The sequence below is a fragment of the Microtus oregoni genome, unplaced genomic scaffold (assembly GCF_018167655.1).
Source record: "Microtus oregoni isolate MIOR12 unplaced genomic scaffold, Mior012 000012F_ref0000307, whole genome shotgun sequence".
NCBI classification, from domain to species: domain Eukaryota; kingdom Metazoa; phylum Chordata; class Mammalia; order Rodentia; family Cricetidae; genus Microtus; species Microtus oregoni.
The window spans coordinates 32,563,741-32,635,829 of record NW_024543071.1 but is presented as its reverse complement, the minus strand read 5'-3'; the positions used below and the strand labels follow the sequence as shown (position 1 = coordinate 32,635,829).

Genomic DNA, 72,089 nt, shown 5'->3' with positions numbered 1-72,089 from the left:
CGTCTGTGAGTACAGACTCATGACATAGCACTAGTCAGTACACACGTGTGTATGCGTCTGTGAGTACAGACTCATGACATAGCACTAGTCAGTACACATGTGTGTATGCGTCTGTGAGTACAGACTCATGACATAGAGAGCACTAGTCAGTACACATGTGTGTATGTGTCTGTGAGTACAGACTCATGACATAGAGAGCACTAGTCAGTACACACGTGTGTATGCGTCTGTGAGTACAGACTCATGACATAGCACTAGTCAGTACACACGTGTGTATGCGTCTGTGAGTACAGACTCATGACATAGAGAGCACTAGTCAGCACACACGTGTGTATGCGTCTGTGAGTACAGACTCATGACATAGCACTAGTCAGCACACACGTGTGTATGCGTCTGTGAGTACAGACTCATGACATAGCACTAGTCAGTACACACGTGTGTATGCGTCTGTGAGTACAGACTCATGACATAGCACTAGTCAGCACACACGTGTGTATGCGTCTGTGAGTACAGACTCATGACATAGAGAGCACTAGTCAGTACACATGTGTGTATGTGTCTGTGAGTACAGACTCATGACATAGAGAGCACTAGTCAGTACACATGTGTGTATGCGTCTGTGAGTACAGACTCATGACATAGCACTAGTCAGTACACACGTGTGTATGCGTCTGTGAGTACAGACTCATGACATAGAGAGCACTAGTCAGCACACACGTGTGTATGCGTCTGTGAGTACAGACTCATGACATAGCACTAGTCAGTACACACGTGTGTATGCGTCTGTGAGTACAGACTCATGACATAGCACTAGTCAGCACACACGTGTGTATGCGTCTGTGAGTACAGACTCATGACATAGAGAGCACTAGTCAGTACACATGTGTGTATGTGTCTGTGAGTACAGACTCATGACATAGAGAGCACTAGTCAGTACACATGTGTGTATGCGTCTGTGAGTACAGACTCATGACATAGCACTAGTCAGTACACACGTGTGTATGCGTCTGTGAGTACAGACTCATGACATAGCACTAGTCAGTACACATGTGTGTATGCGTCTGTGAGTACAGACTCATGACATAGCACTAGTCAGCACACACGTGTGTATGTGTCTGTGAGTACAGACTCATGACATAGCACTAGTCAGTACACATGTGTGTATGCGTCTGTGAGTACAGACTCATGACATAGCACTAGTCAGTACACACGTGTGTATGCGTCTGTGAGTACAGACTCATGACATAGAGAGCACTAGTCAGCACACACGTGTGTATGCTTCTGTGAGTACAGACTCATGACATAGCACTAGTCAGCACACACGTGTGTATGCTTCTGTGAGTACAGACTCATGACATAGAGAGCACTAGTCAGTACACATGTGTGTATGTGTCTGTGAGTACAGACTCATGACATAGCACTAGTCAGTACACATGTGTGTATGCGTCTGTGAGTACAGACTCATGACATAGAGAGCACTAGTCAGCACACACGTGTATATGCTTCTGTGAGTACAGACTCATGACATAGCACTAGTCAGCACACACGTGTGTATGCGTCTGTGAGTACAGACTCATGACATAGAGAGCACTACTAGTCAGCACACACGTGTGTATGCGTCTGTGAGTACAGACTCATGACATAGCACTAGTCAGCACACACGTGTGTATGCTTCTGTGAGTACAGACTCATGACATAGACAGCACTAGTCAGCACACACGTGTGTATGCGTCTGTGAGTACAGACTCATGACATAGAGAGTACTAGTCAGTACACACGTGTGTATGCGTCTGTGAGTACAGACTCACAGGCACATAGACACAAATGTAACAAAACAGAGATCTGGAGAAGGGAAAGAGAAATGTGTATTCAAATGCTGTACTCCATAACATAAAGGTAAACTGATAGCACTTACCAAACCTCTGCAGGGGGAGGGGTAAAGGTGGTGTGATCAAAGTGCATTGTGTGTGTGCATGTGTGTGTGCAAAAAGTCATCATGAAATCATTATATATGCTAATATATATTATTACAAACCCCTGATTTCAATGTTCCTCAGAATTACTTATTACTTTTTTAACCTTAAATTATCCTCCTCTTATGGATAAAAATAGAATTATTCTGAGATCTAATTATCCCTTCATTTTTACCTATTTCTATTTTTCTGCTAATTTTGACAGACTTTAATATTTTTATCTAAAAAAAAAAATCACATAGGGCAGAATGTTCTTTTAAAAAGCAAATACATTGTTGCCATTCAATCTACCTACTTTGTCTTCTAATTGAATTGTTTATTAGGAAGTATCTGACCAAACTGGGTGCAGTGGGACATGCCGGCCTCTCAGTTTTTGGGACGTTGAGGCAGGAGGATCTTGAAGTCAAGACCAGCATGGGTAAATGGAAAATTTGAAACCAGTCTGTATTCCAAATAAGACTAAATAAAACAAATAAATAATTAGAAGTTCGACTAACATTAATAACGAATATTTCCGGGTGTCATATTCTGGCTGATTATTGTTAAGCATTGACCTTTGTGCTGCTCTCAATCATTTGCATTCCTCACAGGAAGCATCCATTATATTTTACTTAAAAATTTTTTTCCATTAAAAGAGACAAATGCCTGCAAGTATCCGAGTTAAGACGTTGAGCAAGGGAAACCCAGGTGGCTGAGTGTTAACGGTCATCATCATTTATTATTTACATAAATTTACATTATTTATTTAAACCTAATTTACCTTCATTTCCATTTGTTTTATTACTTCTTTTGTTTTGTTGAGACAGGGTTCTCACTGCACAGCTCTGGCTGTCCTGACAATGTATAGATCATTCAGGCCCGAACTCAAGAGATCCTGCCACCGCCTCCTGAGTGCTTGAATTACAAGCATGCACCACCATACTCAGCACTATTCTTTACAGTTACTTTAATTTGTTGAGGGAGAAGAGAGAGACAGGCAGAGTCAGGGAAAGAGAGATCCAGAGATAAGTGAGAAAAAGCAGTCGGAATAGGGAAGATGTAACTCGGTGTCCGAGCTTTTCTTCAGCATGTATGAGACTCTAGTTCAATCCCAGTACCCCCCTCCCAAATTAGTTACCGTTGCCCAGGACCCACGGACCCACATTTGGGCAGACCTAACTTCATGACCTGCCGGGCTGGGTGCCACTCCCTCGCTAACGTTGTGCGCCTTACTGTAATTTTACTTTTGTTTTTCAGGCTCTCGACACAACCTTCTGATCATAAACTGACTTTGTGTGTGGCTTCCCTACAGAGAGAAGATGAACAGATGCCAAGCACGCAAGGGCGAGCCCTAGTTTGTCTTGTTCACTGCTGTAACCACAGCATCTGGTGTTCGGCTGACTCTCGATGACGTCACCTAGAGACAGAATCTCAGCTCGGATCTGCTGGGAAGTTACACCTACCTGACTCCAATCAGTAAATTGCTATTCTGGGTTTCTGACTGGATCCAGGAAGCGCGGTTCTCAAGCCCCATCCCCCGCCCCTTCTCCTCTCTGAAAGATTGCACCTCTGGTTGGTGACCGGATAATGACTCACACTTTTCAAAGCTACCAGCCTAGGCAGGAACATTCCTGACACAGCCAAGGTCATGTCTCCCCCAAGCAGGGATTGGTCTGCAAGGCCAAGGCCCTCTGAAGCTTTTCTGATGTCTCATTTCTCAGACCGCTGGGCAGGGTACCAGCTGCTAGGTCTACTTCCTGTGTACTTGTTTAGATAAGATAGAAGAATTAGATTTTATAATTTTAACTTCCCTTTACTACCATTTGTGACTTAGATAAGATGAAAAGATATTTTTATGCCTTTCATGATTTTAGTATATTTGAATCTCTTGACTGAGGGGGAAATGTATAATTTTGCTATTTCAGGATCCAAATCAAGAATTATAAGAAGATTCCTGCAAACAGTGTGTTTATGTATGTATAAATGTAAGTATTATGTATTTTATTTGGAAGTTGGAGGAGTGAGGTTTAACTAAGAGAGAGAGAGACGATAAAAGCTGTTTGAGTTAATGAGGTGGAGGGGTATTGTCGGGGAAGAGAACACAAACCTTGTCTTCCTGACAGCTGCTACCTGCACTGAGTCTCCAAGGGAGGATGCCTGCAGGATGCAGGTGGTGTGCAGTCTAAGCGCTGCGGTTCCAAGTCGTATTGAAGGTTAGGGTGAGGGAACCACTGAGAAGATCTCCTTGAATTCCCTGGCTGGGGAGAGTGTCTACCAGATGCCAGAGTTAATCAAGCCAGTCAGAACCTGTGGCAATGGCCGCGGCCACCATGTACCTAGAACAGTCTTTTTTACAGTATTGCTGAAATTCATTTCCAAGATACGGGCAAATCTATATGTGTGATCAAGAGCTGAAAAGGCGTGTTAATGTGTTTGTTATGTTTGTGATTGCTTTTCCCTCTCCATGTTTGCAAACGTTTCCGACTTTTCCAATATCAGTGGGGGTGTCCTGTGCTGCCACACCCCGATGCTGCCTGTCTGGCCATGGACCGTCCGCTAGTCCTGTTGACGTTCCTGGTGAAGCACCTGGAGAAGCTGGTCAAAAGGGCAGAGAAGGACTCCAAGGCTGAGCAGGCCAAAGTGAAGAGGAAAACGGAGGAGTTTGCTCACAAGTCCCACATTGATGCAGTGGTCTCTAAGGTGCAGACAGCTGTGACCAAGAAGGGACTGACTCAGAGTTCAGTACAAGTGACGAGAGCTCTAGGCAAGGCCTTGAGTTCCATGGATCCACAGAAGGTGTCTGCAGTGATGAATGCAGGTTGGAGCAGCCAGTACAGGACCTGGACATGCACACATCAGTACTGGAGATCCTGCACGCTTGGCTACGATGTCTGACGACCCCTAAGGAGCAGATAGACAGCCTCACTGTGCAGCTCAGTTGGGAAAAGTAACCAGCACAAGCAGCTTCCAGAGGCTGCCCCTACTGTGGGCAAAAGCGCTGTGCCTGCAGGGAAGACCCGCTGTCTTAGGGTTGGCAGCCCTGAGGAATTAGTGTGGCCTGGGCAGGTGCTGCCCCCCCTGCCTCTGACATACTGCAAGCTTCGCCCCTCCATGTTTGCCTTTCACTGACCCTTCTCCCTACCTGCACTTTAGAACTGGTTCTTAGCTTGGGCAGTGCTGTGTCCTGGGGTTAAATTTTCACAAATGTGTGGGTGAGTTCTGTGGCTCTGGGCCACAACTGGAAAATGCTCTGCTTTGTCCTCGGCCTGTTTTCCAATATATTTACAAGCTGGAAAAAAAAGCGATTTAAGTCATTGATTACATATGAATATCATTATGTAAATAATATTAGGGCTTTGATTTTTAATTGGTGATGAAATGGAGAGTCATTTTGGGGTCTTGAGCAGAAACATGATGATCTGATTTATTCATAAAAGGATTATTCATGATGCTAATTAAAATAAATTGTGTGGGTCACAGAAGGGGGGCAGAGGATGGAGAGGGGAGGGAGGTGAGCGAGAGAGGAAAGCCCATCAGCAGGAAAATGACTGTTATACCAGTTGCCTGGGAAGAATTTTAGCAAGGTATTAGTGAATATGGAAAAAGTGTATTATGATCTATTTGAATAAGACAATCAGTCAGAGAAGGAGAAAGAAGGCAGATAAATAAACACATGCTGTATCATCTTAAAAAGCAGCCATAATCTACCTCCAACTACAACTTTTTGTCAAAGTACATGTTTTTGTATGTGCTCCCATACAGAGAGTGGGGGAGTAGTCCCCAAATCTCTTGCATGGCAGGGAAGTGGACAATGGCTCAGAAAACCTAACGATAGAACTGTGGTCAACAAGCTCGGAGGCACTGAGAGCCTTGCCAGGGAGGGCACAAGCTGGCATACATTACTACACACACTAAATTTTTAAATCAATCATTTTCTTCCTGATATCATTTATATAATGATATTCACATATAATCAATGACATACACTTCTTTAAGCTTACTAAATCTGATGTAAAACCTTATTTCTAAAAGTTTACTTTAAGTAGGAGAGGAGATATGTATGGCATAGCCACACCCAAATCTTCTGGCTACTTTCCTGTCTTGAGACGTTATTAATAACCAATGAAAACTCTCTCTCAAACTCTTTCTCTCCCCCTACTCACTCAATCTCTCTCTCTCTCTCTCTCTCTCTCTCTCTCTCTCTCTCCCTCTCTCTCTCTCTCACACACACACACACACACACACACACACACACACACACACTTCTAGACAACATGCTGATAAGGACAGCAATTAGTTTATCAGTTCTAAATTACCAGCAGTAATTACTAACAGGGAAACAAGCCAATTTTTCTCTCTCCCCATTCTCCTCCCCTCCCCGGAAGCTAGGGAGCAGAGAAGAGTTTGTTCAAGGTGACACAGAAGCAGTTGACTGTAGCGCTTTCCAGGAGCCACTGTTTCTCTTAAGCCGGCTAAAGTCCAAACGGTTCCAATAGTCAGAATGTTCAGTTGAGCTTCACTAGTAATGGTGGCAATGAAAAGAAATGAAGATCGATGGGCTAAGCAAATGCATTAGCCTTCTTTCTCCCTCTATTGTGATGTTCAATCAGTCACGTAGACCCTTTTGATCACGAGAGGGTGATGGCTTGGTCAAACTTCACAACTCTGAATCAATGTCACATTCCCTATTTTTCAAGAAGCTGTTGTAATGTCACTAACAAGCTGTCCTGTGTGCGCTGCTCTGCTCCCGAACACCTTTGAGTACATCATCTCATTTCACTCTGAACTCTGAGGGAGAAACGCCATGCCTTCCCTGGCACTATCTAGTAGAAAGGCAAGAGGGTTAAACTGGCTTGCTCATGGTCATAGAGTCAGCAAGTAACAAAGATGGGACCAGAACTCAACAACAATCACTCTTTCTGAATGCTGAGGCTATGCTGCTTCCTGGCCTGACAGCCCAGAACTTGGTTTTATTTTCATGTTGTGTCCTGAAGGGCAGCTGGAATAAGCTTTGGGAGGCAAAGATTTAGCTGTGTAGATGATGCCCAAGAACAGGATTTGGGGTATTGGGAGTATGTCAAAGCTTCTAGACTCCCAAGACTCAGTCAAGGACGAGGCATGCCACCAGAGATGGAGATAAATGCACTCATCAGTACAGCCCTTCAAACCTAAGAGCTCCTCAAACAGACCAATAAAAGCAAAGAAAGAATCATTGGCTGGATATGATGGTACATGCTTTTAAGCCTAGCACTCCAGCGGGGAGGCTGAGGCAAACAGATCTGTGAGTTCATGGCCAACCTGGTCTACATGTCAATATCCAGACCAATCAGAGTCTACACAGTGAAACCCCTCTCCAGGCTGGGGGATGGTATTATTGAAAGGAGAGAGAGAGAGAGAGAGAGAGAGAGAGAGAGAGAGACAGAGACAGAGACAGAGACAGAGACTGAGAATAAACACTGGATGAAATAATTTTTAATGGATCAGCTATTGGTAGTTAAGGTCTTGGAGCCTGCTCCTATTGTATGCATCAATATATAATCAAGTTCAAGGAGAGGACCTCAGTCTTAGCAAAGACTCCTGGAGGGCAGAGTATCCTGTGGAAAATATGACCTACTGGAGAGTTGAATCCTTCAGAAGAAACCCTAGAAAGGAAAAGGAGTTATAGCTAATGCTCAGAGAGTACTGTTCTGTTTGGAAATCCACAACTTGAAAGAGGCTGACAGGGAAGGGCATTTGGTAAAGGGCGGGGGAGAAGGAAATATAGCATCTCTGTGGCAGTATGCATATATCAAAGGGCTACAAAAAATTTTATTTATGGTAGAATCGATCTGAAGGCTGGAGGAAGATTAGGAAAGAACTCTAGTTTCTTCAAGTAGAGTAGGCCTCTAGAAACATTTGAAATTGAGACTCTGTTGGGGAAAAGTCAGATATTGACAGAATTTAAAGGATGAAAATGGTAAGGTTGTACAAAATCGCAACTCCAGCTGTTTCTGGTTTTTCCCACTATGTAAGTGCAGAATAGCTGATGACCGTTAACAGACTGGCAGACTCAGCAGTGAATACCTATTGTAGTAGCACCTGAGACACCGAGGCAGGAGACTCTCAGTTTGAGGCCAGCCTGGACAACATAAATCAGACAATATCTTAAGATGAAGGAGTGGGGGAAGGGAGGAAGGAGACACTAACAAGGACTGGATGGAAGCACATTAAAGTTTCCAGAGAAAAAAAAGGAATAGAATAGATTCAAAAAGTAGTGAGACCATTGCTCTGCCATCCAAGCTCTAGCCTGGAGGGTTTATCTGGTGATTTGCCATGCAGAACGAAAAGTAATCTATCAGAACCATGGACTCCTAAAAAAAAAAATCAGGCATGGTAAGGTAGAGTTATCTCATTTCTTTGTCCAGCATAATCAATTGCTGACAGAATGATCCAGGATACTGGAAATCCTTTTAATGATTAACTTTTTCCATACAATATATTTTGATCATATTTTTCCCTCCCCCAACTCCTCCCAGATCCTGCCCACCTCCCCACCCCCCCAACTTCATGTTCTTTCTCACTGTCATGAAACAGAAAACAAAGCAAATTATAAAAAAAAATTAAAGAAAAAAACCCCCACCAAAACAAAACAAAAAAAACCCACATACAAAATGGAATTCATTGTATGTTGGTCAACTGCTCCTGGGCATTGGGCCTGCCCTGGAATGTGGTTGGTACACCCAGTGACACTCCACTGGGGAGAACAGATTTTCCCTTTCATGGAAGATATCGAGAACAAATAGTTTTTTGAGGGGTGGGACTTGGTGTCCGCTTCCCCTTCTGTGATGGATTCTGCGTGGTTTGAACTTGTGAAAGTCTTGTGCGTGCTGTCACAGTCTCTGTGAGTTCATGTGTTCATATCAACCCTGTTGTGCCTAGAAGATGCTGTGTCTTGGAGTCATCCTCCACCTCTGGCTCGCACAATCTTTCCTCCTCCTCTTCCACATAGATCTCTGAGCCTGGAGAGGAGGTTTTGATGAAGATATCCCATTTAGGATGGAGTTCCCCAAAGTCTCTCACTCTCTGCTCATTTGATCATTCTTTTATGCTGGACAAAAGGGAAAGTACAAGCAGCTAAACGCAGAGCATGTTCTACTTCCCCAAACAGTGCTGGTTGAGGTACTCATGCCAAGTTGCTCTCAGAGGAAGGTTCCCTAGTTGATGATGTTGGCTTGGCTTTCTGGGGGAGGGGGAGCAGTGTCCTGAGTCTGGCTGGTGAAAGCTGATGGCTACATTTTCAGAGGACCTGCGAGCGCATCGGCTTCCTGTCGATAGCTGTGTGCTCACAGAGAATGTTTAGACTACAAAGAAGGAAAGCGTGGCCCATCAGGTATTTTTCCCTTCCCCTACCCAAAGAGAACGGATCGGTAAACACTTACTAGCTCTCCACTGCATAGAAAGCCAGAATGTTAGCTAGGACTCTTGAGTAAGGCTCGAATTAGTTTACACAAGCAGCACCCTACCCCAGCAATTTGTTCCTCCACGTAACTTGCTAATGATAAACTTCTGTAGAGACAATTATTGAACTGCCCAAGAATAAACATCCCTTGTCACCCAGCCAAAAAGTTAAAAACTATTCTTATCTCCCTGAATTGCAAGCTGTAATCATAAACAAGAGTCAAGGCTTCCTGGGTCAGCATGACCTTAGAATTCCTAACCAGTCAGCTACAACAAGCTTAGGCAGAATTGCTGCCCTAAAAGGAATGTGCATTTCAAGTAGGCGGTGCTGGCAGCGAGCAATGCCCTTCATCATTCCTGCTGTACAAGCTCGGTGCTACCTGCTGTAAGCTGAGTTTCTGGCTCTTTTGACTTTGGAATTTTCTGGATTGGTGTCTGTCCTTTTCTTATCTTACTGCCGCCAGGTAAAGGGTTCTTGGTTTTTGTTTCCCTAGAGGAAAGAATTCGGGGGCGGGGGGCGGGGGAGACAGACACATACACAGAGAGACAGACAGACAGACAGACAGACAGACACACACTCAAGAGAGAGAGAGAGTTTATTTAGTAAAGCTAAAATACATTCCACACAACTCAGGAGTGGTCTCACTCAAGGGTGGGCAGCGGTGAAAGATGTTGGTTTCTTTTCCGAAGTTTTAATGACTATGTGAGGTGGATGATGCCTCCACCGGGGTTAGACGATAGCTTTTTCCTCTCCAATTATGGTAGACTGAGTTTCCCTCCTAGAATATTTTTTCTCATAATCCTCTTTAAAGGCTCATAAGAAGCAGTCAACACCACAGTTGACCACAGCTGAGAAAATGACTTTACAGTTAAAAGTATCTATTGTTCTTGCAGAGGACCTGAGTTTAACTTCCAGCACCCACATGGTATCCATGGCCCCTCTCCAGTTCCAGGGTATCTGATCCTTCTAGCCTCTGTGGACACCTGAACTCTCTCTCTCTCTCTCTCTCTCTCTCTCTCTCTCTCTCTCTCTCTCTCACACACACACACACACACATTAAAATTAAAACATTAAATCTTAAAAAAAATACCCTCACAATTTAATAATAAGGTAATGACAGTATAATGAGTTAAGATGGTTGATATATTAGTTACTTTTCTATTGCTGTGATAAAACACCATCACCAGAGTGACTCAGAAAAGGAAGTGTTTAACTGGGCTTGCAGTTTGAAAGGGTTAGCGTCCATGACGCCAGAACAACAATATGGTAGCAAAAACACTTGAGAGGTTGCACCCTGATTGGCAAGTGAGAAGCAGAGAGAGGAATACTGGAAAGATGCAAGCTTTTTACAACCCCAGAGCCCACCCCCAGTGACATACCTCCTAATCCTTCCCAAACAGCTCTACCAACTGGGGGCCAAGTATTAACATATGAGTCTATAGGGACCATTCTCATCCAGATCACTACAGTTGAGGGCAGGATTTTCTATCTACTGAGCATGATCGTGCTGGGACAAAGCCCATGGATTTTTCTTTCCCTATTTATCAGAGTGTGCCTAGTCACTAGAGAGGTTGGGCCAAGGTAGAGTCTGGGTGGAGACTAGGCATACTCTCCACATTGGCTTAGAAGACCTGCCTCCCTCCTTTTCATGTCTTCCCATGTCTTAATAGTATTACGAAAAGTTTGGTCTAGTTTTGTGTCAGAGGAGGGATACACAGACAATCCAGAGAAGCTGCAGAGAAAGCCAGGGGACCCACAAAGCCTACATGCTTACTTCTTCCTTGCTTCTTGGAGTTCTAGCATTAGCATCCTCTGGTACTCAACTGCTTACCAATTTTCTTGTGAGGTAACTCCTTCAGAGAACACATGGACTCTTAGAGCCAATAGAAAGTCTTTATAGCTGGCGGTTGCACAGGGACCTTGCCCAAATCATGCAGCCCCAAGCCTTACCAGTCTTCGCCTTTTAAGCACAAAAATCACATCCTGGGTTAACACACCTCAGTTAACAAAAACAGCTAGCAAGAAGTGGAACTTTGACAGATGGACTTGATCTCTGTTCCTTTCCAGTTGGTGTTGTGGCCTAGATACTGGGTTCCAAGGCCCAAGTGTACTTCCATCGTGGCATCAGTTGTGCTAAGGGCTGGGGGTCAGTGGCAGTTTGTTTAAAAATTAAAGTATAGAATTTTGTGTTTTTAGAAAATTATCCTTAGTAAACTTCATCAAGGGTAATTTAGAATTGTTGTGGCCACTTGGGGGATCTCTACCTTAGATAAAATAGTTATTATTGGAAGTGCTTTGAGAAAGAGGTTGTAAAGGGTTAGAAAAATCTCCCCAAACCATGGGCTGCATCATTTAATTGGCATATAAAAATTTCTAAAAGAATTACACTCCAATCCTCCCTCTTAGAATCTTAACAACATACTAATAAATTCAAGGCTAAAATCAGATAGGACCCATTGACTCTCCTCTTTTTACTTCCATTGCCTGCCTATTTTGAATACACTAGCCCTGTTGATTCTCCTTCCTCATGAATCTCTTCATACCAGATGTCATTTAAGGTGAGGGGATGAACTTGAGGCACCAGCATAAGCAGAACTGGAACCTTGGTCTCAAGACAAATTTTGAGCCATTGTAAAGTATTTTTCAAACCTGAAAAACAATAATAACAACAAAACAAAAAAACAAATTGAAAGGTATGGGCAAATCTAAGTTCTTTGTGTGTAAATTCCAAGAATCCCTGATTCTATCCATCTGTCTACTTGGTAGTCCTGGATTTAGCCTGGAATGGTTCTTCTAGACTTTGTAGCAATCCTATGAAACGTGTCTCCAAGGATGGATGAATAGGAGCTAGAAAAACAGGAAAGTAAATCCTAAGAACATTCTTAGCTTTTCTTTAAGAATAAATATACAGGCTCTCTGCTCCTCTCTGTTCTAGAGACAGCCGCTTCTTTTCGTGCAGTGCCAGCCTCGTTCCAGAGACACGATGGTGAAGGTCGGAGTGAACGGATTTGGCCGTATTGGACGCCTGGTTACCAGGGCTGCCTTCACTTCTGGCAAAGTGGACGTTGTTGCCATCAACGACCCTTTCATCGACCTCAACTACATGGTCTACATGTTCCAGTATGACTCCACCCATGGCAAGTTCAAAGGCACAGTTAAGGCTGAGAATGGGAAGCTTGTCATCAACGGGAAGGCCATCACCATCTTCCAGGAGCGAGATCCCGCCAACATCAAATGGGGGGATGCCGGCGCCGAGTATGTTGTGGAATCTACCGGTGTCTTCACCACCATGGAGAAGGCTGGGGCCCACTTGAAGGGTGGGGCCAAGAGGGTCATCATCTCCGCCCCTTCTGCCGATGCCCCCATGTTTGTGATGGGTGTGAACCATGACAAGTATGACAATTCCCTCAAGATTGTCAGCAACGCTTCCTGCACCACCAACTGCTTAGCCCCCATGGCCAAGGTCATCCATGACAACTTTGGCATCGTGGAAGGACTCATGACCACAGTCCATGCCATCACGGCCACCCAGAAGACTGTGGATGGCCCCTCTGGGAAGCTGTGGCGAGATGGCCGTGGTGCTGCCCAGAACATCATCCCTGCGTCCACTGGCGCTGCCAAGGCTGTGGGCAAAGTCATCCCAGAGCTGAACGGGAAGCTCACGGGCATGGCCTTCCGCGTTCCTACCCCCAATGTGTCCGTCGTGGATCTGACATGCCGCCTGGAGAAAGCTGCCAAGTATGATGACATCAAGAAGGTGGTGAAGAAGGCATCCGAGGGCCCACTAAAGGGCATCCTGGGCTACACTGAGGACCAGGTCGTCTCCTGTGACTTTAACAGTGACTCCCACTCTTCCACCTTCGATGCTGGGGCTGGCATTGCTCTCAATGACAACTTTGTAAAGCTCATTTCCTGGTACGACAATGAATTCGGCTACAGCAACAGAGTGGTGGACCTCATGGCCTACATGGCCTCCAAGGAGTAAGAAGCCCGCCCTGGACCACCCATGCCAGCAAGGACACAGCAAGAGAGAGGTCCTCGGCTGCTGAGCAGTCCCTGGCCTAACTAACCCTTAACACTGAGCATCTCCCTCACAGTTTCCATCCCAGACCCCCAGAATAGCAGGAGGGGGCTTAGGGAGCCCTACTCTCTTGAATACCATCAATAAAGTTCATTGCACCCCTCAAAAAAAAAAGAATAAATATACAGATTAGTCTTTATACACGCATCTCTCTCTCTCTCTCTCTCTCTCTCTCTCTCTCTCTCTCTCTCTCTCTCTCTCTCTGCTGTGTGCTATTATACATACCTAGAAGAAATATTTCAACAGCACTGTGGTCTTATTGGCTGATCTGATGAAGTGGCCTTGTCATTCCATTTTGTTAATGGACTATGTACAGAGATAAGCGATTGATTTGAGAAACATCTGATAGAATGGGAAATGACTCCCCTGATAGAATTACAGCATTTAGCAGACCATTTTGAGAGGACATTAGGACAGAAGAGGAACCACTGTCAAGCAAATCAATGACTTTGTATTTATAGCTGTTCCAAGAGATTTGCTCTAATTTGGCTTTCTTGAATGTGTGTGTGTGTGTGTGTGTGTGTGTGTGTGCATGTGTGTATGCAGGTGTTATGTGCATGCTAAGGCCAGAAAGTAATTTGCCTTTCTTTATGGCTTCCCAGCATATTTCTAGAGAGGTCTCCAACTGGCCAGAATAGCTTGCCAGTGAACTGCAGGGACCCCCCTTTGCGTCTGGCTCTGCCTCACACTTTTAAGTGGGTGCTGAGGATCTTAATTGTGGTCCTTGTGTTTGCAAGGTAGGCAGGTAGTTTACCAACTGAGTCATCTCCCCAGCCCATGTTACTCCAAGAGCTCCCATCTCATGCTAACCTCCTATTGGCAAAGGTACCAACTGAGCCAAATGGTCTGCAATAGAAGACCTAGTTCTAGTCTTTAGCATCCCTGTAGACAAAAATGAACACATATATTTGTTACTGCTTGGGGGGAAAATCAATAATACAGTCGATACTTGGGCAGCAATGCCTCACAGATAGTATTATTTTTGAAATAAATATAATTTTCTCCTAACACTCCATCAGGATCTGAAAATTCTTCAAGTCCTCAGAACGTCTATCCTGATGCTGTGATTTCCTTCTTTGCTTTGATTTATCAAAGAGGGCTCAGGAGTTGACCAAATCAATTACTGCAACAATTGCCTTTCAATGGTCATAAACTTTGAGATTAACTTCAGTTCCCCAAAGTTGTACTGCAATGCTGAGGTCATGATGTAGCTGCAACAGAAATTTGTGTCTTTCAGAAAGGAACGGCTATTGGCCAACATTTCCCTAAACTAGCAACAATATGTGTGGAACTATGATGCTGCCTCAGATGCAAAGGGGTCTGTAGATCCTGGGAACCCAATTTTTCTTTATTATAGACTCTCTTATCTATAAACCAATTTAAAATCAGCATTCAGAAATCTCCTTTGGAGAGGCCATGCTCCCCTCTCCCGGGCAGACGCCATGAAGCAAGCTGCCAGGTCAGACATGCTGAATCTTTCCCGGAGACCAATTATGAAGCTCAGTTTTACATGGAAGGTGACCGGTTTATGCTCAACTTCAATAGCATCAGTATTGATCGCATCAAGCTGATGATCTCAGATATTAAACTGTTCAATCCGGATATCCTGAAGAGCACCCTGACCAAGATCCTTAACTACACATTGCTGCCCAATGAGAATGGCAAAGTGAGAACTGGAGTGCCCCTGTCATTGGTGAGAGCCTTGGGATATGAGAAAGCCGTGTCGTCTGTGAACAAGATGGGGAAACTGAGGCTCAATGACCGCAAGATCTTTTCCAAAGCCACACACCCTCCTGGTGGCGGAGTCAGGGTCTGCGAATGAAACCTGCCCCCATAACCCCTTGCTTTAGCCCCAACTTCTTCATGAGCCAGTCAATGAAGTGCCCATCTTGGTCAGCATACCAGTGGGCATTTATTAGGCACCTACTATGTGCAAGCACTGGCCACAACAATGAACAAAAGAGAAGGAAACCTCTGGCCCCTTAGGAGAGGAAGAGGGGCTAACGATGAGAAAGCCCACAGACGGCTTGCTGACCGCCCTGCTGTGACAAGGGTGCCCTCAAGCTCACCCCAGTCTCCTTCTAGAACCCTGGCTCTTCTCCCTTCTGGTGAAGACCTGCACTGAAGCTGCCCAGCACAGGCCAGGTCCCCGCTAGGAGTGTGGGTGCCATCCGTGTAGACTACCCTCCGCAATCAATAATCAAAAAAAAAAAAATCTCCTTTGAAAAACACAACACAGGAAGCCCTTTACTAAACTTAAACCGATTTCACAAAGTCCCCCCTTTCTAGGACAATCTCACCAGCCTTCTCCTGGTTAGTTAAGTCTCTTGAGAAGTACAGTAACAGACCCTTGAGTCCGCTATCAAATTCATTAAGTGTCTAAACTTGATTTAAACTACACTCATTCAAAATGGCAATATTCAGGGGTCAGTGTGCAGGAAATAACCATGGTGTATTCCTGGTGGGTAGGGCTGGCCTCCATCTTTACTCTTTCCTTCCTTCCTTCCTTCCTTTTCCTTCTTCCTTCCTTCCTCACTCCTTTCTTTCTTTCTTTCTTTCTTTCTTTCTTCATTTCTCTCTCTCTTCTTATATGCATTGCTGTTTTATCTTCATGTATGTTTGGGTGAGGGTGTGTGGTCCTCTGAACTGGAGTTACAGACCACTGTGACCTTCCATGTGGTGACTGTGAATTAAACCTGGATCCTCCAAATAACAGTGTGTGCTCTAAACCACTGAACCATCTCTCCAGCCCCCTTAACACTATGCTTAATATTGCCCCCCCCCCACGGACAGACTATGACACATACTAAGTTTTTCTACTCAAATACTTTGAACACTGAGTTTTACTAGGGTATTTGTCCCTCAACTATGGCTTTTAAATTAAGGGGAAAATCACTTATCAATATATTTAAGCTCTTTTAAAATCACTTTAATGAGGTCTTCCTTTAAGAAACACTAATGAAACAAGCAATTTAGACTCAGCTGTGTACCAACAAGAGCATTCTTGGAATACTCACTGCTCGATAAGGAGGAGCTATGTGCCCTTATAAGAGAACAAAGTGGCATGTTCTATTAGTAAATCAGAGACTGTAGTCCTGAACGGAAGACCTGAACAGTCATGCCCATGTATTCCACCTAACTCAGCTGACCTGGTCAACTGATTTAAGTTTCAAATGGGGGTGTCCCTGACTTGGGGGTACGTCTCACTCTTGTTATTACCCTCCTATTAGTCATATTGAGAATCATCGTTGAATTGCATTTTGTAAAAAGGCTTCCATGTTGGAGGCCGCTAGCTCATGGGATGGAACCCATGGGAACCGATCAAGAAAATAAGAGGAACAAGAGCAACGCTGACCACAGTCATGATTGACTCACCTGAGAGAATGACCAAAAGGGGGAAGCCAGTGAACTTTCTGGAGGCCAAAGTCTAAATAAGCCCTTACCACAAATATCCATGATCACATAACCAAAGCTGAAAACAGCCCCCTTCCTCAGAAATGCAAGCTCCACCCACCAGCAAAAGTCAAGGTTTCCCAGGCCAGCATGACCCTTAAAACACTCAGGCAATTAGAAGTGAACACGTAAATTCACGGAGCACCACTACCTGGAAAGGAATGTAAGTTTTAGCAGTCAGTCATGACAAGAAATACCATTCTTTATCATCCTTGTTTTATCAGCAAGGCTCTCACTGCTACTCTAGGTTTCTTACAACCTGTGGGTCTAAAGCCCCTGGAGTGTGTGTGCTATGTTTTTTTTTTTTTCCTGGTGCATGAAGTAAACTTTTTTTTTCTAATTATATTTTTTGACAAGTTAAATCTGACATCAAGCATTGTTGGGTTGGTTCAAATGATGCCATAGAGACTTGGGTATCCCCATCCCCGTTTCTTCCATTTTGCCTTCCTTTACTTTGGCTGCATGCAATAGTAACTCAAAAGCATTGCAACTTGCTGGAAGAGTCCATCCTCTTCATCAGTTTCAAGAGAAGCTTCTATTACATTTTCCCTCTGGGTACAAAGAATCAGGGTGGTGAAGAGGCTGATCAAGAAAAACCATGATGCTGCTATCACAGGGAAGGAATATGGATGCTGGGAAACCAAAGCCAAGTGCACTTATTCAGTGAAAAAGACCAAGGAATTATAACTCAGTCAATGATGATGGAATTCATAGGATATCAAGTTAAGAAATGTAACAGCTGTGCTCTATATAACCACTCCTAGATTATAGTATTCAGTTCTTCATACTGCACTTCACGTGAGACTTTAAATCAGAGAACGCCAATGAGGCTGTCCTCAAACCATGCCAATATATCAGAATTTTAATCTGAATCTCCAAGACTAGGATTCTCAAGCCCATTTACTCTACTTAACTGAGAAAGCTGATCAGTTGACATGTGCCTGTCATGTTACTGACCTGTGTTATCACAGAACAGCTAAGTCTAGTGATGACCAGTCTGTGCACACGAAGGCGAGGTCAGCTAGGAGAAGGCAGAACCTTTATTTTATATTTGTTTTTTGGGGAAAGGTTTTTATTATATATCCTTGCTATGTTATTATTTATTATATTTATATATTTATTATATATCCTGCAACTCACTATGTTGACCAGGTTAGCCTCAAAGTTCCATCAATCCTCTTTCCTCTGCCTCCCAGGTGTTGGGATCATGGGCATACACTACCATGCCAAGTCTTCAGAGTCCCTCTTTCTAAATCAGAACATGGCCTGAGACATTAACACCATAAAAGAAGAGGGCATCGTTTTAGTCAGGATGTCTAGTGCTGCGAGGAAACACCAGGATCAAAAACAAATGTCCAAATCACAGTATATCATCCAAGGAGGTAAAAGGAACTCAAGGCAAGAATCTGGAGATAGGTGGCTGAGGCAGAGGCCATGGCGTGCTGTTTACTGGCTCGCTCAGCCTGTTTTCTTAAAGAACCCAGGATCACCAGCCCAGTGGTGGCGTCACTCACAATGGGCTGGATCTTCCCACTTCGGTCACTAAGAAAACGCCTAAACAGGCTTGCCTGCAGCCTGAACTTACAGAGATATTTTCTCAGTTGAAGGTCTGTCTTCTTAGATGACTCTAGCCTGTGTCAAGTTGACATAAAAACTAGCCAGCACAGGCATCTTCATGGTTTAGTAGCTTCAAGGTGGCCAGCATATTCCTTTGCCTTCTTTGAGAAAAGTGAATCAAAAATAGTAACAACAAGCTGGGCACAATGTCACACACCTTAAATCCCAGCACTCGGGAGGCAGAGGTAGGCGGAGATCTCTGCGATTTTAAGGCCAGCCTGGTCTACAGAGTGAGTTCCAGACAGTCGGGGCTGCGTAGAGAGACTGTGTCTCAAAATTTAAAAAAAAAAAAAAAATTAAAAAAATTTACAACTGATTTCACAGCCATGTTGTGTAGAGGAGCGACTTGCAAGATCCTCCAGGGCCACAAAGATAACACATGGATCTTTTAGGACAGTAGTAAACTCACTCTGAGACATCATCCATTCAAATTCAGCACGGCGCTCTCAGAAATATCACCCTGGCACAGAGAAGCAGAGAATGGATTCCCAGAGAAGAGGGCTGAGAATGCAGACTACACCGGGGAATTTCTCAAAAGAGGTGGAAAAAGAGCTTTCTGAATGGATGGGAGCTCCGCAGGAGACAGAGAACAAACGCTCTCTGCTCAGGGGCAGACAAATGAGCAGTTACACAGCCAAAAAACAGGGCCACTAGGTGACATGTAAGTCCCTATAGCATAGTTCTAGCTTGACTTTATGTTCAGGGGAAAATAATCTCATGTAGGAGCCTTTAAAGAACTGTATTTTTGCCATGGATATTTCTCAGCAAAAAAAAAAAAAAAAAAAAAAAAATCCCACTGGAGCACTGACTGCATGATGTTATTTAGGACAGTTAAGGGAGATTTTGGAATCACTGCCATGCCGTTTAAATTCATTACCTAATGCTAATTAAAATGATCTGTTTCCCTGTCACCAAGGAAAATCTTGTTAGGGAAACTGATGAGCTGCAGCGAGCTGTTAGCGAGCTGGGAACGCGTTATCACAGAACTGCCTGTCGAGGGAGGATTAGCCGGCACCTGGCCTTGGGTAGGTCCAAACAGCATCCGGGCATCTAAAGAACACTCCCCAGCACAGCAGAGATGCCTCTAACTCTAAGCCAGAAACCTTGGGTTCAACCCTATAACCTCTACGGTGGGCCAAGCCAGTGGTTTTCAGCCTTGAAAGACACAGCACATCCATCAAATGTATTTTAATATTCCAAGTTCTGGATCCGATCCCTACACAATTACCCAAGAATCCCTGATAAACAGGCTGTTATTTAGATGCGTTCAAGGTGCAGGGGGCACTGGCGGCTCCTGCATTAAGGACTCTGTAATCCCCTTACATTCTAGGACTTGTCCCATTTCCAGACTGAGGGATGGGGAAGCCACTGGCGTTTTTTTTTTCATTATCCTCTTTCAGGTTTAGGCACTGGCTATGATGCTTAATCTTCATGGTCGGTTTGACTGGATTTAGAATCACCTGGGAGACTCTCTTCTGGGTATGTTTGTGGGTGTATTTCTAGAGAGGTTTAACTGGGAAGACTCACCCTGAATGTGGGCAGCACCATCCCATGAACTGGGATCCTAGACCACATACAAGGGGGTGGAGTTCAGCTCAGTAGCAGCACCCCTGTTTCCTGACAGCAGAGTCACAGGGACCGGCTGCATCGTTACACTCTGGCCACCACAGCTAGAGCTGTTCTCACCACCCGTCTTCCCTTCCGTGGTTGACTCACCTATCAAACTGAGCCATGATTAACCTTCCTCTCCTTAAGTGGCTATAGTCAAGTATTTTGTCACAGAAAAAAAAAAAAGTGATAAGCACATTGGCTACCAGTCTGACTGACAGGCATTCCTGTGAATATCCGCTAGGCAGCATGTGCCTGTCCTGGTCATCTTTATACACACCTAGCACAGCCGTGGATAGTGCAGAGGGGAGCAAATTAATTTGCAATTTTCCTTGACTTTCTGATTCACTTCGAGGAGCACTTTAGCCATTTTACTGTGCTTTTTTTTTTTAAACTTATCAGCACAAGAGGAATGAGCTATAAAATGTCAACAACAAAGCATCCCAAACAGCAGTGGCTTATGCAAGGGAGCTGTTGCTTCCTAACATACAGTCTCAGCTTTCACTAGTGCCATCCCCATCGCCTCAGAACTTGTTAGAAGTGTCAACGCTCAGACTTCAAACCAAATCTGCGCCATCAGACACTTTGTGGTAGGATATAGAACTCTTTTTAACGAGTCCTCCATGGATTCAAGAACCATTACCATAAGAAATTGAGAAGGAAGCAACCCAAGGAAAAGTCTTACAGAACAAAGAAGCTTCCAGGAATCAATATTTCCTTCTGTTCACCAGTTTCACCACCATGTAATGAGCCTTGTCCACAGGCTCACCATGACAGCCATGGGAGTCCAGTGATCGTAGCTGGGTCTAAGGGAATGGAATGGAGTATGCTCGCTCGACTTTAGCGTGACTTTGTGTCAGAGCACAGCAAAGCCTCTTATCACACTCCAAACATAAAACTGAAATAAAGGCAAAAACAAGACACTTTGCTGGGAAGAAAGCTGGAAAGGATTGCTTGCGGGACATTTGACTGCCCAGTTCAAGATCAAGGTTCTGAAAAAGAAAAAAACAAGGTGGCGTGTGTATGTGTGTGTGGTAGGGTATTGTGGTGGCTATATAACCAATATCCCAGTGGTTAAAGCATTTGCCAGACTACTTTGGATCCCCAGAACCCACATAAATGCTATCTCGGTCTGTTAGCTTTCCTATAATTCTGATCTCAGAAGACAAAGACAGTATCACCAGAGCAAGCTGGCTAGTCAGGTGAGCTCTAGGTTTTATTTAAAAATCCTACTTCAATGACTGAAGTTGCAAGAGTGATGGAGGATGATCCTGACAACAAGCCCAGGATTCTGCACACACATGTACCCACATGTGTGTGCCATGCTCCCCACTGCACATGTGTGTATATCACACTTGAAAGACCATGTATACATACTACATACACACCCACGAAAAAGAAAGAAAAAAATTGAGGACCTGTTTCAGTCGTTTGGAGAGAGTAAACCAGCTGTTTCTGTTGTAACCAGTCATCCAACAACGGCCATAAGGAAAGCAAACCTATGTGCGCAATCTATGCATGCAGACTATTCTAAATCCATTGTGCCATGGCATCTTGGTTCTTCCTCACAGTTCTGTGGGGAATTGTTATTCATTTTATAGATGAGGAAAGTGGAGCCTGAAGAGGTTGTCAAGGAGTATCCTAGTCTGCTTTTTGTTGCTATGACAAAACTCTGACCCAAACCAACTCGCAGGAAGGAAGAAAGGGTTTATTTGGCTTACACATATCACACTCCATCATGGAAGGAAGTTAGAGCAAGAAGTCAAGCAGGAACACAGAGGCAGGAACACAAACTGAGGTGATGTAGGAATACTGCTTTCTGGCTCACTTAGCCATTTTTCTTACACAACCCAGCTCCATCTACCAAGGCTGGCACAGCCCACAGTGATCGAGGCCCTGCCACAGTAGTTAGTGTGCAGACTTATGTCAACTTGACACAAGCTAGAGTCATCTGAGAAAAAAGGAGCCTCAACTGAGAAAATGCCTCCATAACATTGGGCTGCAGGCAGGCCTGTAGGGCATTTTCTTAATTAGCAATTGTTGTGGCTCCACCTGTGTGGGTGGTAACTCTCTGGGCCAGCAGTCTTGGATGCTGTAAGAAAGCAGGTAGAGCAAGCCATGAGGAAGGAGCAAGCCAGTAAACAGCCTTCCTCCGTGGCCTCTGCATCAGGTGCTGCCTCCAGGTTTCATCCCCTGCCCCCCACCCGTTTTGAGTTTCTCCCTAGCCTTCCCTGAATGGACTGTGATTTGGGATATATAAGCCAAATAAACCCTTTCTTCCCCAAGTTATCTTTGGGCATGGTTTCGTCACAGCCAATAGTAACACTAATTAAGACAGTCAGCAATTAATAAAAATAAGTCCCACGGACATACTGATAAGCCAGACTAATGGAGGCAATCCCGCCAACTGAGGTATCCTTTTTACGGGTGACTTTGTTTCAGGTTGGCAAAAGCTAACTAGCACAATCTGTGTCCATGAATAGACAGCAGTGGAGACGGACAGAAAGCTGGAAGGTCATCTTCAAGCATGCATTGTTAGTCTCAACGCTACGCGACTGCGATGGTGGACAAGATGAAGAGGAAATCCCACCTGGTGCTTTACAGTGTGCCTCATTAGAAAGAACATCAATGACTCGGCCATTACTTAATACGACTGAGTTTGCGAAGCTAGTCCCACCCACTCCCTAAAAGGCTAGAATGTTCTAATACATTTTCAGACAGGTCTGTAAAATTGCCTGCGCAGTAAGAAGCATAGGGCTAGTACAGGGCAGCCTGGAGCCCAGAGTTCTGTGCAAATTAGGATCCTTCTTTTGGAAAGACATGCTAAATCATCAACACGAAGCTATGGAGCGTGGGCTCTGAGCTATCCACAGGCAGGGCTTAGTCGGCTTCCTGGAAAAGGCTCCAGCCTAAGGCTTTCTTGACCAGCAGCGTCTGCTGATAGCATCAAGGACACAGGGAAGGTCATCACAGTCAGGTAATCAGGAACCCTTTCATCTGGAAGGTACACTGGAGATGACATTACTGAGCGCTTCTTTAGCTTTGGTTTGCTGTTTCCTAACCACAGCACGGTTACGAAAGTCCGACTCCAAATCTGAACACAGTAAGCAGATACAACGGGGCTGACTTGGTTGACCCCAATCTGCTGTGCCCTGATCCTTCCCCATTCAGTTGCTGATGCACCATGTAGAAGCCAGGGCTCAAGGGTCTGGTCTGAAAACCATGTGATGTATCTCAAGGTCCCCTTTTTATGGGGGACAGAGTAAAGACCCAGAAAACGTGACTAGTTTAGCCCAAGTCACATGTATAGAATGTACTGAGGGAGAAGGTCTAGAATTCTTGTCTACCGTCAGATTTTACACTGTACCATAACAACACCCTGACTTCAATGCCATTTTATCAAGCTGTCTCTCACCTTGTCACAGAGTCGAGGTATTAGGAGGGTACGTAGGATAGACTTACACCAGGTATTGCCTGGTGTAGGAAAAGTCAGAAAATCTCTCCCTCATTGTAACCCAGGAAAAAGGGAGACTCCTTCCCTCAGCCACATCACTCACTGGAGGCCACTGCCATGTACAGGTCCTTACCTCCCACTGCATTGCTGGCAAAGCCTCTGGCATACACACAAAAGTCAAGAGGCAGAGAAGGAAACCGGTGGGCAACACTGACTCCAAGAAACATGAACTACAATGTGTCTCTAGACAGCTGTGGCCATAGGCCCTAGGGCCCCTCGGGATATGTTGATAAAGTCCACAATCAATGAAGCATATCCTCCTTTATGTTTTAAGTCACCCACCAAATATTTATATAATCTACATAATGCCTATTGTAATGTTAAGCAAATATTTCTCTACGGCTTACAACAAGATAAAGTCTACACGTGTTCAGCACACACATAGTGTGAGCAGGTATGTGCGTGTGTACACGTCTGTGCACAGGTATTCGCGGTGGGGACCAGAGGTCACTACCAGGTGTCTTTCTCAATTGCTCCCCGTTATTTTCTGAGGTGGGACTTCTTGCTGCACAGGAAGAAGCTCATCTCTGACAAGACTGGCTGGCCCACGAGCCCTTGATCCTGTCTTCACCCCTCTCTCTAAGCACTGGGATTTAGATGCCGCCACACTCAGCTCTTTTTACATGGATGCAGGGGATCTGAACTCAGGCCCTCGTGCTTGTGCGGCAAGCACCTTACTAATTGAGCCATCTCTCCAGGTCCTATATGAAAACAATGAACAATCTATTTTCTGAGGCTGGGGAATACAGCTCCGTTGGTAAAGTGTTTGCCAGGCCTGCATGAGAAGAGCTAGCTTTTCTTATTTGAAAATAGTTACCACCTGGCTTATGTTCCCTGGGTCTGTGCCCCAGCAACACATAAACAGGTCTGTTGGTACCTGCCTATAATCTTTAGTACTTGGGAAGTGAAGGCAGGAGGATCAGAAATTACAGGCTAGCCAGAGATACATGATGCAGTCTCAAATTACTTTTGATCCTCGGTTGGCGTGAAGGGTCCGAGAGTAAGAATATAAAAATATAGATTCCAAAAATAAGAATGTAGAAATAAAAAAATACAAAGTTATAAGTCTAGGAGAATGAGAACAGACAGACTGTCAGCACCTTGAGGATTAACTATTAATAGCGGGTTATTTCTCTTTACAACCCTTAACTCTATTTACAAGGCCAAAGCATCTCTCTGCAAACTGAGAGCTAGCCTACAGATACGAGCTGAGTCAACTTTTAGGAAATAGATATATGACCTCTGGGTTATGCCTTATCCCTGCTATGTGATCCCTGGCAGCATCAAAGAAGAGAGCGCAGGGCTTCAGTAAACACCACCTGGAAGTACTAAGAAAGACAATAGACAAACACTAGTTTAACTGAGAAACTCTGTTAATGGCGAGTGTAAAGTAAGACAATCTGTATCTGAGTTTTACCTTGAGATTGTAAAAATTCCTTTGTTCAGACGTAATGCTTGGTGCCTACTATAAAAAGATGGGTTCAGAAACCAGCCTCCACCACAGCCTAACAAAAAAACAAAAACCAAAAAACAAAACACACACAAAAAGACATCTCTGGCTGTGGTCTCAGCTAGCTGATAAGCTTTTTGTGCCCCATGGAGATTTATTTTATTTTATTTATTCCGGGATTCTGGATTCTGCTTTCTGGAATAAAATTTGCTTCTGGTTTATTAGACTTTGGTGGTCTGTCCCCATCTTTGCGCGACTCCCCCTGGACCCAGCAGGCGGAATCTACATATACAGAGAGTTGACTATATGAGTACAGAGAGTTAGACAATACGCGAGCACAGAGGGCAAAAACCAAAACAAAACAAAGAGAAAAGAGGATAAAAGAAACCATCCAAAAAGCCCCAGAGAGAGCTATGGAAATTTAAGTGCACGGAGACACTTGCTTTTCTAACTTTCATTTTCATTGCTGACGGACTTAAATATGAGCTGCAAACTTATTCCTCCCCACTTGCTGGGACTTTATGCTTCTTTTTTCTTTTTGACAGTGCTTCTCTAGAGAGGTATTTTAAGTTCTTTCTCATTTTCATAGAATATCAGGGTGGATATATATATATATATATATATATATATATATATATATCCCACATTGGTCTTGAAACCAATGTTCCCTGTATGCTCTGTGCTTTTCTTGATTCAAACAATTCCATTGTAAGTCATGTATGGGCAAAGTTCCCTGGCTTAGGTCTTCTCATGAGAGAAGTCCTCTGCTTCCCTCAATTATAAAGCTTCAAGGAACAAATTTCAAGCAGCGAGAAGCTTTAATGTTCCCCAGTGTGGTGGTTTGGCATAGGAATGGAGTCCCCTGGCTCATAGATTTGAATGTTCGGTTCCCAGCTGATGGCCTGTTCAGGGAGGATTAGGAGGTGCAGCCTTGCTGGAGCTGGAGGGCTTAGGGGTTTCAAAGGCCCATGCCAGGCCCACTCCTGCCCGATTTCTGCTGAGTGACTGTGGGTCCTACGGGAGCTCTCAGATACTGCTCCAGTTCCATGCATGTCTGTTTGCCTGACGCCATGCCTTCTGCCATGATTGTGGACTGACCCTCTGAAATTGTAGTGAATCCCAATTAAATGTTTTCTTCTCTAGGCTGCCTTGTCACGGGTGTTTCGTCACATCAATAGAACAGTAACTAAGGCACCCAGTAACTGAAAATGTCACTCTGAAACCCTTCCTTCCAAGGCAAACTTAAATGCAATCTTCACAGCGCATCCATACCTGCAGTGCACTGCACTGCACTGCACTGCTGACGATGTCACAGCAGCAGGGGAACCCTAACTTTTCTATTTGGGAATAATTTATTGCCTTTTACCAGGGCCAGATACTGTCTAGGTTTTGTTGAACAGAAAGGTTGCAAAAAAACATAATTACACCTAAAGCACCGAACACAGAAACAGCAAACCACAGCATTGTAAGTGAAAAAAAAAAAAAAAAACAAAAAAAAACAAACCCAACAAAACATTTTCATCCTTACACAAATATACAATGAATCACAGATCTACTTAACTTATTAATAAAAAAGTAAGCAGGATGGTATAGTAAGTTCAAAGGATACAGCAGACTGAAATCACAGACACACACAAATCACGGCCCAAGGATAAGGCGGCAAATGTAGACCAACATGGGTAAATTCTAGAGGTCCACTCATCTCAGGGATTCCTGCACTACTGGATAGCCGGCGTTTGCAATTCTACACACCATATGAACCTCCACTTTGCAAACATCCATGTCTCTCTCCCTCAGAAAGACTGATGCCCCGTGGGGAGGCAGACATTGTTCTAGCATGCCCGAATGGATCAAATCTGGATCATTTTGTCAGATAGTACAGGTTTGGTTTTTGCCTCTTTTCCCCATCTTTCTTTTAATTCTATAACCTATCACTCTGTAATATAAGTCTGAAACAAGTCTAGGAACATGCGACCACCTAATGTTCCCAGGGCCGTTACACACACAGACTCTGAGCCTGACACAGCATCCTGAGATCTTCAGGCACTCCTACCTTTTCACAGAGAAGACCGGCGGGCTCTGGGGATCAATCTCTGCCCACATTCCTGGTCAGAATCAGGGCCACAATGCACTAGCGAGCTTCTGAAAGACAGACCTGGCAGGGGGAGGGTCTTGCTTACATTCAGCAACTCTACTGCCCACTGGATACTAAGTCGATGGCTTTACGCAGGTGCTGTGCTTTGTAAGTGAATAAACTGAGGCTCAAGATCACCTACTGGCAAGTTGGTGGGTCCTATAGTTGCCAATTCTCCCAAGAAATCCAAAGGTATTTCTGGTACAAAACCAACTGGGGTTAGCCTGTCTTGCACCATCTCAAACTTGACCGCTGGAGGCCAGGACCTCAAGGCAATGGGAAGGCCCCACTTCTCTGCTGTACCTAAACCTACTGAGCCTAGAAATGACCTCATTTTACCCTTTTCCTTTCCCCCGTGGAAACAGCCTCCCTTTCTAGTGGAGCTGATAGACTTCACAAGAAGGTGTTGTGACAGGCAACAGCTCAAGGTGCTATTTCTATCAGGGTGATTTGCATTTCAAAAGGATTCTATTTGGGCTCAGATGATTTCCCTCAGGCTTCCTAACCTGTAGGCAGAAGTGACTGGAGGGGATGGCAGCGCTGTTCTTACCCTAGACAACAGCTGAAGCGGTTAGTGCCTAGCTCCAGGGAATCCAGGGTGCAGGGAAGTGGAGGCAGAAAGAAAGGCCGTCTGGTTCTGCCTACCAGGGCTAGAGGGTTCATTTCACCTGCAAGTCACAAGTTTCAGAGCTGTCACAGGGCCTTTGGAGTAGTTTCCAAACTGGCAGTGATCCCACGTTGTGTAGGAAGCCAGGCCTGAGAACGACCCCTGATTGGCTGGACAAGGACTCCCGATGGGGTCGGGTCCAATTCTAAGGGCTTCACACTCAAACAACTCATTTAATCTTCACAAAGCCGTGGGGGTGGGGGGTGGAGTGTGTGTGAGAACACCGAAGGTGAAGTTGTGCAAACTTCCGACAGTCAACCAGACGGCAAGGCTAGGCTTCAGTCAGGAGTGGTTCCAGGCTGGCGCTCCCTCCCAGACAACATCCTTCATTGCTTCTCACTTCACCTGGTTTTCATCTTCCGAAGGGGTGTGACCTGTGTGCAAATATGTTCCAGAAGACATGCCTTCTCACCCTGCTAACCCCTAGCAAGGTCTAGCAATAAAGATTTCAAGGACCGAAAGGCTATTACAGAAAAACAAACCAGACCGCTGCAGAGAAGACAGGGAATGGCAGAATACTGTGCCTTACGAACACACCTTGAGCCCAGGACTCAGTTATCTTACATCATCACCAGAAAAAAATAAGCGCCTTACAAGCACCGATCATATTAATACATTCCCGTGGAGACACAAACCGGAAGATGAGCCAAGGCATAATTTTAAGGCGTGCAGAATGGAAGTGATAGGATATGGCAATACCCATGCCAGCAGCTGCAGTCAAGGGACCAAGGAGCCCGGGATTCCAAGGAGAGGGCATCTTTCACTACTTTGCACACAGAAGCTGAAGAACTCCAGTGTTCTGGATTCTGACTGCACGCTATTAATTAAGCCGAGGGCTTGGTCCATTAACCAATCACCGTTCCCCCAAAGAATCAATTTGGGGACCTGTGGTCACGGTTCCTAGGTTGAGGAGGGCCTTCTCTTTTCCACCAAGATGACCATGAAACTCAACTGCTGGCATGGTGCCAGACAGACAAACACATGTGCCCAGAAGGCTGTTGTTTTCAGTAGACCCGTGTTTATTGGCTTAGATACTGAAATATAAATGGCAGGACGGGTGATGCGGACGAATGAGTCCCAGAGAACAGGGTCCTACTGTGACGCTGGCCTTGAGACCCTTGCCCCCTGCTGAAGAAGCAACCTCACATCTGTATTCACTGGCAGATGATGGGCAGGGCTAGGAATATGAACTTTAAGCACAAGACAAGTTCTATTTAAAAGGAGAGTCTGTTTTGAAGCATCTGGAAGTGATTTAAAATAAATTATTCATTATACTTAATTGTAGTCATTACGAGCAGAGTCAGATGATTCTCATGACCTTAGCAGCCGGCTATCACCTCCCACCCAAGCGGTCAACACGCAAGGAGTTAGAGACAACCTTGTTTTCCCAAGATATAATTAAGAACAGAGTACAGGCCAAAATGTCTTGATTCCCACATCTTTGCAGCTCTATCCATCGACAGCTTACAAGAATGCTTCAGTTGGATAAAATATTATAAATGAGTGAGACATTTTTCTTTTTAGGAAGAGTTCAAAGCACCATTCTTTGACAGCTCTCAGAGTAGAGGCGGCAGCAATGCCTTCGAAGGAACTGATTGGCTACAGTCATGTGCACTGCGCTGTTTGCTGGGTAGCGAATGCAGAGGAGCCGCTTGACACCACCCGTAAGATGCAGACAAGACAAATAGCACGCTGCATCTCCTGGGCGAGCTGACTCATGGGAAAACCTACAGAATTCCTCCAGAAACAGGGCTTTGCTCTGTGCAGCTAGGTCCTGGAAACCTGACCCGGGTGGGAAGGAAAGACAAGACAGACACACAGAAAAGCTGGGATCCAGATGGCCGGGACTCTCCGATGGAGAAGCCACGTGCTTATTATGCACAGGTGAACAGGAAGGTGGGGTTATCGCATACAGCAGAACAAGGAGGCAAGTTTAGCCAATCTCCATGGGGCTGAGACCCACAGTCATGCCCAGGCTAACAATCCACCTCATTTAGGATGCTATGTTCTTTGCAACAGAGGCTAAGGGATTTGGGGCGCTTAGGTGGTGTCTCAAATTTAGAAACAATGACGGAGAGCATGGTATGTATGACCCTGGCTAAGCAGCATCCCTAAGCATTGACCATGTCTTGATTTTTCTTTCTTGGGCTGCAGCAGGGAACGGAACTCATGGCCTGCTGCATGCTAGGCAAGTTCTCTGCTGCAGAACTACACTGCCAGCTCCAAGTGGCAGAGCTTATTGCTTAGTTCGGTGTAACTGGACTTTCTTTGGACTGCCAACTCCCAAACAATGACACGGACTTATTACTATTTATGAAAGCTTTGCCATTAGCTTAGGCTTATTCCCAAGTAGCTTTTATAACTTAAATTAACCCATTTATATTAATCTATGTTCTGCCATGTGGCCCCTTACCTTTCCTCCATACTGTATGTCTGACTTCCTTGGTGTCTTGCTGCTGAATCCCCCTCCTCTGACTCTTCCACAGAGTTCCTCTATCTCCCCTGATGTCCCGCCTATCCTCTCCTGCATAACTACTGGCCATTCAGCTCTTTATTAAATCAACCAGAAAGTGCCTTAGGCAGAGGAGGTAAGACAGACACATTTTCCAAATGTACAAAAAAAAAAAATCCTACAATTGGCTCCATACAAACAGATGCTCTAAGACGTTGTGTTTTCTTACTTTTTTCTTATTCATTTTTGCCTAGGCTGGCTTCAAATTCATGATGCCCCTGCCAAAGCCTCTCAAGGGCTGGGATTACAGGCTTGCTCAGACAAATCAGCCTTCCTTGTGTTCTACTCAACCATCATTCTGAACATATATATTCACACTTCTGCAAGATTTAACTTAAAAATCTACATGTGTCTGTTGCTGGGTCCTAACGTCTTTCCTGAGGGAATGAGGGAAGAACGTGTGTGTGTGTGTGAGAGAGAGAGAGAGAGAGAGAGAGAGAGAGATTGATTCAGTCATGCTCCAGTGACTCTCTGGAGATAATCTGTGGAAGTTGGTTTTCTACACCCAGCTAAACTGTCTAAAGGCTTCAGACTTGCCAGCACTCTTTTGACGTCAACAGGAACCCGATTAGAGGCTGGGACTCACTCAGGTAAGAGTGTTCAGCAAGGAATAAGAGCAATGGGCTTTCCACAGGAGATGAAGGTACAGGATGACAGCAGTGGGCATGCAATTCCACAGGACACGCAGAAAGCCAGAAGGCCGTCCAGATGGGACTGCTCACTGACCTTAAGTGTTGGGCAGTGTGCGAGGCTAATGGTATCTTGAGCCAGGCTAGCTCAATGGGCTGTGAATTTCTCTAAAGGTATCCAATGTGCAATCAATCAAATGGATGCAAATGAAAATGGAGGGATGCTTTTCCGTGCCATCAGGAGTTCAAGGCTAATTAGCCCCATTTCACTTAGCAGCTCAATACCACGACAGTTCTCAACTCCTTTTACTTCTTGCTCAGCCATGCTCGGCATGTCAGCTATCTGTCTTATAGTGGCAAGACAGCACTCTCCAAACACCTTTGCCCTTGTGACCACAGCTGCCAGGCAGCAGGATTGGAGACCTGGGTTCTCAAAAACTGTTCCCAGCAAATTCACCTTTCTTCCAAGATTACTCGGCTGGACTCTGTGCTAAGCCTACCCCTGCTCTTGTGCCCGGGACTCAGAGGAGATATGCATGTGGCTGGATGAGTAATACACACCTGTGACCCATAGGAGGCACTGTTGGAGCACCCCAGGTTGTCACCAGAGCAACCTCTGGGAGCCACACCACACAAACAGAAGAGGAAAATGGCTGTGGGGGAGGTGGTAAGGCAACGAAGAGAAGAGAGGAGAGGAGAGGGAGAGATGTAAGGGATTCTGGTGAGAAGTTTTGGGGGAGGGTATCTGGTAATAGGGATGTAAAAACCCAAGGAAATGAAATAAATCTGACAGTGACTAATTACAGGAAAAGTAAAATGGCAGCGAGTATAAAATAGCAGCTCCATATGTCATAATCCAACTCAACAATCTATGTAGAACCCTTGTATCGGATGCAGCTGCACTGGGGTGAGGAGGGAAGGGGAATGGAAGTTCACAGCGTGTATTTTCTGCAGTATGATGTCATAAGTATATAACATGTATATATTCAAATACATAATAGAAAGCATATTTAGAATCTGCCAGAGCTAAGATTGCAAGTTATTATGAGAAGTGTGAGTTTGGGGCTTAGGAGATGGCTGTTTTTGTTACAAGCTGCACAAAAATGCTTTTTAAAATTACACATGTACTTATCTTTTCACTTCTAAGGATGAAACATGGAGCATCTCCATCTCTCTGAGTGGCCCTTTCTATAGAGAACTCAAATCCAACAATGCTATATTAATCAGACAGAAGTAAAATCAAACTGTCTTTTCCCCATTTACCTTCTCAGTCCATGCTCAGATGCCCTGAGAATCCAACTAGTTGCGACAGGTGCTAAGCCTTTGGAAATACCTTAATCTATCTCAGCAGGAGAGTCCCAGATGCCACACTAGTAGTCCTGGGACCCTGAAGTAGGGGCAGGTATGGCACAGCCAGCTCCCCAGCGGACATAACTACCCATCAGACCATCTGGAGGAAGGACGAGGCTCTGGACTGTAATGCCGGCTACACGAGCCTCAGCGGTCTACAGCCCTTCTCCAGCCTCACTGCCGACAGCCAGCTGACCCCCCCCCCCTACACTCTAGCACACTAGCCCTTACTCACCCTAAGGCCTATGATATTTTAGGGGCTGCCCCAAGGGAGAATGCCCCACCACAAGGTATTTACTCTGTAGGCCGAAATCCAGAGGTAAGACTTTCCCAGAGACCTCGACCTTAGCAATGATCCAAGGTCTAATTCCTTTAGCACACGGCCCCCTGAACTTACCAGAGCAGCTTTCAAAGGTAACCCGCCTGAACTCAGTCTGCACAGCAGCCAGAGAAGCTGTTCCCAGGCACAGGCTGCCGCCAAGGGCAGTTCACATTACTGTTCCCGCCACACACAACCACGGAGCTTTCTCATGCCCTTCCTTCTTTCGTCAAAGAGGTCCTCAAAAGTCCACCTTTTCCAGGAAGCCTTCTCAGACTGCAGCTGGCTCCTCTCCTAAGTCAAGCCATTCAAGCACACCGCACACACCCAGGCCCATCAATCACAGCAGTCTAAAGTCACACCGCCACAACGTGATCTGGGCAGTACTCGGCCTGACGGATGACACAGCTGGTGTCAAACAAAAAGTCTCTTTCAGAAACAATTTTATATAAATAGGTCTTTTAACAAAGAATGCATGTACAGAGTGTCCAGTTATGAGTATGGGGATCTGCCCTTCTCCATGGAAGCGGGCCCCAGCTTGCTCATCCAGCACGCCTATGCGGTCAGCTTCTCCAGCAGAGTTTCCACTCCTCTGCTAGTGCTTTTGTTTTTTTCCAACGTTGGAATCAGGCTTTTGAGTCCAGCTTTGACTTTGTTTACAACTTCCTGGTCACAGCTCTGAAGAAGGCTAGACAAAGGAAAAGGTTTGACAAAATTAAATGTCATCAAAGTGCTGAACCTGCAACACCACCATATGGACAGCGTAACCAAGCCATTGTTCGGTCATCTCCTGCAGTGATCTACACACAGTGTTTTACACTGATTTTTTAAAATTCATTGGATGAGCCCAGTGAGATGACCCAGCAGGTAGAGGCTCCCGCTTCTTACCAGTCCCGAGGACCTGAGCTCCATCTCTGGAACCAGAAGGCAGAAAGAGAACTGACTCCTGCAATTTGCTCCCTGACCAGGACATGTGTGCTGTGGCATGTATGTACGTGCAGATACCCACACCTAACAACTAACAAAGAAATGGAGTTGAAAAAAATTAAAATTCACCAAATAAATGAGAGCCAACAGACTACATTCTTAAACTACGGAAAGGCTTTATAATCTTGTGGGTGGAGTCACCGAGACAAGAAGCCATTCACTTCCTTACAGCTGCCTTAAATGGTTTGGCAGGTGTGGTGGTCTGAATGAGAATGGACCCCACAGGCTCATATATTTCAAAGTTTGGATCCCAGTTGGTGGAACTGTTTGGGAAGGATCAGGATGTGTGACCTTTGGGGTTTCAAAAGCACACACCAGACCCAAACTTGCTCAATCTCTCTGCCTCCTGCTTCCGGAACAGAAGTAAGCGCTCAGCTATTGCTCCAGTGTCCCATCTGCCCCTCTACTGCCATGGTGCTCACCGACTTACCTCCTGAAACTATAAACAAGCCCCACTGCCCCAGAAACTTTTCTTTTATTAGCTGCCTTGGTCATGGGTATCTCGTGGCTCAGAGCAGGCTACCGTCCTACCTGGGCAACTGCTGAAAAGCGAGACCATAGGCTTTATTCGCTTGCTGACACTACAGCGCCACAGGCATAGAGACAGCCAAGGAATGCTGTGAACTCACCCCAGTGAACACATGTGGCGGGCAAATCACGGAAGAGAGCGAGGGTTAGTGACCACGTCACTGAACTCCGCACCTACAACACACACGCTATGCTGTGGAAGTGAAGGGCTTTACTAACCACACAACCCAGAGCATGCTGACTGTCTACGACTCAGTCTCCTGGTCTGGAGAACAGGAGACACAACTCACCTTCTCATCCAGGTTCTTGCACACACTGGGTACAAATTCCACCACTGACAATGTGCATTTCAAGGCTGCACTCTGGTGCCAAGCTAAGCCACACTCACACTAAGCCCACACTCAACACGCTAAGACACACTAACACTAAGGCCACACTCAAGACTGAGCCGCACTCCCCCATCCCACACTCAAGACTGAGCTGCACTCCCCCTATCCCACACCCAAGACTGAGCCACACTCCTGCTATCCCACACCCAAGACTGAGCCGCACTCCCCCTCTCCCACACTCAAGACTGAGCAGCACTCCTGCTATCCCACACCCAAGACTGAGCCACACTCATGCTAAGCCTACACTCACCACTAAGCCATACTCACAGCAAGCCCACATCCAGTCACTGAGCCGCACTTAGGCTAAGCCCATGCTCAGCCACTGAGGCAGGCCCCCAGTTCCCAGAAGGCTGCTTTTTAAGGTAGAGCTTGATACTTAGTAAATATTCAATAATATGAGCCATTAAACAAAGCTGGGCTACAGGCACCAGACTGCGGGCCACCAGGCCCAAGTTCTTTAGGACCACATTTAAATGTCAACCTCTGAAACAATCTAGAAAGAGATTACTTGACATTTTCAAAAGTCCCTAGTGCCAGTGACTTCCATTATGTCCACAAAGAGGAAGGTGTGTGAGCAGCACCAAGAAGCATCCTACAGCTAAAGTGCCCTGAAATAGATCTGTCACTTGTCTTTATGTTAACACCTTGGCTAAACGGCCATATAGTACATAATATCAGTACAAGTTAGCAGCTAAACACAGACACAGTGATATGCATCTACATGCCTTGCTTTCTTAATAAATTTAAGATTATCATTAACTTTTTGTCTTATAAGCAAGAAAACCCAGCAAAGCTCAATGATTTCCCAAGTCACACAGTAGGCAGGAGCTGAGATAGACTAACTAGGTCCTAAGTTCTTAGGTGCTAGAGAACTCTACAGAGTTATTTCTCAGCCAGCATACAAAGCTTTTTCCTCTTTCCAACCAAAATGCTCCTTCCATAACTCAATAATGACTGTGGTGAACAGACAAACCCAGCATTATATATTCCCCAAAGAAAACACACACTTCAACTACAATGCAAACAGGCAGAGAGTTTGGCAAACAATCGCTATTCAAGTATCCAGCAAATTAAGATGGTTGCATTTGAAGCCACAGAACAGTTCAAGCTCTGTTTGGAACGTCCGACACTGCATGTGTCTCCAGGCAGAGCTCCGCAAGAAGCACACTGGATCATTCTTCTGTCTGCGATGAACCCACGGGAGTGCTGACCAATGAGCACTCTTTACACACTCATTTCATGGCATCACTGAGCAGAATGAAAGCATGTCAGTAGGTGCTAACATTCCGAACGCCTGGTAAAGGGATGCAAGACAAAAAACTTCCTGTCACAGCAAACGGGCTCTGGCTCTCTAACATCCACTGCAATATGAACTCACTTCTCTAAAAACAGAGAGCCTGATCTGCATGTAGTACCCATGCAGTCGAAGACCCTGAGAGACCTAAAAATGAATTCTCGCTATGTACAGCAGACCAATGGTATGCTGGAGTTTTTAACCTATTGCTTACAAACCACACAATATAGTGCACAGTTCCACAAAGAAGGTGGAAGCTTCAAACTGCAGATTCTGTTTTCTTATTGTTAGCAGACGTGCTGGTTAGTTCTGTCAATTTGATGCAAACTATAGAGTTACCAGGGGGAAAAAGAAACCTTATTGAGGAACTGGCTCCATCAGACTGGCCATGGGGGCATTTTCTTAACTGTTAATTACAGAGGAGGGCCCAGCAACTGTGCCAGGCAGGCGGGCTGAGTTAGAAAGGTAGTAGAAGGCACTGGGAGCAGACTGGCAAGCAGCATTTGTCCATGGTCTCTGCTCCAGGTCCCTCCTTGAGCTTTCGCCCTGACTTTCCTCAGTGATGGACGGGAGTTGTAAGGTGAAATAAACCCTTTCCCCTTGAAGCTGCTTTTGGCCAGTTTAATAACTGAGAATCAAACTAGGGCAGCAACACAGTAGAAGAAAAACAGCAGCTAATTCAAACAGCACACAGATGTTATAAGACAGGCATTTTTAACAATGACCTGGACATTTAAACTCAACATAGCCTTGCCCAGAGAGCAATCTGAAGCAAGGTCTCTATTACATATCTCATTTCACAGACCCTTTACCAATTCTGGAATCCCTAAAGACAATGAAAAAAACAACACTATAGTTCGGCGTGACTTAAAGAGCTTTGCGACCGTTTCCAAAGGCATATAACTTACTCATTAAGAGAAAATGTGTGTTTTGTCAAAACTATAAATCTAATGAAACTATGTACACTGTAAATGCCAAAATTCTGTGCTCTCTGACACTCAAAAGATGAGTTAAATCTGAGGACTGAAGAGCTACATTTGTTTTAAGTTATGTCTGTTTACTGTCTGTGTGTGAGCGCACAAGGCTCCTTGCCACACTGTGTGTACAGGGACTGACTACTCGGGGCGTATTCCTCTCCTGTCTTGTGGGTCTCGGAGATGCAATTCTGGTAGTCAAACTTGGTGGCAAATGGCTGTGTCTCACCAGCCCCTACATGAACTTTTGAATATTTGTCTAGACCATGAGTGATGGACAGTCCCACATTATTGGGAGTAAATCCTAGAACAAGAAGCAAAGGTAAAGGAGTGTGCGTGTGTGCTGCACGCGCTACCCACTGACCTGGAAAGAATAATAGCACCTCGGTTGATGCTGGCCCAGGACTTGAGGTTCTTCATGCCAACGTGCTCTACAAGGGTCTTTGCAAAACAGCCTGCAACATAGACAGGGACTCAGTGAGGACATGCACACTCCCAACCCGCATCTCAATGCCCTAAGTTGCAAATGTTTCAGCAGAAAAGTTAAAGATAACCCTCACCTAAAACCACTAAAATGCTAGCACAGATTTAGTATAATTTTGTAATTCTGATGCGAATTTTTGGCAGTAATTACCCAAGAAAAAGCAAATTATTTTAAAAAGCTTATTTGGTCACATCTACATTTCTTTGTAATATTTAATGATTCAACCATGACCTACTCAGAAGTAAATGTTTGACAGTGCTACTTCACATGTGGCCAAAATCGGTCCCCCTGATGTAGAAAAGTTTAACTGGAAGGAACCGATAATGTGTTTAGTGGCTAAAGAATGACCATGTGGGTTAGTCATGGCAATTTCTCTCTATGATGCTTGCATGGCCGTATATCAAAAATAATTAATTATGCCTGTGGTCCTGGCTCTAAAGTCTGAGGCAAGCATCTTATTCACTGTGTGTTCTATGTGCAACTCACTCTCAGGCAGTTCTAGTGACTGATGGAGGAAAAGATGGCCTATGTTGAAGGCAAAAATCCCAAGTAGGTACCATGCATAATAATGAAGCCAAAGATACTCATGGAGCCCACCTAGCTCTTCACGGTAAACAGGGGCAGCAATCAGCCAGTGAGGTGACCGAAACATGTTCTACACTGTGTGCACTTATTTCTAGATGCTACCAGTCCCCCATGAAGGGTGGACTCTAAGTCTTCCAATGACTCAGGTAGCCTCACTGTCCAGACCGAGAGAACATGGTAAAAGTAACACGGGCTGACTTTTGAGGATTAACCATGAGGCATAAGCATACGTGTGCATTGCTTCCTTGGGATGCTCAGTCTAAGACCCAATCAGCAGGCACAGCACTTACTGCATAAGCATTGAGAACCTGAGCTCAAATTCCTAGAACCTATGTAATGCGGAGGAGGTTATTATATACTCACTCCTATACTTTCAATGTTCCTCAGTGAGATGAGAGGTAGAAACAGGAGAATCCCTAGAAGCACAATGGCCAGATGCCTCACCTGACCACCACACGTGCCATGACACACACATTTCTATACTCACACACACATGTGCTACAAACAAAAAATTAAAAAAGAGGAAGTGATGCTGCTGGCTCCAAGCTAAGACTGACCATTTTGTGAGTGAGCTATGGTCACAGTGCTATGCTCCGACATCCAACTGTTTGCCCTGAAAGGCAGACAGAGGCAAGCTCCACCAAACCCCAAATGACTGCTCAGAGACCCACTAAGCTCTGAGGTAGTTTGTCACACAGCAATACAAAACCAGACAGACAGACACACTCATTTGTGCTTGAAAGTGACAACCACTCCAAGCCAACAGCCATCTTTGAGGACTTCTAGCATTTTTATTATGGAAAATCATTAGGAAATTCTTTGGACACTAACAACTTGTCTAACTCATTTAAACTATGCATAGACTTTTTTTTTGTTTTTAATAATGAAAGGGTTGCTTCAACTCCATATTATACTTGAATACTAGAAGCATCTTATCTAAAAACTGGAGCTAAAAACAGTCCCAAGCCATGACCTTATGATGGTGCTGCCCTACACGAATGGCCCAGCCAGCCACAGCACTATAGGTGGTCTCAAAAACAAATTCATAACCTGCCACCCCTTTCAGCCGCTGTAACAGTTCAAACAGTATGGCTGGAAAGCAGTCCACCAATGCGCTGCAGCCCAGCCCTTGACATTTAATCATTACCTACTCACAGGCTTGATTTTCACACACTTAGCAAATCCCAACGGGACCTAAATGACCAGTATAAAGTCCAGAAATGCAGAAATTCCAAAGATAAGCCACACACCCTACCTTCTCTTCCATTTTCTTTCCTCTTTTTATCTTGCTCTATTAACCATTTGAGAACGAGATGTCCCGCAGGATGCTCAGCAACATGCAGCTACAAGAGAACCCGAACCGTGTTATTTCAAAAGCTGCCATCCCTCTCTGGCCCATGAGCCTACCTCTACCCCATGTATAGACATGGATGCAGTTAAGTTTCACGGTTAAAGAAACCTTTATCCAGAAAACCCATCACATTCCCAGGGAGCCACAAGCACAGCTATGTGGGAGATCTCAGCCCCTGCAAGGTAGTTCAGCGATTAGCTGAGTTTCTGTTTGAACAGTACCACACAATGCTTTACAAATCAGGTGAACCTGCCAACTCTTCCTACGGCAATACACTGATGTGAAATACAAATACACCTCCTGGAAGAACACTACATAGTGTTTAAATACCATTCACTACCATGACCTAGTGAGCAGGCCACGAAAACATCTGCAGCTTACTTGCTGGCCTTACCAGCTGTTCTCACAGTAACAGCAGTCTCCCCTCATTTAGTATGAAAACAAGCGCTCATTGGGAGCAACATTTCATCACACATTTGTCTGATTTGCTCCAGGAAGCCAGGGGCCTGAGCTTGCCTCTTCCCATCTACATGTCAGTAGCACGCCAGGCACTCAATACCATACATCCTTTTTATTCAGAATCAAATGCATGTGGGCATTAAGCATTGCTGAGTGCCAGACTTGACCCAAGGCTAGAAGAAAAGAGATGGAAAGAGTAACTGCTGTGAGAATATGCGGGACTGTTTACTCAACTGACAGCCCCTAGCCTGTTTCCTCTAAAGGCTGTGTTCTTTATTCCCCCCAGGAGGTAAAAGCCGAAAGATCAGAGAAGCAGAGCAGCCAGCCTCTAGTTCTTACCTCTATGAAATCCTCAGACTGAAGGGGGTATCCTGTCTCTACAAGCCCTCAGCCTAAGATGCTGTTTCCTCCAGACTTAATTTCCTCTCCACCCAACCATCAATCCTGTCTCCACCTCCCCAGTACTGGGATTAAAAGTGTGTGATCCCAAGCGCTGGGACCAAAGGTGTGACAAGGCTGTGTTCTTAAGGGCCACATCCTCAATGATTGTAAGCAGACCCAGGCATCCTGTCACTCTGCTAGAGATTGGTCTGGAAGCAGATTGACTCAAACCAATTCTAGCAATGACAGGGCAGGAAAGTCGCCTGGAGACCATCTTCCAGCCAAGAAAAGGCCCCACTGTGAAGAGATGTTGAGGCTGTGGAAGTTGGCCATGAGTAGGACACAGCACTCGGGAAGATGGCAGAGAAGAGCTGAGCAGGGGAGGCAGACTCTGCCCAGTGCAGCAGCACCTCTGCATTGTGATGACTTCATGCTGCTACGACAGCACCCATTATTTGCAGCCCATGGACTGCTGATCAGAACTAGATAGACTACTAGTTTCAAGTCCCTGGAACTGAACTAAAATGCAGATGTTAGCGTTCAGCTAACATAAAGGCATGCATAAAAGTGACGTGCATGCTGTCTCTCTAATGGATTCCAAACTCTAAGGGCAGGAGTATCTTTTTAAGCATTTCTGACAGATTTATTGCTTTTTCGATTAATGAATGAAAGGCTGAGAACTCGAACAGCTTACTTTATATCCTTGAGCGATGCCAGGGATCATAATGAAAGGTTATTCTATTTAGCACATAAAGGCTTTTGTCAGACTGAGTGACAGCAGAGGTCAAAGCTTCAAAAACTGGTCATTCCCTAGAACCAGCTAGTTCTGAGCTCTGCGCGCTTACAAGCTAGCACAGGACAAAGGCCCTGTGTGATCCGGCCTCTGCCTTCCTCTTGTTTGTTTGATATTTTCAAGTGGGAGTCTTGGGCTCAGTAGCTCTCCCTTCCTCAGGCTGCAGGACCCTCCCTCCCCACAGCCCACATGCCTCTTTCTACCATTCTTGCCTGAGCTGCTAACCCTTCAGGGTTCAGTTTGGCTTTTCTGTTTCCAGGAAGGCTACCTGGGGACAAGCTTGGTCTTACACAACCCCACCGAACCCAATTTTCCTTCATAGTTTTTGTTTCAATATTAACTTAAATAATTAATATTCAAACAGTGTGTCCTCCAAATGGCAAGCTTTGGGGTGCTAGTTAGCACTTAATGTAATCAGTGACCTTAAGATGCAATGCAGAATCACACCATGTCCAAGAAAATACAAGCAAGAGTGATCAGAATGAGCAAGTATATTGTTAGAGAGTCTCATCCAGCTCAGGCAGGCTCTGGTCTCCATAGGTAGGAGAGGACAGATAACTTTGAGCTCTTATTCCTCTTGCCTCTGTCTCTCAAGTCTACGGTTTGTAGGTATGCATCAAGCTGAACAGGTTTTTAATGAGTCAAAATCAGGAAAGATTTCACAGAGAACTGTGGGCCCTGGGATGTATTAGCCTTGTACTGATGAAGGACAGGCAATAGAGAAAAAGACAGCATTTCACACTGCAGGAAGCAGCTGCAACAGCAAGCATGGACTATTTTGGAAAGGTAATAAAGGGCCAGTCACAGATGTTTAAGAGGCATAGCACATGACTTCAGGCAGTATAGAATCACTGCATTTCTGAGAAGGTCAGGCACTATATGGCGCTCTGGTCTGTTTGAATGTGCTACTGGCATTACTGCTAACACTCTGTAGTGTCCATGACTGCGGCTTCTGCAAGCCCCGTGGCTCTGCTGCCTGTACTATAATCAACTGTACATCACCTCTCCGTCCTTGCCACCAGGATGCAGTTCCACAGCTGCCAAACTGGCGATGGCATCCATGGCAGGCTGAACATCTCCCGTAGCAGATCCCAGGATGTCAGACACCAACACACACGTAGACCTGTCCAGCACCACCTCTTGCGCATGTCCTTGCAGGTGGTTTAGCAAAGCTGGGGAGATGGATTCCAAGAGCTCACGCCGGCGGATGGCGGTGTCTTTCTTACTGTCGGAATATGATGAATGAGGTGGTACGATAAATAGCAGATCTTGTTATCACAACCCTCTAGGAGCTTATCCCAACCTGGGCTACCCGCTACTGTAACTGTCTGTCCTGCTGAGGATGCGGACAGTGAGGGAGTGAAGGCTGCAGACTGGGCATCTTTCCATCTCATGATCTCAACACTGCCTGGCAAGGAACAGGACTTCAATAAAGGAAGTTGCTTTCTACACTACAGACAAACAACCCTCCCAAATCCAGGCAGTCTTAAACCAAGTAATGACAAATCAACATGCAAGACAGGACGTGTTCAGAGTACTTCATAGACTCTGCTCTCAAGACATTAAAACACATGACACCAGGAGCCTTGAAAGTAAAGCCAAACAAAAAAATCAAAATACACACTACTGGGTGCCAAGTCTGCTCAGGGGGACCTTCAGTCTGACACTGCCATTTCCTTTCAAGGTATGGTCTGAGACCGTCAAACTCTCAAGCATAACAGGGAATTCACTAAGAAGTTTTAGAGAAATAGAGGGAGAGAGGGATGCGCGTACAGAAACTTCTTGGTGCATACATCCCTCACCCAGGCAGAGGAACAGGTGCCAAGCTATCAGCCGCCAGTTACCTGTGTGCATTGCCATCACCCTTCTGCAGAAGTTCGATGATTTCTGGAACTGTGTGGGCGGGATCTCTGGGACTCAGCAAGTACAACAGGACTTTCCTCCCGTATTTGTCATTTACTATGCTGGGCAGGGAACTGATGATTTCCTATATAATTAAAAAACAAAAAGCACCCTTGCAGCACTATTTACATTCCAAGTTCAGATGGGATTTGATGGGAACGAGCAACACAACCTTGGCTATTTCCCTCCACGCACTCACTAGCAAATGTGAAGTTAATTCTGACATGTCTTATCAAAACACGAAGAATTACATTCAGAACATAGTTAATTATCTACTGTGGCTGTCATTAGTGAATAACCTGTTCGTATTAACGGATCAAACCCAACGACTTTAAGAGCTTGGAAGAGCTATCTCCACTCATGAGGAGGAGTATCTGGACTGCTGTTACTAAGGACAGCACCTGCTGTGATCGGAGCAGTAGAGGGTCACTTTGCAGGAGCACTCTGTGTAGCACGAGCCTTGATGAGGCACAGGCCTCAGAACTTCCCTGCAGGGACAGGAGAGAGGAAGCTGCCCTGTGGAGCAGGAAGTTGATACAGGCTCAGCTGGGCTGCTAATATAGCAAACGAAGGCTGTTTACTATAGTGAGAAACAGGTGTCGCAGAGGCAGAGTGTGGTCATCCACTAGCTATGTTTACAGGTCAGGATCAGAAGCAGAGATCTGACTACTCCTGACCTTGACTGCAAAGCTGTCATATCCAAAGGAAGCATACACAGTCTTCATAAAGGAAGAGACCCTCCCAAGATGACATAAACTCAGGATTGTTATTTTTTTTAAACAATTAAAAAAATGTTTTTATTGTGTGTACGGGTGTTTTGTCTCCATTCATGTCTGTGTACAACATGCATGACATACCCACAGGAGCCAGAAAAGGGTATCAGATCCCCTGCGATTAGAGTTACAGAGAGTTCTGAGCTGCTATGTAGGTTCTGGGTATTGAACCTGGATCTTCTGGGAAAGTAGCCAGTGCTCTTAGCCATGGAGCAAAGCTACTGCTCCAGTCCCTAGTCTGTCCTTAAAAACCAAACCAAACCAACCAAACCACCATTCATTACTAAATAATGATTTTAGTAGTACAAGGGGCTAAACTAAAAGTCAGTCATCCATGGCTCAGAATACAGCACAACTCAGACTCTCGTGTTCGTTGATAAAACCCCAGGCTTCCCTCAGCTTTCTGCACTAGTCCACATCCTTCTGATACCCAATGACAGGCGCTCGCACTGGCTACATGCTAAAATGGAACCGGACACCGCTTAGCGCTGAATAATCTCCCTCATAACTAGCTTCCCGAACTACAGCTGGCTCCTCATCCAGCTCTCTGAATCACCTCTGAACCCAAGGTCACACATGATTTCCACACACACATGAAGGCTTTCAGAAATAGGTCTAACCATCTAAAATGCATCCATAATTTCAATCACACCAGAAAAATGCAGAATTCATTATAGGGTGTGGAGTTCTTTTCATCATCTCAAAGTAAACAAGTCTTAAAGTAGCATTATTATCCATGCTTTCAATAATGAGATGGTTTGACTCCAACACAGGGAACCTTTAGTATGTCCTCAGTGTGCCATGAACTGACATCTTTCTCATGGCATAATGAAGAGCCACCACAGTGGACTCCACTGACAGGCCCCCCACAAGGACTACTTTCATGGCGCAGTCTGTGCACAACATCTATGCATAGACATTCAGTTCATTTGCTCTACCCATGTCCAGGCTCCATGGCATTCTTAAGAGGGCTAGTGGTTCAAAACAAAGGTGCGCACAGGAAACGTGTCCACATTTTCCATAAGGCAGAAACAAGCAACAGAAACTTGAGCCTGTAGTAAACACACTGCTGTAATAGGACATATATGGGAATGATGAAACTAGTCACAGGGAGCTAAAATCTAGTAGAATAAGCAAGAGAATTAATAGAAAGCTAAAAATAATAGGAGAGACTTAAGTACTAGACAGTTGAGGGAGGTCAGATCACTAGGAAGCCAAGTACTGTAAAGATAGGACTTTATCCAGAGGCCACATTTTTAGCTGCACTAAGGGCATGATGTATTCTCTCCATTCTCGACTCCCTCCCTCTTTATTGAACACCTAGCCTATCTCATTCATGTAAGCATCTGGTCTCTGGTCATTTCTGAGTTTATAAGTTCTGTCAGATCACAGCTAACTGCTAAAAAATGAATGAAAACAACCAAAGGAAAAAGTCAAGTGAGAGGCAGATGTGGCTGAGAGAGCAGGGCGCACTACCTGGCATTTGGCCATAGGAAACAAAGAATGATTTCAACCTGACACGTTGGTAAGACCAATTACTCTGAAGAGAACACCTAGCCACACTGGGTTTTCTTAGAGCCTGGGTGGGAAAGAGTCACTCACAGTACTCTACTGGTTAGTGTTGACTATCAGTTTGTTACAACCTAGGATCATCTGAGAAGAGTCTCACTGAGGAATTATCAGGAACAGGTTGACCTTTCAGCATGACTGTGGGTGAATCATCTTGCCTAGTAACTGATGCAGGAAATCCCAGTTCACTGTGGGAAGCTCTATTCCCTAGGAAGGTGTACTGACCAGTATAAAGAAAACTCCAGCCAACAAGCAAGAATCCATGTATTTCCTCTGTCTGTCCATGACTGTGTATGCGATATCTAATGCCTGACCTGACTTCTCCATTAGGAGGGTCAATTGTAAGCCAAATCAAACCTTTTTCCCCAAGGTTGTTGTTTTGTTTTTAAAGTTTCACAGCTACAGAAATGAAACCAGAATACCCATATATGTGATAAGAATTCTATGGAATAGCAAAAGCCAATAAAAAGGAAAAACAATTTCTGGGGTGTTCCTGTTTTTGTCACTGTTCGTTTGCTTCTGGTTTGCGGTGTTAGGGACTGAGTCAAGTCTCTCATGTGCTTTCGAGGTGCTCTGACATCAACTACACGCCCCCTCCTCCAGAAAGGGTTTGCTTTCTGTTTTTGTGATAGAGTCTTATGTACCCCAAGCTGACCTCAAAGTTGCTTTGTGACCAAGGGTAACCTTGAACTTCCTATTCTCCTGCCTTCACCCTCTAGTTTTTAAGAGTATAAGAAATACTAATCACCACCATGAATATAAAAACTACAGACTTCAGTACATTCACTAGCAGACTACTTCCTACTAGTCACTGAAAATAAACGCAACACACAAAGGTGGGAAAATTATGCTCTATAGGGCAAATCCTGTCTATGTTCATGTTCTACACACCCATCAAGCTAAGAATGCTTTTTCTTTTCCTTCCTATTTTACACTGCAAAGCATTCTTTAAAAGTATAAACAAGACAAACCATATATGACCCATAAGGCCTAAAGTAATTACCATCTAGCTCTTCACAATAAATAAATGAATAATAAATAAATCTCATTATTGAGCCAGGCTGGCCCAACCTCCAGGTTTGTTGGCCTCTCAAGTGGTGGGATTATAGGTGTGAGCCATTACAATGAGCCACGTTTTACTTATTTGTGTCAAATGATAGAAGACTAAGTAGTTGGCATATTATTCTTAGTAACTTAAATTATTTATTAAAGATATGGCATTTAAAATATGTATCAATACTTCTTCATTCCCAAACAGCAAATGACCAGGTACCCATCCCTTTCTTAGCAAAGCTGCTATGAAACCAGCCAAAGCACATGAGAATAAATGGAATTGTTTCCTTTGGAAGTATGTTCATTCTGGAGAGGAAAGCAGGTGGGCGACAGCTTGAGTTTATTTTGAAAGGTCAAAGAAAGGTACAGCTGACCAGGCTGAGATTCCAACTTGACATTCTGGGAAGCACAGATACCCTAAGTGGAGTGCTTGGCAATGCTCAACTTTCCTGGTAATTTTTAAAAAGCACCGCAACTGAATCCTTTGGTGGATGGGTGGGAAAATACAAGAGCAATGAACATGTCACAACTTTATCACTAACTCCGGGTTTAATGATACACAGAAAGGTGGAGCATTTGTCAGCGAGAGGCGCGTCCATGAGAGCTGCCTCCAGTTCGCCTTCAGGAATGTGGGTTCCACAGCTGTGGACCTCAAACAGATAAGTGCAAGAAACGAAAATGGCTTCAACAGCAACTTGAAGAGAGATAAATGGTTGGAAAAGACTAACCCAGCAGATAAATCTGGCAAGTCCTGAGGGGCACTTGTTTCCCTTGAAATGCATTTGGAGTAACAAGGCACGTTTTCGTTTTTGTGAAATATTACACAAAGCAAACTTTCAACAGGCCAGCCAGTTTCTATTTTCACAGAACAGCTTTATTCATTGCCGATTCTACGGCCTCACATCTCTGTCACAGGAATGAAAAACAATCACTAGTGATTGGAGTCAAAAGGGTCCTAAAGTCACAAGAAACATGTCAAAATATTCAGTCTGTGACACAAAGTCTTGCCAACTTGTTTCTTCCCACAATCCCATTCCCCCAAAAGTCACCATCACTTCAAGAAGAGTCAAGAATGGAGCTGGAAAGTGGCAGCGAGGGCATGAGAAACCCGCAACTGGGCTTTCCAGCTGCCGTCTAGGAAGCTTCCCCCCTCCCCCCTTCTATTAGGAATAAACTCAGTAAACACTGAGCTACCCTCACCCTGTCAGACTAGAGAGGCCACAGCACCCCCATCTGACCACAGGCTTTGCTCCACGGACCCTGTAGGAGTCTCACTTGTCAGGACAATTTCTCCAAGACTCCACATGCAAACCCAGGGTGCATGGGACTTCCTGGTGAACAGTATGTGCTTGTAAAACTAATCAGTTTTAAAAACATTTCCAATTTTGGTCATTGCTACCAATACTGCGATTTCTTGTCCCTAGTTTGGCAATCTCTCCCTTGTCCAGCCAAAACTTGTGCATACTACACAGAAGGCAGGCTCAGAGAATCAGAATGAGAGCAGGAGGGTCAGAGAGAGAAGGAGACACCCAGTTGCCACCACCATGTCTACTTTGGGGCAGCTCTGCCTGGAGTTCTGAAGTCAGGGGCAGGGATGAAGATGTTTAGTCAAGCATTACCACCGTATGGTCACTGTATTAGACCTGAGCAATCGCTAAGAGGTAAGAAGGCAGTTAGGACACCGACTTTAACAGAAGCTTTTGTTAAGGGTGTCACAAGCACAGCTGAATGGGTTTTAGGTGTTCTCTTCTCCACTAGCAGCTTAGCCAAGCACATAGGGACAGATGAACTGGACAGCTGTGCAGAGGTTGCTTGCCCACAACAAGTGAATTAAATTGTAGAATCACTAAACAAGGCAATCACCAAATAATTACCAATCATATCCAAGCACTGCTTTGCTTAAAAAAAAAAAAATTAATGCAACCTTAATCCAAAGTCAGGTATAAATGTCAAGTCATGTTTTAACCATGGCCATTTTGATCTTTAAAACAATTACTATCCAGTTACAAGGTTGGGATTCATACAGGAACAGAGCAAGTCTGTAAAATAAGACACAACTAAAGTCTCAGTAAACATGGACAAAAAGCACAAGTCAAAGAGTTTACATAGCATGTGAAATTAAACTCCAGCACTGGCCGCTGGCCGATGTGACCAACCCCAGCCCATCCCAATTACTTACTGATATGATTATCTGCTTCACAAGCTTAGTATCATCGATACAATCAAATGCTGCCAGTAAAACCAAATGCGAGTACTGGCCCTGTAAGAATGGGGAGACAGAAAGGGTTAAAAACAATTGTATGGTGGACTGGTGAACCGGCTCTTGTGGGTAAAGGCGCTTGCTGCCAAGCCTCATGACCCGGGTTCAAGCCCCAGAACCTGAATGGTGGAAGAAGAGAACAGACTTTCCAAAGTTGTCCTCTGACCTCCACATATGTGCCCAGCACCCATCTCCAACACAGAAACTAAACAACTAAATAAATAAATTAATTAATTAAAAAAAAAAACAAGATAAAGTAACAGCAAACCTAGAAAGCCAGGTATGACAGCATATGCTTTTAATCCCAGCATCTCAGGGGCATACAGATCTCTGAATTTGTGTGCAGCCTGGTCTATGCTATCATGACATAGTGATAAAAAACAAAATTTTCCTCTTACACACTCTACCCACAGAGCCTACACAACAGTCTGTCCAACCTTATGCAAACAAGGTGAGTCAAAACCACTCAAAAGAACCACCTAATTATTGAGATAAAGTTGATTTAGCAAAAAAAAAAAAAAGAAACAGAAAAACATACTGGTCAAACAGGACAAAACCTAAGCAAACATCCAATTAATGAATGGCCACTTCAAAATTTTAAATGAGACAATTAAATGAAAGGTTAATTGGGGGAGGAAAGCATGTGCATACAACTACATATAGAAACTATTCAAATTACCAAAAAAAAAAAATGGCTAATCACAGGAAGATTTATATACACATACATAAATATACATCATAAAATATATGCATACATTCATAAAACTATGGATATATACATTTTTATAAATTTTCTGTACATACACAGAAAATTCTAGAAGGCAAAACATAGTCACCCCGGGTCAAAGGACTAAAAATTATTTTATTGTAATTTGTCCAGTTGCTTTTATTGTACATTGCTGAATTTCTTTGAAAATAGCTATAGAGCAGGCACCAAAGCTACAGAGAAACCTTGTCACAAAATACCAAAAAAAAAAAAAAAAAAAATTAGTCGGGCAGTGGTGGCACACACCTTTAATCCCAGCACTTGGGAGGCAGAGGCAGGTGGATCTCTGTGAGTTCGAGGCCAGCCTGGTCTACAAGAGCTAGTTCCAGGACAGGCTCCAAAACCAGAGAAACCCTGTCTCAAAAAAAAAAAAAAAAAAAAAAAAGAAAAGAAAAAAGAGAAAGAAAATAGCTATAGATATTTAAAACCAAATAGTGAAAACAAAACCCCAAACCATATACAAAAATTGGATAAGAGCTAGGTACTGTGGTACATCCCTATAACTTATGACACCTTTAGGTATTTATTAGAGGGAGACCGGAAGACTTCTGTATGTTCGAGAACATCCCAACCTACACACTTGAGTTCTAGAGGCTACATGGTTGGTTTCTTCTTAAACAAACAGCAAAAACCCACAAGTTTCAAAACAAAGAAACAAACAAAAAAAGAAACTTCCCTAAATCCACACACACAACAAAAAGTATACCAACTATATACACCATAATGGCCCCAAGAAGTAGATAAAAATCACTGCTTGTAAGAGTAGAAAGGGGCACTCACAAACACACTCTGTCTACAATCACCTCTTTGAGTTGAACTTTTGGGGGAAAGCAGGCATCTTCACGCTGGTTAGAATGTAAAGTGGTTTTCTTCTTTGGAAAGCAATTGGCAACATTAATACAACATGCATGTATGTTCTCATCTAGCAATTTTAGCTCTAGGGATTTACCCTAGACATGCTTCCACATACATACATATATATATACATATAGTAACTGATATATATATATATATATATAATATTCATAATTTAAGGACTCTAAAAACAATTCAAGATTCCAACAGAAAGGACTGGCTAAGTGAATCATGATACAGCCATGCGATGGAACACATCAAAAACTCCTTGTTTCCACTGTCAGGCAGGCACAGCACAACAAACTGCAAGCAAGGCATTTCTGTATGAATACAGAAGTTGGCCCACAACTCAATTTAAAATGCAGACGCTGAGGTGCCATCTTTTAAAGGCACCGTCACACTGAACAAAGAGCAATGGTCATCTCTACTGAAGTCGGCAATCAGCCCATATTAATTACACAGGGGAGCAACAGGCGATCCCACAATCACATCTAGACACTGAAAAATGCTTCTCTCAGGAGCCGAAACCCAGAAACCAGCAAACACCACCTTGATCTGACTGACATTTAAGACTACCATAAACACTCCACAATAATTCTGTTCAAGGCACTGAGACAGACTTAATGCCAGGACTGAAAGAAGTCTAGATAAAATTTTAAAGACTGGAATAGTAAAATAAAAGTATAAAAACTGCCGGGCGGTGGTGGCGCACATCTTTAATCCCAGCACTCGGGAGGCAGAGGCAGGCGGATCTCTGTGAGTTCGAGACCAGCCTGGTCTACAAGAGCTAGTTCCAGGACAGGCTCCAAAACCACAGAGAAACCCTGTCTCGAAAAACCAAAAAAAAAAAAAAAAAAAAAAAAAGTATAAAAACCTCAAAACTGAACAGTAACATCTGGAATTCTAAATGACAGTTCAAATCTATCAAGTTCTGTTTGTTTACCTTCTCTCTCAGAGGTAATTCTTAAATTACAGATGTCAGATTGCTAGGTTCTGTTACCACCACAATGCCAAATTTGGAAAGGATCTCAAAAAATGAATTGGCCAATTACCTCATGTAATCAAAATTTAAAATAAAAAAATCTAATTTATTATTTAGAAAATACCTTACTAATACAGTTTAGATAGAACTTTCTATTAACAACCCATTTTTACTCAATTCCAAATTTAAGTATTTCAATTAAATGTCACACAAACTTAACTGTGAATAAAACATTCTTGTACATCATAAGCTGGAAAAAAAACACATTTCCCTTCCCAGAAGTCAGTGGCCTACCAAACAGTTGGATACTAACTCTTCCCATCATTCCCAGCCACAGAAAACCACCTGGTCCACACAGCATCTATCCTTGGTCTGAACCACTAGCTGAAGTAAGAATTTGACAAATCTAGTTGATCTCATTGGATTTTTTTTTTTAAAGAAAAAGGTTGAACAGAGAGTAGTTTCAACTCACCAGTAATTGATAAATTTACTGAATTATACAATCAAAATCACATTCACTGCCACATATAACCTAGGTTTAGCATTACTTTGCATTGCTAGCATGGAAAAATCATTCAACACACAAAGATTTCTATTATTTGCATCACGGTGTGGATGGCAATGCACACGTATGTGGGTGAGGCTCCTGTGTGTGCGTGTGCAGAGCCAGGCTCGAGGTTAAGTCCTTTATCCGCTGCGCTGCTGCCCAGCTACAAACATCCTCGTTTAGAAAAGAAACAAAACAACCACCACAAACAAAACCTCTGGTATCTAATGCTAATCCTTCAACAGATTCCAAGAAGCTAAAATATTTAATAGCTCAACTTTTTCATGACCACACCATAAATTTATACCAAGAAAACAGACCATTTTTAATTTATTACGGTTTTGGTGGTGGCAAAAATCAGTCTTAAGTTTCTGAACTACAAGCTGACATTATTTAATTAGATATCTAAGGCTTAAATAGGCAGCAGTAATCCCGTACCTAGTGAACAAGGCTGAAGACAGGTATAAAACAGGTACAAACGATCAGTCTTTATAGACCACCACCAAACAGGGCCTGGGGTGTAGTGCACAGACAGGCAGGGTACCGCCTAGAACATATGAACTCCTCTCTTTGATCACTAGCAAGACACACATATATACAAACAATTCATACGTAGAGAGAAAACTATAGTATGAACTCCATTTTGTTCAAATTAACCTAAAAAATGGGTAGAAAAGATGCGATAAACAAATGTAAACAATTTCCTGTAGTTTTCCACTTTTCCCAATAGGCACTGCTAGACTTCACGGACGTGATTCTGTCGTACTTACGTTAGCCACTTTTTCCACGTAGGTCTTCATTGTTTTCACAATCACTTTCCTGTCCTTAAAAAGGAAAAAGTGCCTCAATCAACTTTTAATTGTAGATTAAGCTGACTGCAAAGTTAATATTTACATATTATTATTATTTACATCTTCATCAGCATCATCTCTTTGTTAGTGGAAAAAACCAGTTTACAAAGCAGAATGGAAAATGGTGCGGGGTAAACCAAAACACCTATAAAGAATTATATAATTTTCAGTTTATGTCCACCCATTTTGGCACAAATATGGAACCATGAAATTCTTCCAATGTCTGATATGCCTTCAAGAATCTAACATACAGCTATATTAATGTATGTTTGTGCAATACTTACATTTGCAGTAAGTAAATGTAAGTAGATAAAACACAACTAACATTTAACAGATGAAATATGCAAAATTCTATGATCTAGATGGATGTTCACCTTTTCCTCAGAGTATTTAAACCACACAGGACACACATATGGTGCAGTTAATTATTAATTATCTCTGCCTTCCTCCCATTCTCAATATGACCATTAAATGAGAAGTGAAAGAAGAGAACATGGGTCTCCAGACCCGTGTAAGCCGAGGCTGAGTATAAATGTGTCACCTAACTGGAGGATTTCTTCCTTAGCTTTCAGTGAAGCCCCGGGAGGCCCTAACATACAGTTCCCAGAAGATGACACTTCTGTACAACTGGGAACCAAAGTTGAACAAAGTAAGACTAAAGCCGACTGACTCAAGGCTTAAAGATCAAGTCCAGAGTGCAGGTAAGGCATGGCTCTGACTTACCTTGGGGGTACCGTGCCACAAGCAGTGCATGGCCACTCTGGCGCCATCGTGTGTGTGGGCCAGGTATACCACTGCTTCCCGGATGGCTTCAATTAATTCCTAGAGAATGCAAGGCAGAGAATGAAGAGGAACCCCAGGCAGTGAACACTTCAGGTTTCAATCCTACAGCCAGCCTCTTTCTAGACACATTCTTTCCCAACAAAAGCAGCAAATGCAGCTCATAGTAATTTCTAATAAACAACATAACCAATTTCCTCTTACATCTAGTTGTAAAGTACTCACAGGTGATGTGCGATATATTTCAATGAATACAGAAACAGGAGCCAGAGTTGTGGTTCTAAGGCAGTGTTTAACAGAACAGCTGGGAAAAGAACATGCTCTCCCACATGTGAGCATAACAAACACAATCAAAACTCATTCTGACCCAAGTGTCTGGGGTTTAGTTTACCACAGGACCGGATCACCTCTACAAGTCAGATGACTTGTGCACCAAACACTTAAATAATATTTCTCAATGAAATCTCTGTGCTAACATTTAACCTTTACTCAAAGATAACCATTTTGTAAAAAGTGAAGGGGAAAAACACCATTTCTTATTTCCAAAGTCTGAGCACCCAGGATATAAATGAGCTCTGGAACCCAATTGCTACAGGCCTTCTGAATTAAAATTTTCTACTGGGAAAACTTATCCAAAGTCTGGGGAAAAAAAGGGCTGCACTTCACCCTAAGATACCGCCCGCTCCCAGGATGAATCTCAAGACCAGATTTTGGGGCGCATATCTGAACTTCAGAATTTCTCCGAAAGTGCTCTACTGTAAACGGGGTATGTATACCATAGCTCCTCCCCTCAAGGCTAAGGGGATATTGTGGAAGGGTGGGGAGGAAGATTCTAGGAGACACAAGGCAAACAGTCTCTGGACTGGACTGGACAGACCACTACATCCATGAACCCACAGCAACAGCTACTGCCAGTCAACATTCAAGCCAGGCACCCTGAGCCGAAGAGCTATTGACAGCTGATGGCTTATAGGGGAGGGAGACAATGTTTAATAGTATGGTCAGGATAGTATGGTCAGGAGATGGCCCCCAAACTGTGAATGTATGTGGGTTATTCAAAAAAAAAAAAAAAAAAAAAGATGGCAAGGAATTGGGGGCGTGGATCTGGGAGGAATGAGGATTAATAAGATCAAAACACATGATATATACACATGAAAATCTCAAAGAATTAATAAAAGCTATTGGGCTGGAAGGTAACTGGTGTGGGAGGTAACACAGGTTCCAGTTCTGTTTCCAAGATCTCCAGAGAAGGTCTTGTCACTTTATGTCCACTCCAGATGTTTGCTATGACTGAATGCTGCGTTCCACTGTCACCAAAACACTCTTAGCACAAAAACTCCAAGATCCTGGGCTCTGTACGAAAGCAGGAAGATCCTAGGAGAGCAAATGCCGCTCTTCTGGCCACAAGGTTGGGGGGCTGGAGGGTGGGTAGGCTGCAGAGAAATTATTCTACATGCTAATCGGAGGGCTTCAAAATCCCCAGGAATGTGCACTAGGCATATATGTTAAAAGATATAAGATGTGTTATCTTCGTCAGCTCTCGTGATTAGAAAATGAGAACCAATGGACAACAGGGCACAGCTGGATGAGACAAGACGAGCAAATCGGGAAGTAAAGCACGAGTTCTCATCTGTATTCCCACTGCTGACTCCAAGGGCAGTGCAATGACCTTCACTGGTCCGCTGCCTCCATCAGGTAAGGTCCAAGCTTTCATGGGCCATTTAGTGTCACACTAAGTATCCTCCCTTAACCTTTTAAAGCGGGCATTTTTTTTTTTTTAATTTAAATTACTGGAATACTGAGGAATCCTCCAATGTAGGCTGCCTTTTAGATTAGATTAGCTAGAGGACACTCCCTGGATTGTAACTAAAATGTAAAAATTGAGGGCCATTAATAAAAGTAGGGTCAATTCTATTCCTTTCCTGGGGGAGGGGAAGGCTGGAAATAAAGAGATTTAGCAGATCTGCTCAGTGCATTATTTAGGGGGTTTCTAAGGGAGAAAGGAACCGTGTGTACAAAAGCGCCAAATCTCAAGTGTGTGCCACCACGCCGGCTTTGCACTGATTCAAAGACAGAAACCAGGACTTACCGATCGAAGTTTTGGGGGTGCAAAGGTAAAAAAGTCCAAGAATACTTTATGAACCAGTGAGTGCTTAATCACAGCTTCCCTGCAAACGGAAGGGAAGACAGTCAGATCTAGCGAAACAGCAACACAAAGACAGGTAACTTAAGATCATCTAAACAAGTGAAATGTTTTTTACTAAATATAATCTGCCATAAATCAAGTTTATCTTTCAACAATGCTAAGATGTTTAGTGTGGTTTAGTGTCATCACGACTGAGAGCAGCATATGAATTTCCAGGCTCTATAGCAAGATGATGCACTGGTCCCAGCAGGTTCTACCTCATCAGAACAAGGACAGCTGCAGTGTAGCCCCACCCCCAGTATTGGATACCTCATTAAAAATTCACAGGTAGACCCATTACTCGTGGTTATTTTCTGTCAATCATTCTGCAAAATGTCTCAGAATCATAAATAATTTCAGCAGCAGTACGATTTGAATGAACGACAGCAGTGCCACCAGCAGCGACAACCCCTAATCATCTACACCCCAATACGATGTGTGGTAAGTTCAGGAGTGCAGTGCTAGCTGATGTTCAAGATCAAGAACATGGAAGTTCACATAAAACACGCAGACACACTACAGAAACGAACACCTTGATGAACAAAGCACTCCTCCAAGGGCTTTGCAAATATTTTAACCTATTTCATCTTCATAAAAACCTTACAAATAATGTGGTATTATCACTTCAGTTCCACAGGTCTGGAAACCAGGCCCAGAGAGGTGAAGTTGTCCACGTACACGCAGGATTAGGGGGTAAGGGGACATGTTATCAGGAGTCACAGTCACCCTGCCTGGTCCCAGCAGCTTTGCTTTGCTCCCAACCATTTTGTAAGGTACCAAAGACGTGGTGACAGCAAGTACAAACTTGTCTATAGTGCAGTTTAAACAACCAACAGGGTAAACTACTTAACATACAAAGGCTCAGTCAACACTTTGAAAAAAAAAGGTTTTATCACTTTAAAAATGTTGATAAGCCACCATAAAAAGTTAGCCAATAAGATACAACATTAAGAAGAGCCACATCTACCTGCATCAAGAATAGTTTCAAACAAAATGTTTTATACTCTTATTTATGCTAGATTATTAACAGTGTGGAGGAAAATGTCTCCTCTCTGGCAAGGATTCTGTAAAATGTGGCTCCTTCAAAGACCTATTTCAATCTGTAATAAAAACCCGTCTTACTTTTGGGCCATGGGAGTCAGAATCTGCTTCATCTCATCCATAATAAGCTCCAGCTTTCCTGGCTGCACCTCCAGCACCTTGTCCAGAGTTGGGTGATCAGCCGACTGAAACAGAACAATAACCAAATGTCTCCCGATGCCATCACTTCCGGACAAGTAAGAACTCGAGCCACGTTAAAACAAGTTTAAAGTAATTTTGTGATGTTTTCCATTTCTAGAGTGAATGCCCACAGAGTAACTCCTCGTGATCTGATTCCCTGCCTGCACATCTGCCAGTGTGTGAGCATCCCTGCAGAGGGTCAGCTCTAGCCATGGATATAAAACCTGCTGACACTTAAGACTCCCCATAAAACAACAAAGTATTTATATATGATCCATACGATCCTTCGGTATATTTTAAACCATCTCAAGGCTACTTACATGACATAACAAAACACAAATGCTCAATAAATAGTTATTATACTATGTTGTTTACAGAACAATAAGGAACATAATCTATACATGTCCAGTACAGACATACTTTTCATTTCTTCCCCCTTTGGTTTTTCAATAGAGGGTTTCTCTGTGTAGCCCTGGCTGTCCTAGAACTTGCTTTGTAAAACAGGCTGGCCTCGAACTCACAGAGATCCACCTGCCTCTGCCTCCAAAACGCTGGGATTAAAGGCGTGCACCACCACCACCCAGCTGTGTCCCAAGGTTTGAAATAGGTCCTCCAGCAGTACTAGTCCCATCACTGGTTGGTCCCAGAATCAACTTCTGTATTTCAGGTTCCTAGAACCCTCCCTCTCCAGATCCAATCCAGACAAAGGCAAGGCAAAACTGGAAAGAAACTGGAGACAGTCACAAAAGGAGGCGCAGTGCCCCTCGGCCAGAGCTGGCTACGGAGCAGCGGTACCACTCGCTCACTACAGCAGTCTTTGATCTCACTGACTTCAGGAAGAGACCACTGAAGCATCGCATACACAGCTGGAAGCAATAAAAATAGACCGATCTAAAGACAGCCTTCTGAGGGAGAAAGCACCGAGTGACCACTTGTTCCCTACTGCAAGGACATAATCCAAGAGAACAAAAATACAAATAAAATCCTGAAGGACTAGCTTGGTAAAAACACATCTCATATACAGGACATTGACACTTAATGACCACACAGAAAAATAAATACACAGGGTAAGAACTTGTAGAAAGGGCACCTTGTAAAGCTGAAACGTGTTCCCATAGAGCTCTTCTGTCAGCATGTTCCTCTGTTCCAAAATGGCCTTGTCATTGTACGCATACTCCACGATGGCCGATGCCTCCGAGTGCCGCAGCATCTTCCTCACGTGACCTTTAAAACTTCTGATTATCTCTGCTATCTGAGGTTTACTCCTAAAGTCAATAGGAACACAGAAAAAGTAAGTGAGAGAAGGCTGGGTAACAATACAGCCACGCTTACTTCTCCAAAGGCCAACTCATCAGTATTGGTGTTAGAGGGGAGTTCTCCTATGTGGGGAGGCTGGTAGTGAGCAAATTTTTAAGGCTTAGAAGTAGGCTATAATCCTTGGTGAGAAAGCCTGGCTCTGCTAACCAGCTCAACGAGCCAAGCAGATTTTTTTCTTAATTTATTATGGGCAGCACTGGGGATTGAACTGAGGACTTCATGCATGCAAGGCAAATAAATGCTCTATCACTAAGCTACAGCCCCAAGCCTATGGTCTTACAACTTCTCTAGGCCTCAGCTTCTTCATTCACAAAATAGGAGCGCAGCTGCTGTGAGAACTGGACGGACTAAGATGCATCAAGAATGGTGACCAGCACACAGAAGGTGCCCTGGTCGTTCCTTAAACTAGCCCACAAGGAAAGTTAGGAAAGGACAGTCAAGGAGGAAACAGAAATAAACTATTTTCTTTAAAAAAAAATTATTCTAAAGCATTTGAAAAGCTAATAATAGCCAGGAATGGTTAGGAAAAAAATGTTATCAATTGTATGTCACTTATTTTTTTTGCTGCTATCACATCTGGTACATCTCACACCAGAAAGGCTGGTCTAGCTAGGTACCAACAGCATGTCATTATAAAATCATCCTTGACACGTGCTGACACAATGACCTACCGCAGAGTCTGCTCACCTGTCCCTCTCAACTTTCTACCCCGAATACTAGTAATCAAAGTTAATTATCCCAATGCTTTGTTCTTTAACTTAAATATATGAAACAGGACCTCAACAATGGGAGAAGGCAGCACCATGATCTTAGTTGGTTTCAGTTATTATTTTAAGGTGTGGTGCTCTAGGAAGACCACAAGTGTCTGGAGGCGATTACAAAGACCAGAGATTTTAAAGTAGCATTTGGGTAACAATGAATCCACAAAACCAAAAGCCAAGGGAAAAATTACACTTTATACCAACTTACCCATACATGAGAAATTTCTTGACGATATTCCTGGAATATTTGGCTTTACTTAGTTCAACCAAGTCACCTGGTGGAGAAAACAAAACATCCCAATGACCTGGCTTATTCACTTCAGTTCTCCAGGAAAAAAAAAAAAAAAAAAAAAAGGAAAGAAATAAACACACACATGATTCTGGAACACAGCTCACTCTACTTGGCTCAGGCAAAGAAACAGAGCAACAAAAACATTCTTGAAGAAAATATGAAACTACTCTCCAGAATATCCTTCAGCCTTACAACTTTATCAAAAACTATAAAAATACAACAATACCTTGCAATTCTTCAAAAGCCTGCTTCCTCTGCTCTTCATTCCCATACTGGATGAAGCACTGGATCACGCGTGTTGAGTCGTGTGCAAAGGCAATCTGTAGGCAAACAGTTGGGACTTTCTAGACTCAGACTGTCTGAACCAGCTTGTTTCTACTAGTTACACTATTTCTTACAACGTACACTTTTTTCAGCTTAAACTGCACTCGCCTGCTTGAGACAGAGATAAGTTAATTATGTAGTGAAGTACTGTCTGGCTTCACTTCCTATCACATTTCATAGCTGAAACAAATGCAAGAGACAGAAAAGTCTATCACCTTTGAAATTCCAGTCCTAATTGAAAGTCCACTCACAAGGTCTACACGGACTGTGCTTTCATGGCCTTTAAGGCTGCCAGGCACAGATGTGGAGCAGACCAGTCCTGAAGTGCTGTTGCCAAATACACAGGACATGCTTCCCGAGAACCGAGAACCCGGGATTTCTTTAAGAGTTGGAACCGCAAGCACAGCATACTCACAGTTTTGATTTTCCCTTGGATCAGCTTCTGCAAGTCACTCATCAGCTTCACTCTCTTTCCCTTGTCACAGTCCTTCCTGCAGAGGAAGCGCAGCCGAAGCTACTTGAAACACGAAAACCAAATCGCATGCAATACATGTTCACTAGTTCAGGGTGGTTTCTCTGACATTAAAATTATTCTGGAGCAGTCAAACAAAAGTAATTTTCTCACAGGCAGAAACTCATCTCACAAGGTATAATTTAATGCATCAATCTAAATCTTAAGAGCCAGAACCTCAGAAGCAAAGAAAAATAATAGAACAATCTAAGATAGCAAACATCTCAAAACCTAGCTGATAAGAGATTGTCCTTCATTTTCTGAGAAATCTTTCAGGATAGCTATCAAATCCATTTGACTCCCGTCATTTCCATAAAGCTATCTGACACTATCCTAATGATTGCATACATTGCTGCACTCAGCGGACACCCACACTGCTGCCGGGACAGGGGCTGAGCATGCATTAAAAAAAAAAAAAAAAAAAAACAGGTGCTGTCTGATGTGTAGGACGCCTGCCTGCTTACAGGACAAATCTTAGTGTTTCCCTAGTCTTGGCCAGACTAATAACAGCACTGTCAGGCGCCAGTACCTTCTCAAGCTCTCCCAGATGTGCTTCGCTCGAACCACAATGTCATAGTTGGTCTTATCACTGAGCTGCCTGCTCTGCTTCAGCTCCTTCTTCTTCTTTTTGAAGTCATCCCATTTGGGTTTCTTGGCTGCTGATTCTAGAATTAGATTCAAAGCATTTAACATTCCGAATACTATACAAATATGAATTTAGTACAGAGGGTGGTCATCAATGTTCTACAAGGTGAAGATATAAGCTGGTAGTGAGGCTCAGTGGTAGAGCACACGCATGATGTGAGAAGGCCATATTCTATCTGTTGCTTTCATTGATTAATTAATAAAGAAACTGCTTGGCCTGATAGGTCAGAACATAGGTGGGTGGAGTAGACAGAATAGAATGCTGAGAAGAAGGGAAGTGAGGTCAGACAAGATGAAGCCAGCTGCCAGGTCAGACATGCTGAATCTTTCCTGGTAAGACACCACCTCATGGTGCTACACAGATTATTAGAAATGGGTTAAGCAAATTATGAGAGTTAGCCAAGAAGAGGCTAGAGCTAATGGGCCAAGCAGTGTTTAAAAGAATACAGTTTGTGTGTTGTTATTTCGGGGCATAAGCTAGCCAGGCGGCCGGGAGCCAGGCGGGAATGCAGCCCCGCCGCTCCTTCTACACACGCACTTCAATACAGACATCAAAAATAAAATAGAATCGAAAGTAAAAAGCCACTCTTCTGAGAGCTGTTGCGCATTGTTTAATTCTTAGAGTGTGAGGTAGGTAAGTCTTTGATCACCCCCTCCATGCTAGGGACCACACATTAAATCATTCACCCAAGACCACCTGGGGCTAGAAATAAGATACAAATCCAGGGACAAGCTACAGGTGCCTTTCACTCATGACAATACATAGCAAGCTTCTACAGATTGATGACAGAAACATTGAGTATCTACCTATTCCTGCATCTTTGAAATTTAATTATGTTATCAATTAAACAGTAACAAAACCAACAAGATAGATGAAATGAATATTTCACTAGAGTATTATTTATATGAGTATCTCCCCCCAAATTTTTTGGAATTTAGTTATTTCTATATATTTCCCTATCTATGATTATAAAATTCACTCACTGCAAAAAAAAAAAGTAAGAAAGTAAACTGAGTCATACGGAAACAGAGGTATAAATACCAACTATTTTCTTCTTGCCACTTTCCTTCTGTTTTAATCTTTAAAATGCAAGAATCTATATTTAACATTATTAGTCTCTTCATTCCCCATTAAAACTACCAGACAAACTACAAAAGGAGGGAAAAGAGAAACCTGGAACAAATATTGGGCCTGGGGCAAGGAAGAAAAAACTAAAAACACAAAGAGGGAAAAAAACCCACACAAAACAGAGCAGGGACTGCAACGGGGAAAGGTCTTGGAGACACTGAGAAACAACAAAATTCCCATTCCTCTCCTGAACCTCAAGCATGCTGTCCCTCCTACAACAAGTAACCTTAAGAAAACTGAAGACTAAGGAGCAGACCGGAAGGCTAGATAGAAAATGTGCCAGGCAGTAATCTCGGCGGATAGTTAGGGGGCACTGTAAGAATACACACTGTAGTAGGGAAATAAACCGAGAAAACACATCGGGACAGGATGGGATGTGTAGGTCAGTATGAAGGAGCTATTCGCTGGAAACCAATAAGGGACAAGGCACCATGGGGCCATGATGTACAACCGGGCATATGCTGGTGAGGAGTGAGTCCGTGGACATCGTGAGAGAGAGAATGGCATCTCATGTCGATGTCAAAGAGAAACCCCAGGAACAATTCTCATCAGGGAGCAAACTGTCCTGAAGGAATGAAATGGCAGGATCCACCAGGTGATACAGCGCATCCACAGCTACTGCTGCATGGGAACCATCAGACGAGTCGATCATTAGCCTGGTCTGGGTCCCCGTGAGAGCCGAGTCTACAGAGCTCTTAATTCAGCATGCCTGACACCTGACCTGGAGAACTGTGTCTTAAGGCCAGCTTCTACGACTAGCTCACTGACTTTAAAACTACCTATCCCCCAACACAATGAATGAAAGCTAGCTGGACATGACAGTGCATGCAGGTGGATCTGTGAGTTCAAAGCCAGCCTGGTCTACAAGGTGAGTTCCAGGCCACCCAGAGCTACACAGTGAGGCAGTGTCTTAAAAAAAAAAAAAAGAAAAGAAAAGAAAAAAAGGTAAATATCTGATGAGCGAACAAGGAAACTCAGCTTGGCATTCAGAAAAGAATGTTTTCAGTTCCCTGAAAAAGACACAATTCAGGTTAATTGCCCAATTATCTGGCAAAAGAAAGAAAGATTTCTAAGCATGAGAAAGTTCAAAACATTTTGGATTCATTTTACTCGTGTTTTGCTTGTATGCATGTGCGCGTCCCACAAGTATGCTCGGTGCCGGAGGTCAGAAGAGGACACTCAACACCTTGAACTGGAGTTACGGAGGGTTGTGAGGCGCCATATAGGTGCTAGGAATCGAACTCGGGTATTCTGCAAGAACAGGTGCTCCTAACTGCTGAGCCAGCTCACCAGCATCAGAATGAGAGATTTCAGGAAACATGCTGTTGTGTACTTTAGCCCACCCACCCCCAATATCTCCTTCCTTCCACTCCAAAACGTTGCTTTCTAGGAACAAGGACAGGCAGCCTCTGACACAGCAGAGGTCCAGCTACCCACTGGCCCGGGAAGGCTTCTGCGAAGACTCTAAGAGCTAGACTTACCATCACTTTTACCATCTGGCTGGAATTTCCTCTTCTTGTTGAATTTATTTGGCTTCTGGAATTTGTCCTTTGGTCCTTTGCCCCCCTGTGGCTTGTTCTTGAACTGTTTCACACCCTTTTTGCCAGGTTTGGTGGCGCCTTTCTCAAAGTTCTTAGATGTGACTTTAGGCCCGCCTTCCTTACCAGCTTTCCTCGGGATGGTCTTTGAAGAACTGGAATCTAGTGATGACATAGGTTCATATTAGTTCACTGATCATGAGCCTAAAGCTCTGGTATCCATTCAACTGTATGCTGCAGAGAACCACAAGCTTTTCAACAGCCTTACTCTCAAATATACATTAACCCTTTTGAATAAATTGGTATTTAAATAGTCAAACCAAAATTAAGAGAAAACTCTTCTAATCAGAAAACTGAATAGGCTAAGCAGGGGAGTGGTAGCTCACACCTTTAATCCCAGCACTCAGGAGGCAAAGGCAGGCAAATCTCTGTTAGTTCGAGGCCAGTCTGGTCTACAGAGTGAGTTCCAGAACAGCAAGGGCTACACAGAGAAACCGTGTCTCAAACCCCTACCCAAAACAAAACAAAACAAACCTATATAGGTTAGTCGTATAAACACTGGAAAGTAGAGGAATTAATAATAAGCTATAAGTTACCTCCTAGAAATAAACAATATGATTAGCATGGCATATTTCTGCAGTTTTAAGCATATGCTAGATAAAATATTATGTACCTTTCCATTTTGTCTTATTAGCCCTATTATCAATATCTGTATTAAAATCTCAATGACCAATAAGAGTTCAGATAAGAACAAAATGAACAGTTACTGAAATTAAGAAAGCGTATCATAGAAATGAACTAAAATGTACTTCTGGAAATGTCTAATTTTGAGAAAAAAATTAAAGTCTATAATAAAAGTATTTGGCTAAAATTTTTAGTCTAAAAGCTTATACACATCTAACAAATAGGATGACAATAACAATAGATATGCCTTAAGACCATTACAAGGGAAAGCGGAAGACTGCCTAGCACACAGTTATCTCTATGTGCCTGGATTCTTCTACTCTGTGACACTGACCCCTGATGGAGAAACAGAGACATTACCGTTTGGAATTCAGAAGGCAAAAGCTGAGCGGACTCCCAGCCCCAGCTCCTCAAGCAGTAAAAGGCAATGCACAGCAAATGAGAGGCCACATACACCGCTGACACGGAGGATCTCTTACAAATAGAGCATGCCTCAATCATTGCGACAATTTCTTGAAAGCTGAAGTTCCACAAGAAATAGGTTATCTTGTGGACGGTAGCGGTGACTTCCTTCTACCATGTTTACTGCAATCCCAGCCCACGAAGAGGGCGGCACCAGCTACAAACCTTGCCCCCCTAAATCACATCGTCAAGGTAATCAGCGCATGTAGGCAAGCTCTCTTACCACTGTTTTTATGAAATCTATTCTTTCCCTGTGCTGTCTTTGGCCTCTGTCCCGTGAATTTTTTCTTCTCTTTGACTTCCATCATAGCAAGTCTGGAAAACCAAAACCAACAACAGTCATGAAACAGTCAGTGCAGCATATAGTCCTTGAGGTCAGACAGTATAAACCATCCAGCATAGCCTGGGGGTTCTCAAGTCCACCAAGTACACATGTACTCTACGACAATAAAACAGAGGGCGGAAAAGACACCAACACAAGAACTCAGGACATGTACACGCCCTGGCTAGTGTGTGACACTCCTGGAGGCAACACCGAAGCATCAGCACTGGCTACAGATCACTTTAAGGATAAACACTACTGTCTGAAGCTTTTAATGGGAGGGCTTGCTGATGAATCATCATTTGATTTCTTGGGCATCTACCTTACAAGGTCAAGAATCAGCAAGGTGTATTTAGCACATATTGCAACTTAATGAGAGAAAATCCAATAAAGCTAAAACAAAGGCTACTGGACAACTGTTTTACAGGCAGCTGGATGACTGGCTGACCTCCAAGTCACGGAACTATTTAGTATTTATTGGGAGGGACATGCCCAATGTTGTCACCTGTTGGGTTCAGTGGCCTTCACTGAGCATATGTAAAATAAGAGCCCTCACCAACTGACAAGCTGTGCAAGCAGAACATATGTGGATACAAAGGCAAACGCCACCAGGCTCATGTCTACATTCTGAAAAGTAACATGCTCGCCCACTTCTAAATGACCATAAGGGTCAACTGCAAGAATTCCTAGAAAGTGTTTCCAGATTAGACACTTCCATTCACGAATTAATTTCCTGCTAGATATGTTCACACACCTACGATTTTAGCTTGAAGAGATTGAGGCAGAAGGATCATTGTGAGTTCAATGCCACCATGGCAACATAAACTGGAGGCCAATCTGGGATACACAGTAAGATACTGTTTCAAAAAAAAATGATTAATTTCTCAGGACACTAGACTGTCTTGGGAAGAAAAAAAAACAGGGTTCCAGGTTAAATATTTGAGGAATAGTAAATTAAACAGTAATAGTCAGCAAGTAAGAAAAGATTTTCCAAGTTCTTTTTTTTTTTGGGGGGGGGGGTCGAGACAGGGTTTCTCTGTAGCTTTGGATCCTGTCCTGGAATTTCCAAGTTCTTAATTTGCTACTATGAACTACCCACTGGAACACTGCCCTGGGTTCAATGCCCAGAACCCCACAAAAGGGTATAGTGATGTGTATCTAAATTCAGTACTGGAGCCACTCAGTATCCTATGGGCATTTTAAATCATAGTCACTTTATCACTCTGCAAGATAAAACACTTGCATTTCTGCATGCAGGTTTCATGCAGGGACCACATTCTAACCAACTGTGCCACTGGCCCTTACATGTAGGTGTCTAACTATATCTTTATTTACATACTAAGCCTGCATATTTTATTTTAAAACAATGTGTCTTACAGAAGAGTTAAAAAGATAGGGAGCCTTTAGGTCATTTATCCAGCATCTCCTCTTGTTAACATATGACATTGTAATGAAACTAAAAAAATTAACACTAGTATAACAAGGTTTATTTGGGTATCAATTTCCTATCCATGTCCTCTTCCTATTCCAACATACAGTTAAGCAAGCCATCATGCCTCCTCTGTATTTTGCAGGTTATGTCCCCTTTAAGATTAAGATTTATTATTAGGCCAGACAGTGATGGTGCATGCCTTCAATCCCAGCACTCAAGAGGCAGAGGCAGGCATGTTCAAGGCCAGCCTGGTCTACAGAGCAAGTTCCAAGACAAGCTCCAAGCTACTGAAAAACCTTGTCTCGTAAAACAAAAAACAAAACAAAACAAAACAAAAAAAAAAGATTTTCACCATTAGACTGAGGTTATGCTTGGAGTGTTTGTGTTCTCACAGCACCATAGGAAATGTAGCAGTCATGATTTTCTCCTGAAGTTAATCAATCTTGATCACTCAGAACAGTATTTACCAAGTTTCTTCACTTCAAATTAACTGTTAGCTAACCCAAATGCAAAGACAAGCATATTAGGTTTTTCCTTCCTAGACCTACAGCCCTGTGTACCCGGACACTGGTTGATTTTGCACATAACCGGCACCTTACACTTAAAACACAATTCTCTGCATTCCCACTGCAAACCACCTCTAGGGCAGCGCATCTCTTTCTCTCCCTGCCCATTCTCACCGTAGCCAATGGGCCATCATATATTTTACTGCTCAAAGAGAAAGCCCAAGCATTGCCCCTGATATTTACTTCTTTGTGTGTTAATCATCTTGATATTCCCTTAAATACCTTTATCTCCACTACCAATACTCAATACAAACCAACAAAAATCTCCTTACCGAACTTGCAAATTAAGTATCTTTTTGTTTTTAAGAGAATCAAGGCCTGTCACGAGCCTCCCCCTCGCCTTTTTCTAAGAACCTTTCAACATTGTATATGCTTAGGAACACAAAGAACAATGCTTCCCATTACACGAGAATACAGAAACGACACCATGGCCTCCAAACTTCTACCTTTCCCTTTATCCTGTCCGCGGGACTTCTAACTCGGACCTCCGGGACTTACCCCATAGCCCTAGCTTAAAACACTCTTGTCTCTCATCATGCTTTAGGTCTCAGTTTATGGATCACTTCTTCGGTTTTTCCTGCACTACTCCTATGGACAAAGTCTGTCTGTCACAGGACGGGCAGGGTGACCGTGACCCGCAGCGGCCGGAGTTTGAAAGCGAAGCTCGTTTTCCTAGTTCTGCGCTAAGCAACGTAACTGAGAGGGTTTAACCCCTGCCCTCGCCAGGCTCCCGCCAATCCCCCAAATCCGAGCCATAAAAACCAGCGGGAACGCCGCCGTCGTGGCGGATCTGAACTCGCCCGCTCGCCCATGACCCCGCAAACTCTCCCCGCTCCAGAGCGGCTGGCGGGAGCTTGCACCGCACAGCCTGCAACACTCATCCCGCAGCACTCACCGTACACGTGGGGCAGAAGCTCGCAGCCAGCCACTTTCCGTTGCTTCCGCTTCCGCGTTTTGCCCCGCCCCGAGTCCTCTGATTGTGTTCTTCCGCCTCGGTGCTTGGGGTCAACGGACGGAGCGTGAGAGGAAATACGAAGTTCGTAGTTTCTATTGGTCCACCCTCGCCACACCTCCTATGCTGGACTGCGCGAGGTTTGGCCCTTGAAGGGATCCGTCCGAGGGAAGACCAATCCTTGGCGCGGGAAAGTGACGTTTGAGCCTGCGGATTCTGGGAAAGCCTCAGGCTCTCGCGAGGGTCTCCCCTTAACTCTGCCGCCCCGGATAGGTTGGCGTAGCTCGTGTGTTGGAGTGTGTAGGTCTGCGTCTCTTTTTCCTCCTGAGGGATAAAAGCTCTCCCGGAGTCGGTTCTAGTGTGATCCTGTTAACAAACCCCATCTTTCCCGTATTACCCACTCTCTGAATCTCTGGGCAAACTAGTCAGTCCCTCGGCAATCAACCTAAGTGTAAAGAGCGGAGCCCAGTAAGTGACCGTGCAAAGCTTTCCATAGGGGTTTGGAGTTTCAAACGCGACCCTTTCTCGCACACTTTCTTTTCTTCCCCCTTAGGATATGTATTTACGCTATTGTTCAATTCTACCGAGAAAGCAAAAATCGTGAGGCTGGAGAGAGACTCAGTATTTTCTCCTCTTGGAGAGGACCTGGGTTCGAGTCCCAGCACCTGCATGGCGGGTCTCTGTAAATTCGGTTCCAAGGGATCTCACGACCCCTTCTGGCCTCTTGTGACACCGCACACACTTGGTGTACTTGGACATGGAGGCAAAATACTCATACACATTAAAAGAAAACCGAACAAACTTGATCATGCTGAACAAGAGAACCGTATTGCCTAACGGCTTTGAAATACAGGCGTTGGTCGGGCGGGACCCCCTTTGGAGCCCTAAGGAATGAACGAATGTCCCATGTATCTGCAGCATCTGGTGGCCCGGGCGATCCTTGGCTTATAGTTACCTGGTTTGGGCCCTCTGCTTTCCTTTCTTCTGCATCTTTGTTTGTTGTAAGAACGCTTGTCCTTTTGTTTGATAGCTCGAAAACAAGCTTGGAGACCATAATCCCCTGTGGACCCTGCCTCCTGTGTCTCTAATAACACAACTATTTTAAGAAGGTGGAATACACCATAGTTGATCCTTCTTAGAATTAACATGCAAAGAGGAGGAAGGATGAATCACAACGGCCTCTCAATATTTAAAATACCGTATTATACTGTTAAAAGAGGCTTATGAAAATTCCTTAAATGCTACATGAAAGGGATGGAGTAGCAGGGCTTTATTGTGGTCCATCGAGGAAAGGCAATAAATGTCCTGGTAAAGTATGGCTAATTTATTAATTTTTTTTTACTTTAATTAACAAAAATGTTGAGTTGAAGATTTTCTGACTCAGGGACCTGAGGCATAACTCTGGTACTGGGTGGAGACATACTCTAAATTGATGCAAAGATAAATTTAGGAAAATGTATTAGCCCCTCCACAGTTAATCCAAATGGGCCTGTCAAACTTCTGGGCAGGGAATGCACCTCAGAAAGCTATCTGTTCCGGAAATGTAACAAAATATGATCAACCTAAAGGCATGTTAAGATGGGAGGCAAAACTTACACTTATGAATATCCCAGAAGTTTCTCCCCCAAGACAGTTGCTCACCAACCCTCACTCAGCCTGCTTGCTTTCTGAATTACAACTAACTTTTCCATCTCCTTTTTTTTTACTCATTTTGTAAGCAAGCCCCCAATTAAATGCTTTCCTTTATAAGTTATCATGGTCATGGTGTCGTTTCACAGCAATACAACGGTGACTAAGACACTGACCTTAAGAATTTCTGACATTCCAACTCACTCAGTAACTTGCCCTTTGAGACATTCAGCTTGAGAAGCACAATACATAAGCTAGGGCAGTTCTCTGGCTAGAATCCATACTTACATCTCAGGTCCCCATCCCACTGCTCAGCACACAGATTTCACAAATACTTGTCTGCCTTTGTTGTGACAAGTTCATCCCCCTCCAAGTGTGTGCAGGGCATGAGAGTAGAATGGAGACTGGGGCGTGCAGGTCTTTGAAGGGAGACGGGAACGAAAGGAAATGATGGGAGATTTGTGACAGGAAACCAGAGTAATATTTGAGAGGAAGGCAACCAGAAGGCAGATTTTTCTGTCCCACCAGCTAGCTCCCAAATGACGTGGAGTTTTATTAATTATGAAATCTTGGTCAGTATCTTAGGCTTGTTTCTAACTAGTTCTTATAACTTAAATTAACCCGTATCTTTTAATCTACATTCTTTTACATGGCTCGGCTACCTTTATTTTGTAAAGCCCATGCTGCTTGCTCTGCATCCCCGCATCTCCTTGTGACTCCACCTTTTTCTTCCCAGCATTCCCTCTGCCCCGAAAATCCTGCCTAGCTGTTGGCCATTTGCCTTTTTATTAAACCAATCAAAGTGATACATATTCACAGTGTACAAAAAGATTTTTTCACAACAAGAAAGAGAAGGAGAGGTGCTATGCAGAAAACATTGAAAGGTAAATAAAAGCTATATATACACAAACTTATGTATAAAATTTCACAATGAAAACAATTGCTTTTTATGCTAACTTTAAAAAGAAAAAAGTAATTTTGAAGGTGACCTTTTGTCATTTAGTGAAGAAAGGGAATACACTGGTTTCGGTTCCAATAGCTGAATTCCAAATCCAATGTGAACTGCTTTAATTAACTAGACTCTGTCTATTATTACTTTCTTTGGGGGGGGGTGAGACAGAGTGTAACAGCCCTTGCCATCCTAGAACTCACTTTGCAGACCAGGCTGGCCTAGAACTCACAGAGATACACCTGCCTCTGCTTCCTCCTGAATTCTGGTTTAAAGGTGTATGCCACCACAACCAGCTTCCATTAGTTCTTTGATAAATGTTGAATAGAGGAGAAAAAGAAACAAGAACTCAAGGCCTGCAGGAGCCTGGTCTGCACTGTCTCCTGAGCAGACACTGCAGTGAGGATCTGGATGCTCAGAAAGCCCGGACAGAAAAGGAGTTACAGGACACACTCCACAAGACAGTCTGGGAATATATGTCTTCAATTCCTGAGACAAGCACCCCACCTTTTGGATGACACATCTAAGAAACTGCTTACATGTACACACTTAACTCATTTGCCTGTTCCTCAAGGAGAATAAAAACTTGTTATATACCAAAGCCCAATTATTAGTAGTGATGCATTTTAAATCAACTCTCTTAAGCTGCCAATGTGGATTAATATAGAAGTTTTGTTTGTTTGGAGTAAGAAAGTTTTTCATTTTTACAGAATAATACAAAAGAATTACATTCTCTGATTTTGTTTCTCACCCAGTAACTATCTATTCTTCATCTAACAATTTCAATGTAGATCTTCATATTTATAGACATCTTTGATGCTATAAAAGATTATAAAAGTTTCATATGTGGTTGGTGTAGGAGTTCCTTCTGTTTGTGTGTTGCTGTCATTGGATAATGAATAAAGAAACTCCCTTGGCCTAGTTGCTAGAACTTAGGTAGGCGGAATAGACAGAACTGAATGCTGGGAAGAAGGGCAGAGTGGCAGATGCCATGGACCTCCTGCTTGACGGATGCTGGTTAGAATCTTTCCGGTAAGCCACAGTCACATGGTGACACACAGATTTATAGAAATGGATTAAATTAAGATGTAAGAATTAGCCAATAAGAAGTTAGAACTAATGGGCCAGGCAATGTTTAAATGAATACAGTTTCTGTGTGATTATTTCAGGTGTAAGCTAGCCGGGCGGTCAGGATGACAAGCAGCCTGCTCCTCCTGTTACACGTGGTTAGATGAGTTTCTATCCCAAATGTAGGTCATTACTATAGCCATTAGAGTTCAGAGCACTGATATCCTAGTCTGCTATGGAATAATCCTTCTGTACACTATGTTGCTCTCATTGTTAATAAAACACTGATTGGCCAATAGGTAGGCAGGGTTTGGGGTATAGAGAGAACAGTGGGGAGGAGGACAGAGTCATGGGGAGTCACAAACCAGACAGAAGAAACAATGTGGGAAGTTCATAGATGAGGTAAATGAGCCTCAGGGCATCACATAGTTTAATAGATTAATAAAGAGGTTAATTTAAGTTGTAAGAGCTGGCTGGTGATAAGTCTAAGCTATTGGCTGAGCATTTATAATTAATATTAAGTCTGTGTAGTTATTTGGGAACTGTCTGACAGGATAGAAAAAGAAACAAATTCCGACAAATGGCCTTCCAATGTGGGGCCTGAATTTCCACATAAGGCATGAGAAAGCTAAAACAACAAAACTCCAGCAAACTAAGTAAGAATGCTTTCCTTAGCAAGGGCGCTGGCATCCCAGAACCTGGGGATTGAATGCAGTTCCTGGTTAATCAATGCAACTCTCAAAGAGGCCTGTAGGACATAGAGCTCATCGTCTCTCACAGACCAAGGCGTGTAGTAGATTATTTTTTCCAGACAG

General features: G+C 43.8%; 1 protein-coding gene across 3 annotated transcripts; it reads right to left on the bottom strand.

Moving 5' to 3' along the window:
• Positions 1 to 33,152: 33,152 nt before the first annotated feature.
• Positions 33,153 to 67,637, bottom strand: Pum3 (pumilio RNA binding family member 3). Of its 3 annotated transcripts, none has more exons than XM_041661859.1 (18): positions 67,572 to 67,637; positions 64,580 to 64,671; positions 63,154 to 63,372; positions 60,428 to 60,563; positions 59,803 to 59,878; positions 59,290 to 59,383; positions 58,980 to 59,046; positions 57,784 to 57,958; positions 56,595 to 56,698; positions 55,377 to 55,455; positions 53,231 to 53,329; positions 52,427 to 52,480; positions 48,426 to 48,506; positions 42,794 to 42,936; positions 41,952 to 42,174; positions 39,221 to 39,308; positions 37,261 to 37,351; positions 33,153 to 33,412 (listed from the first exon to the last, which is right to left on the bottom strand). In XM_041661859.1, exons 2-18 carry the CDS (start codon positions 64,662 to 64,664, stop codon positions 33,280 to 33,282), a joined length of 1,947 nt encoding a protein of 648 aa, XP_041517793.1. In that variant the 5' UTR covers positions 64,665 to 64,671; positions 67,572 to 67,637; the 3' UTR covers positions 33,153 to 33,279. The 3 variants fall into 3 exon arrangements, 2 of the variants coding, with proteins under 2 accessions (XP_041517793.1, XP_041517792.1); XM_041661858.1 differs by lacking the exon at positions 67,572 to 67,637 and adding an exon at positions 67,175 to 67,327; XR_005975251.1 differs by lacking the exons at positions 39,221 to 39,308; positions 67,572 to 67,637 and adding an exon at positions 67,175 to 67,331 and having other exon boundaries at positions 33,280 to 33,412.
• Positions 67,638 to 72,089: the final 4,452 nt, after the last annotated feature.

Bases quoted from the DNA above. Each gene is read 5' to 3' on its own strand.
- Pum3 (XM_041661858.1), bottom strand. The intron at 60,564-63,153 runs GTAAGTCTAGCT...ATCTAATTCTAG, and splicing joins GCCAGATGGTAAAAGTGATG to AATCAGCAGCCAAGAAACCC. The intron at 52,481-53,230 runs GTAAGTCAGAGC...TTCCTTTTTAAG, and splicing joins TGTGGCACGGTACCCCCAAG to GACAGGAAAGTGATTGTGAA.